The following is a 57,458-nucleotide window of genomic DNA, read 5'->3' as shown; positions in this document are numbered from 1 at the left end:
ATATATATATATATATATATATATATATATATATATATATATATATATATATATACACACACACACACATGGAGGCATAATGCACAAGTGCGTAAATTTTCAGGACGAAATACATTGAAGTGAACATCCTTGTTTACTTGTACAATTTTTGAATTTTTTAAAATTGAAAAGTTTGAATTTAGATTTGTTTTTTCCAAAAAATCCGTCCTCCGTCGAGGCCGAGAGCCAAAACGCCTCACTCATCCCCACTATCTTATTTCTTTTAACATTCAGCATATCCAACTCATCAGATATGTCCAACACATGCCACCTCTCATTTAGATGCATATGCAAGCCATCCACATCATCAAGCGCATGCAATCAATCAACTTTCCATCACATGCACGCTCTCCACATCATCAAACGCTCATATAACTATTTAACTTTTCAATTTTCATTTTCTACCACATGCAAGCCCTCCACGTCATCAAAAGAACATGAAACTCTCCACATCATTTTTGATAAGTTCATTGCTAAAAAAAATTGTAGCAACGAGTGGGGCGTTATCTAGTTTCTATAACACCATACAACGAAATAGGGGCAAAACCGAGTAGGTTTGAAAATTAGGGGTAAATATGAGTAGTGGTTCGAGTTAAAGGTTGAAATGTAAATGCCCCTAAGAAAAAGCATGCAGGACATTTCAATTGGCCTTTTTGCAGCTCTCCCTTTCTAGGCAGAGGGATTGATCGGCTTGACAACATGATGAACAGGATGATTGCGGCAGCGCCGCCGTGCTCGGTTGCATAGCCACTGATTTGTGGAGAAAATTGGATATTTATCACTTTAAACATTGGGCTTCACAAAAATGCCACCCTCAAGATTGGTTTCTTAAAAATGCCATCCAGATCATAGACCTCTTGATTATCATGCCATTTCCTCCCTTTCCCACTTTTTCCTTTAGTTTTTCCATTTATGCACATATGAAAGGACCAAAGTGCCCTTGTCTCTCCAAACCTCATCTGGGAAGTAGGCGTGGCTGGATTTGTCACGACTCACGATGGAATATGCTCCGATGCTGTTGATTGCTCGCCGCTGTAGCTTGGCCATGCGTGCACGTGCCGCTGAAGCCCGCCCAGGCCTGCTCGCCGCCGCACCTCATCCTCGCCTACTTCCCACCATTCTCACCCATCATGCATGCGCCATGGCTGCTCGCACTGTGATGAGCTGAATTGTCCGGCCAAAGAGTGATTGCCCACCTAGGACAAGCTCCACATCTCGCTCCCTCTCCATACCAACGGCGCTAGTCCTCTGGAGCCGGTGGTCGACGTGTGCCAGCTAAGGGCGGCAGATCGGCCGGAGCTGGTGCACAACCTCCGCTTGCTCCGATACCAACGCGGTAGGATGGACAGGGTCGACGTGAGGCAGTTGGACTGGATGCATAATATATATAGCTAACTCAGTTGCAGATATACAAGGTATAGTTTTGTAAATTAAAGGCTTAATTCAATACCGCACAGAAGGATTGCGTTCCATGCCGGTGTTGCGGCACTATGGGCCGTGGCGTCCAGGTGATTGGCGTCAGCGACGTCCAGGGAATAGGCAGCAAGGCGACGTCGAGGTGATTGGCAGCGGGGTTCAACGGCACCTACAGCCAGGCGATCGGTGTTGGCGGCGGCGTGTAGGCGATTTGTGCCTGCGCACAATGTTATCGGTCGTTTTCTTGGCTCAGCGAAGCAACTTTGGCTGCCTACACGATGCAATCAGGTACATGTACACATCTAGGGGTGGTCTGGTCCTTTCAGGTGCGGATAAATGGAAAAAACTACAGGAAAAACTGGAAAAGGGAGGCAATGCGATGGTAATCAAGAGGTCCACGACCTGGATGACATTTTTGAGAAACCCATCTTGAGAGTGGCATTCTTGCGAAACCCAATGTTTAAAGTGGTAAACATCCAATTTTCTCCTGATTTGTGGGCTGCTTGGTGGCCTTTTCTTTACTTTCTAAGGCATGTTTGTGTTGTTGCCTAGGTTTAATACTTTCTTTACTTGCTCATAGACGCGGTGATTGCTTTTATTTATAAAGCAGAGCGAAAGCTTATTTCAAGAAGAAACAATCCATAGCAAACTCAGAAAAAAAATTAAATGCGGGACATGGCAAACGCAGGAGTATGGCGTCTAGCTTGCACAAAAATGTCTTCGTGACACCTTACTCAAGTACGGCTATGTCATTCTTCCACATCAATTGCAAGCCACCACTTCGGCCGCCACTCTCATTAATGATCATATTGTCAATCCAACTCTCCTTTTAATTTTGTCTACCTTAACTTTAATTATCAAGATGCTTCTTATACAAAAAGAACACATTAGGTTGTACCCGCTTCTAGAGTTTCAAAAGCGCACAAACTGCCCAATGTTACCCAACTTGCAATACATCCAACTTAGGGTTTCGTTGCTGACGGCTCATATTTGAGCTATTTTCATAATCATTCGCACCTTGCTTTTTCTACCTTTCCAAATCCTGGAATTTCTTCTGGTTTTTTTAGAAAACTCTTGTATATTTTCTTACCGCATCCCATTTTACAGCAATTGAACTTTTTTAGTAACATATCTGATGGTGGCGTCAATAAGATCACTTCAATAAGATCCCATTTTACCGCATTCCATTTTACCACACCAGCCACTTTTTGACAACCCTTCTATTTCTTTGTAGCTCATCTACCTCATCCTTGGTGATGTACATATCCTGAAATTCAGAATCGTCCCGGTAGCCCGGATTCCTACCTCGGCCTCATTCCATCATTCCTCCTCCTCCCCCATTGCTTCTGACACCAGACGTCTGTGGATCCTCAGTTTCATATTTTACTAGTAACCGCTCTCCACAATCACAGTCCTTTGGTTCATGAATTTCATCTCGACACTCAGTTACCTTGTGGCCAACCACATAAGTAACAACAGTATGGAAGTTTTTCAAATTAGTCGTGATACCTTTTCCACTCCTTCAGTGTAATTGGCACAAATTGAAAATGGCTTACTTAAATCAATAAACATACGAGCCCTCAAGCACTTTGATGGATTTATCCCGCCTTCATTAACAATAGTAGTGAAAGGTGGCTCCCCACCTTTTTAGGTACCTTCTCAACAAGCTCTTTCTTCTTCATTAGTCCTTCTGTCACCTTGTATCCGTGCCCAAACTGAGATCTTACCAAGCTTATAATATGTGTCTTTTCCATTGTATTCCTCCAAAACGACTGTTGCTCCCTTAAACAAGCAAGGGCCACCTTCCACGACTCTGTTCCAGTCAACTAAAAAGTGAAATTGTACAAGAAAAACATTTGACCCCATAAGTATGAACATGACATCTTGACCCAATACCCATGCATTGCACATTGACTTGAAAATGGTTGCATGAGTTGAACGGTTTTGGGTTGTGAACCCTAGATAAACCTAGCCAACACACCTCCTTGATGAATCCTTCCAACTCCTTCGAGACATCCATATCAGTCTCCTCCTCCTCATGTAGATATTCGAGCATGGGCTTCGGGAACAAAGCTTTGACGCTGCCACCATAGACTGCTTAGGACGCGACAATGTCCTCTGTGTCATGCTGGTATATAGGAATTTGCAAAATCCTCTCTGCATCAATATGCTAGAAGGTATCCCAAATCAGAGGTTCATCCCACTCAGAGGACTCAATAAGGACCTCACTGATATAGTAAACCGGTCGTTGAACCGGATATTCCTTGCCTGCCTCATTCCTTTCCACCACAATAGCCACACTGACAGCTCGGTTGTTGGCAGCTACATATAACAGCAACGGCTCCTTATCAATGGGAGCAGCCAAAACGGGCGGCTCAGCCAACTGCTTCTTCAAGTCCTCAAATGCTTGATTAGCAGCATCACTCCAGACAAAGTGATCTGTTTTCTTCATCATCTGGTACAGCGGTATATCTTTTTCATCCAACCGGCTTATGAACTGGCTTAAGGCCGCAATACGACCTGCCAGACGTTGAACATCATTGATGCATGCCAGCTTAGCCAAAGAAGTAATGGATTTGATCTTCTCCGGGTTAACTTCAATGCCTCTGTTGGAAACCAGAAAACCCAACAGCTTACCAGCTGGCACGCCAAAAACACACTTGGCCGGGTTAAGCATCATCTTATAAACCCGAAGATTATCGAAGGTCTCCTTCAAATCATCAATCAGGGTTTCCTTCTCTCTTCACCACAATGTCATTCACATAAGCATGAACATTACGCCCGATTTGATTATGAAGGCAATTTTGCACACACCGTTGGTAAGTCGCCTAGGCACTCTTGAGCCCAAAAGGCATGGACACATAGCAGAAGGCTCCAAACAGAGTAATGAAAGTTGTCTTCTCCTGGTCCTTAACTGCCATTTTGATCTGATGATAACCAGAATACGCATCCAAAAAACTCAAACGCTCACAACCTGCCGTAGCATCAATAATTTGATCAATACGGGGAAGAGCAAAAGGATCGGCCGGACAAGCCTTGTTCAAATCCGTGTAATCCACACACATACGCTGTCGGGGGTTGGGTGCGACATATGCCAAAGGATGGCTTATCATGGTGGGGGCGAGTAGAACGTCGCCGGTGCCTGGAAGCGGGATGAGGCGTAGGCATGTAAGCCGGCGAATCTTACCCAGCTTCAGGGCTCTCCGAGGAGATAATACCCCTACTGCTGCTCTGCGGGGTCTCCGCATGATCACTATGGCAAAGTGGGTACAAGGTTGCTCCTTGAGCTGTGTTCTGAGGGAGGAAGAAGCAAGGCTAGTTCCCTCCTGCCTATATTCTGTGGTCTAGTGCTAATGGGGTCGAACCCTTTGCATGGGTGCCCCGGGGGGTTTATATAGGCCTACCCCCCGGGGGTACAATGGTAATCCGGTTGGGCGCGGGTCCCAGCGGTCTGTCTCTCAGGCCGCCGTCTTCTCCGCCGACTGCCGGGGCCCGGCGACTGGTGGGCCCCGCTGACTGGTCCGGTACGGAGCCGACAGGCCATGTCCGCCGCGGGCGGGTCCTGCCGGCTGCGGATCACTGTATCCATGCTTCTAATGACGCTGGCTTGGTCATGGGGTCATGGCAACAGTGCCGCCACCCGACGGGCGATCACTGTTGCCACGCCCCGTCTCGTCTAGTTAATGGCGTGCAGGGCCCGTGGGAGGGGCTGGCCGACTCTGCTAGGCCGACTCCCACGGGGTCCGTCTTGTGGTGCTCTCGCCATCTTTGGTGCCCCCGCTGACTGGTGGGGCCTGCCGTCTTTGGGTCATACAGTCAGGCCGACGTGGGCACAGGGTTCAGCCCACTGGGGTTGACGTCAGGGCTGGCATGGCAACAGTGCCGCGCCGGACGGAGATCTCCGCGGGTACGGCGTACTGTAGCTACGCCTTCGGCCTTCCCTTGGTCAGGGGCGGGCATGGACCTCGCAGAGGCCGCGCCTGTCCCATTCCTTCTTACGAGAGCATGAGGTGGTTGGAGTCGCGGGCCGACTCCCATAGCCGGCTTCTCTGGAAGCCGCTAGCTCGGAGTCAGCCCACCTTAACGTCGCCCCTGGGACTCGGCCGTGAGTAGGTATCCAGCAGCGCTGTGGCCGACTCTCAGAGGCGGCTTTCCGTCATGGGGCTCTTGAGGGGCGTAGCCTGCCCCGATGCCTTGAAAGGTTCTGGGTCTTGGGTTAGCCTACCCGTGGCCCATTGCTCTGACAGTAGTCCCCGAAGCTGGCGAGGCGCCAAGGGAGACACGTCGAGGAGCCTCAGCAGTTTCTTACTTCCGGTGATTGGATCTGGGCTTCGCCTGTCGTATTTCTTCAAGCCGACTATCGGGAGCCCGACTCGCTGGAGGCCGTCTCGTCTCTTGAAGAGTTTTGAAAGTCGTGGCGGGATCCAGACGACGTGCCTGATAAGCTTCCAGGTTGCCGCCCGTTGCGGACTCGCCGCGTGGCGCCATGTGGCCGGGCCAGTCTGCCCACCCACGCGCGCGACGGGACAGGCCCGTAGGCGGGACCCGCCACTACCGCCCCTCGGCCTTCGCATGGATCCGTTGCGGCCGAGTGGGCGGTCGGGATTCCTGCGCAGTAACTTTGTGCGGTAAGTCGTGGGGGTCGTGGGGTCCTGGGTGCAGTTAATCCCACGACGCTCCCTCGGCTTCTCAGCCTAGGAGCCTATAAGTAGGCGGAGGGAGCGGGCGGCGAAGCACGCGCGCGCATTCCCTCTGCTTCCTCCGCTCCCTCTTCCTTTTCCCTTCCTTTGCTGCCATCACGTCGAGCCTCATCACGCCCGCGGCGATGAGTTCTTCTTCCACCGCCGCGCCCGCCGCCGTACGCTCCGGCATGTGGGACGGCTTTGAGGTCGACGACGACCACATCGAGTTTCTTCACAAGACCCGTCGTCTTCCTGGTGAAGGCCTCGTGCGAGCCCGTGCCGCGCCAGCGGGGAAGGTATCGCCGGTGCCGGAGGAGGGAGAGCGGGTCATATTCCGCTCGCACCTCATGCCCGGCCTCGGGCTGCCGGCGAGCGGCTTCTTCCGCTCCTTCTTGGAGTTTCACGGGCTCCAGCCGCACCACCTTACACCGAACACGGTGGTGCTGCTGGCTGCCTTCGCCACCCTGTGCGAAGGCTTCCTCGGTGTCCTCCCCACCATCGAGTTGTGGGGAGAATTCTTCAGCTCCAAGCTCGGCACGCACGTCGCCGGCGTGCCAGCTCAGTGCGGCGCCTTCATCGCGATGCGGAGGTCGTTGGCCGACAACCCATTTCCCCCCATCCCGCTGATTACGTCGGTGAAGATGTGGCAGCGATCTTATTTCTATGTGAAGAACGTCGCCCCAGAAGGCGACTGGGTCAACCTGCCGCCTTACGAAGCCGGCGCACTGGCTGGAAGGCTCCCCAGCTGGTCCCACAGGGCCAAGACGCTGACTCCTGCCGGCGCCGCCGTCGTCGCGCGACTCCGAGTGCTGACGCAGTCAGAGGGTCTGGTCGGGGCCGACTTGCTGGCCGCCTTCATGGCGCGCCGAGTCCTCCCGCTCCAAGGTCGGCCTCACATGATATGCCAGATGAGTGGGCACCGGGACCCCAGTCGGATGTGCTCCAAGGACATGCCCCACACGGAGGTGGCGGACACGGTGAATTACATCACGAACTGCGGCCTCTCGGGGAATTGGCAGTTCGGCATGGAGCCGTACTCGCGCGCCAACCCCCCGCCTGTGGTAAGTCGTCTCTCTTCTTATTCCATTCTTTCTTCAGCCGAATCCGACTTCTAACCTTTTTTAGTACTTGAACCAGAACCCTCTCGTCCAGCCTTCGGCCGACACCGCTGGGTCGGTGTCGGTGTCAAAACCGGCGGATCTCGGGTAGGGGGTCCCGAACTGTGCGTCAAGGTCGGATGGTAACAGGAGACAAGGGACACGATGTCTTTACCCAGGTTCGGGCCCTCTCGATGGAGGTAAAACCCTACTCCTGCTTGATTAATATTGATGATATGGGTAGTACAAGAGTAGATCTACCACGAGATCAAGGAGGCTAAACCCTAGCAGCTAGCCTATGGTATGATTGTGTATGATGAAGTTGTCCTACGGACTAGAACCCTCCGGTTTATATAGACACCGGATAGGGTTAGGGTTACACAGAGTCGGTTACAATGGTAGGAGATCTTGAATATCCACATCGCCAAATTTGCCTTCCACGCCAAGGAAAGTCCCATCCGGACACGGGACGAAGTCTTCAATCTTGTATCTTAATAGTCCAGGAGTCCGGCTGAAGGTATAGTCCGGCTATCCGAACACCCCCTAATCCAGGACTCCCTCAGTAGCCCCCGAACCAGGCTTCAATGACGACGAGTCCGGCACGCAGATTGTCTTCGGCATTGCAAGGCGGGTTCTTCTCCAAATTCTGTGTACCTGTAGGAATAATGTCCGATTTTCAAACGTAGCGCTCCTTGGCTTCCACGCCCAATAATGGCCATCTTCCACGTGTCAAACGAATGCGAAAAGCCGGGGCGTTTTTATATCCACACCCCTAGCCGCATAAACAAGTCGCCTATTTAACAGGATGAGGATTCAGATCCAAACCACACCTCCCCCTTTCCACGAGAAATCATCAAAGCGCCTCCAGCAAAGGTCCATTCCAACATGGCCAGCCGCCGCAGCTCCTCCTCTCGCCCTTCCAGTCCTATCCCTGGAGACTGGGAGAGTTTCTCCATCCCGCATAGCGAGTTAGTGTCGCTTCAGGCCAAGGGATTTCTCCCTCAGGCTTATATGGTCCCGGTCCGAGCCGGACTCGCCACCTACCATGGCGGAAAACAAGCGGAGAGCTCACCTAGTCCCTATAAAGGAGAGCGGGTGTGCCTAGTCCCTTATCTAATAAGGGGACTGGGATTTCCAATTCATCCATTTCTCCGAGGGCTCCTGGAGTTCTACGGCCTCCAGCTGCACAATCTTACGCCCGCCTCAATATTGCATATTGCGGGCTTCGTCGCTCTCTGCGAGCTATTTTTGGGTGTTGAGGCTCATTTCGCATTGTGGAAGAGGATATTCTGCCTGGTGCCCCACTCTCAAGAAGGGTCCATATATCAAGTGGGCGGAGCCGAAGTATGGCGCATCGCCGGGACCGGGTATCTATCCGGTACCTCAAAGAAGGCGTCCGAGGACTGGCCCTCGGAATGGTTTTATATAGATGACGTCCCGCTATCGGATCCTGTCCGGGTCGGTCTCCCTGAGTTCAATAGTGCTCCATTAAAGAAACGCTTGAGCTGGCGTCCGCGGAGCTCTCAAAGAGAAAGCGACAGAGACGTCCTTTACTTGATGGGCCGGATAAGACTGTTGGCTCATTCCAGACTAACCATGATTAGAGTCATGGCCATATGCATTATGCGGGGGGTGCAGCCACTTCAATATAGAGGCCACCACATGTGGGATTTCAACGGGGAGGATGACGCCACCCGCTACGGCCGTAAGGGGCCGGCCTCAGCCGTCGCTCTAGTAAAGATCTTATCCTCTTTGTACAAGGGAGAAGAGGAGGAATTCCTCCGCGTCGACCCGCAGGGCGGATTTTCCATGTACAATCCTCCGAATTGGGTAAGCGGACAATTGTGCTTTCCTGTTTATTTTTTATTCCTGTGATTAAATATGTAGTCTAACGACTTCAACGCAGGAATTGCGTCAGGAGGTAAAAGATATAAACAGCCATCCTCCACAGCCCGAGGACCCAGAACGGTCCCTCGATCCGGACTCCGAAGAGCACCGGACATATCGGTGGAGCTTATCGACGGGGTGTTTCATCAGCTAAGCAAGGACAATACCTTGGTAGCCATTATGGCTGATTACCCAGGGTTAATCCCGGCCTCCCAGGTGACAAATACCGGAGCTTTATTCCCTTGAGAGGGGTCCCATTCCCACGGATTTCGGTTGTTCTGACAGCAACCATGTTTTGTAGGGGAGATTCCCGAGGCGGGAGGCCGATCCTGCGGCAGCTAGCCAACGAGGGGCCGCAGGGCCCCGTGGGGCAAAAAGGAATGTGGTCCGGACTGAGATGCCGGCGCAAAGGTACAACACACCCTCTTTTTCCCTGGTGTTTTACTCCTTCATGGTATATTAACGTTCGTGCTATCTTCAGGACGAAGAGACCTCGCCGGACTACATCCGGAGAGGTTGCCAATCGCGCCTCCACCAGCTAGGCTCCCACGCCCGGCCCGGAAGTGGAGGCAAACACAAGGCGCGCACAGGACGCTCCTCCGACAGAGGATGCGGACAGGCTGTCTGCCACCCATTCCGAGGTGGAGTGCCATGAACCACAGGCGTCGCCGGACAGTCCTTCGCGACGCTTGTTTCTCCCAAGAGGCTTTAGATGCCTTCAATTCGGGAGATGCGTACCTCCGTGCTGCTCAAAATGGTTTAGCCAGAGCCACGGAGCAGTATGTGAAAGACATACGGGTAAGAAAATTTTGGTAAATATAGATATACCAGTAGCCCCCGAGACTTGAAGCAGTTAGAGTAACTGATTTAAGGATCATTCGTTATGCAGGTTCTTACAGAGAAGAATACTGTACTGTCCCAGGAGCTGAAAGAGTGCAAAGCCCAATTGGAGGCCGCACTAGCCGCGACAAGGGAGCCCAAGGAGACCCCCTCTGGTAATACATGTTTCAAGAATATAAGTATTATGTGAAATACGGCGAATGTGCTAATCTGACAAATGGTATTGGAGATGGCGCCGGACTGGGTCCGGAAAAGCAACAACTTCTACGCCAGTTAAAGGCTGGTGAAAGCATGCTAACAAAGGTGAGGCAGGAGAAGAATGACCTTCAGGATGCCAACACCAAGCTGGACGTTGAACTGAAAGATGTTCGTGGCCAGCTGTCGGACTCCACTAAGGAGAATCAGCGACTTCGACGTGGCATTTTTAGTAAGTGCTTAAACGAACTCTTAAAAAAGGAGTTCGGCGAGGAAGGAGACTAACAGAGTTATGTCTGTAGGTATTCTAACAGGTCGTCTTGCAGAGGAGATGCCCGGTTCAACGGGCGACCTTCTTCCCGAACTCCCGCAACTGCACGAGCGAGTTTGGCAGGTGATGCAGGGTGTTGCCCAAGCCTTATGGCCATCCCTTCCCAGTCTCGAAGGCCTTGGAGAGCTTGCGGATAAGCTAAAGGGAGCACGGCGACGCTTCCAATTGTGGAAGATTTCGGCCTGCCGCCAAGGCGCAAGAGAAGCCTGGGCCATGGTGAAGACGCGGTACACCAAGGCTGACCCAAATCGCATGGCCGAGGTTGGACCTGTGGGGCCTGACGGGGAGGAGATCCCTGTAAGCTTAGTATACGGCCAAGTAGAATTGGCCGCAAAGTATTCCCAGCAGGACTGTAAATTAGACAGCCTGTTAGATGGTATAGAAGAGGAATACGAACAGTCGAAGTGACTATGTAATTTTTAATTGACATGTAGAATGCCTTCTAGCCGGATTGTAGATCTTTTGTCATTGCCGACCTTTTCGCTTCGACCTCGGGACCTGACGGTCCGGAGTGTGTCCGAATACCCTATCGGTTAAGTATAAACCGGGGTATGCATGGAGACCAGGCGTAGGGGCCATTAGTGCTTTATCAGACAAGTGCCCAACTAGTTATGTTATATTACATGGTTAGTAAGAAACATCTTCCAGAGAGAATAGTTCCGTTAGGGGTTCCTTTCTCTGGGAGGCATGCCCTAAAGTGCATGTCCGGACTGCAAATGCAGGAAAATCATCTGGGGGCATGTATATAAATGAGTAAAAAAGTTCATCTTTAGTTCACCGACGGAATATTCCCTTAAGAACGCTAGCTTTCGGCTTCACCCAGTCTGAGGTACACATCCGGATGATCCGGCAGTAACAATCACAGAGGTGCTCCCTTTACCGCCTAGCCAAACAATCGGGAACGTAGGGGTAAGCACAGGAGCCAGGCAACCCAGCTTGGCCAAAACTTAAGTCATATCGATGCATATAATGGTGAAGAAAAGGTACATGCGGAAGTTTGACGTATGTGTTGGGCATGAAACCCATATAAATAAGCTTCTGTTAAAGAAGCCCCCAGGTTAAATGAGCGCAGGTGGCACGTCACTTGATGAGCCTTTAAGGGCTATAAGAGAAAAGAGTGGAAGGAGAGAAATGAAGACAGAAAAAATAGCATAAAAAATGGACAGAGGAAGGAGATAAACACAGAGTCCGGCGCTAGGCATAGAATCTTCGGAGACGTGCGGTGTTCCATGGGTTCGGCTCGAGTCGGTTATCCGACGCATCTCGCAGGCGGTACGCTCCACCAGTCAGGACTTGGTCGATTATGAAGGGACCTTCCCATTTGGGCTTGAGTTTGTCCTTTTTCTTATCCGGCAGGTGTAGAACTAGTTCGCCAACATTGTAATTTTTGGCCCGTACTTCTCTGCTTTGATATCTTCGAGCCTGCTGTTGGTAAAATGCGGAACGGGCTTTTGCCACATGGCGCTCCTCCTCTAAAGCGTCCAAGTTGTCCTGCCGATTAAGCTCGGCTTCTCTTTCTTCGTACATGTGCACTCGAGGCGAGTCATGAATTATGTCGTAGGGCAGAACTGCCTCTGAGCCGTACACCATAAATAATGGTGTGTATCCGGTGGTGCGATTCGGCGTGGTCCGCAGCCCCCAGAGTACGGAGTCGAGCTCCTCCACCCAGTGCGTATTGGATTCCTTGAGGGACCGCACTAGTCTTGGTTTAATGCCGCTCATGATGAGACCATTTGCACATTCGACCTGGCCGTTGGTTTGTGGGTGATAGACAGAAGCATAGTCGAGCTTAATGCCCATGTTTTTGCACCACAGCTTTTACCTCGTCGGAGGTGAAGTTTGTGCCGTTATCAGTGATGATGCTGTGGGGGACGCCGTAACGGTGTACAACCCCGGATATGAAGTCTATCACAGGTCCGGATTCGGCCGTCTTAACAGGCTTGGCTTCTATCCATTTGGTGAATTTATCCACCATGACCAGTAAGTGTTTTTTCTTGTGGCTTCCGCCTTTAAGGGGTCCCACCATGTCAAGCCCCCAGACCGCAAAAGGCCAAGTGATGGGGATAGTTCGGAGGGCGGTGGGTGGCATATGGCTTTGGTTTGCAAAGAGCTGGTAACCGACGCATCATTGGACCAAGTCCTGAGCGTCTGCTCGGGCCGTCGGCCAATAAAAGCCCGTACGGAAAGCCTTGCTTACAAGGGACCGAGCTGCAGCGTGATGGCCACCGAGTCCGGCATGAATTTCGGCCAGCAAATTCCGCCCTTCCTCTTCGGAGATACATCATTGAAGGACTCCGGTAGTGCTTTTCTTATAAAGCTCTCCCTCGTGGACCTTATAGGCTTTAGATCGCCGCACTATGCAGCGTGCCTCATTTTGGTCCTCTGGGAGTTCCTGCCTAGTAAGGTAGGCTAGGAACGGTTCTGTCCACGGGGCGATGACCGCCATTATGATGTGGGATGAAGGTGTAATTTCGGTGGCACAACAACCAATTATGTCAGATTGTTCGGCGTCGGGTGGTGCGGTTGTGTCCGGGCTATTATTTGTGGGTTCCCCCTCCCATGCTACGGATGGTTTAAACAATCTTTCTAAAAAGATGTTAGGAGGGATCACATCGCGTTTTGCCCCAATACGTGGAAGGACATCCGCTGCCTGATTGTTTTCTCGGGCTATATGATGAAACTCCAACCCTTCGAACTGAGCTGACATTTTTAGGACGGCATTGCGGTAAGCTGCCATTTTTGGATCCTTGGCGTCGAAGTCTCCGTTTATTTGGGATATCGCGAGGTTCGAGTCCCCGCGCACCTCTAGGCATTGAATGCCCATGGATACTGCCATCCGGAGACCATGTAGGAGGGCCTCGTATTCGGCTGCATTGTTGGAATCCGTGTACATGATTTGGAGCACATATTGAACTGTGTCTCCTGTGGGGGACGTCAGGACGACGCCGACCCCTAGCCGGCCAGCATTTTGGAGCCGTCGAAATGCATGATCCAGTTTGAATATGTGCCGTACTCTTTAGGGAGCTCGGCCTCCGTCCATTCTACGACGAAGTCGGCCAGGACTTGCGATTTAATAGCTCGCCATGGCTTATAGGTTATATCGAACGGGAGGAGCTCGATGGCCCATTTTGCTATCCGGCCCGTTGCATCGTGGTTGTTAATAATATCATTGAGTGGTACTTCCGAGGCTACTATTATGGAACACTCTTGAAAGTAGTGTCGTAGCTTCCGGGATGCCATAAATACCGCGTATGCAATCTTTTGATAGTGCGGGTACCATGATTTGCATGGAGTGAGGACAGTGGACACGTAGTAGACCGGCCTTTGAAGGGGGAGTTTGTGTCCGTCCGTTTCCCGCTCGACGACGAGTACTGCGCTGACAACTTGATGAGTTGCTGCAATGTACAATAGCATTGGTTCGCCAGTGTTTGGCGCGGCCAGGACTGGGTTTGTTGCTAATATGGCCTTTATTTCCTCGAGTCCGGCCGTGGCAGCGTCCGTCCACTCGAAGTGTTCGGTGCGCCTAAGGAGGTGGTAAAGGGGCAGCGACTTTTCTCCCTGGTGGGAGATGAAGCGGCTTAGAGCCGCCACGCATCCGGTTAGTTTCTGTATTTGTTGGAGGTCTTTTGGGACATCCAATTATGACAAAGCTTGGATCTTGGCTGGATTTGCTTCGATTCCTCTACCAGATACAATGAATCCCAAGAGCTTTCCAGCTGGAACGCCGAAAACGCATTTTTCCAGATTGAGCTTGATTTCGTATTTTCGGAGGTTATCGAATGTAAGCCTCAAGTCGTCTACTAGAGATTCGACATGTCTTGATTTGACGACCACATCATCATGTACTCCTCCACTGTTTTGCCGATCTGGTTTGCCAGACATGTTTGGATCATGCGCTGATATGTTGAGCCGGCGTTTTTTAGCCCGAAGGGCATTGTGTTGAAGCAGAATGGGCCGTATGGTGTGATGAATGCCGTTGCGGCTTGGTCTGATTCTGCCATCTTGATTTGATGGTAACCGGAGTATGCGTCGAGGAAACACAACGAATCGTGTCCTGCAGTGGCATCGATAATTTGATCTATGCGAGGGAGGGGGAAGGGATCCTTTGGGCAGGCCTTATTGAGGTCTTTAAAATCGACGCATAGGCGCCAGGATTTGTCCTTCTTTGGTACCATCACCAGGTTTGCTAGCCAGTCCAGATGTTTTATATCTTTAATGAATCCGGCCTCCAATAACTTGGCTAGCTCCTCTCCCATAGCCTGTCTCTTCGGTTCGGAAAAGCGCCGAAGGGCTTGTTTGACAGGTTTGAATCCTTTCTGGATATTTAAGCTGTGTTCGGCCAGCCTGCGTGGGATTCCTGGCATGTCTGAAGGGTGCCAAGCAAAAATGTCCCAGTTCTCTCGTAGGAACTCTCGTAGTGCGGTGTCTACATTAGGGTTCAGTCGTGCCCCGATATAGGTTGTTTTATTGGGGTCCGTTGGGTGGACCTGGAATTTGACTATTTCGTCCAGTGGTTTGAAGGATGTGGATTTGGATCTCTTATCGAGTATCACATCATCCCTATTAACCATGGAGCGCAGCGCGGTCAGTTCTTCGTCCGCTAAGGTTTCGGATAGTGCCTCAAGGGCCAATGCGGCTGTCTTGTTTTCGGCGCGGAGTGCTATGTTCGGATCACTAGCGAGAGTGATAATTCCGTTTGGCCCAGGCATCTTGAGCTTCATGTACCCGTAATGGGATATAGCTTGGAAAACTTTGAATGCCTCCCGTCCTAATATAGCGTGGTATCCGCTTTTGAACGGGGCCACCTGGAGCGTGACTTTTTCGGACCTGCAATTATCCGGCGTGCCGAACACCACATCTAGTGTGATCTTTCCAGTGCAGCACGCTTCCTGACTGGGGATTATTCCTCTAAAGGTTGTGCTGCTTCGCTCAATGTGGTTCCTGTCTATTTTCATCTTTTGGAGGGTTTCCTCGTAAATGAGGTTCAATCCGCTGCCTCCATCCATGAGTACCTTTGCGAGGCGACAACCGTCCACTATGGGACTGAGGACCAATGCGGCTGGTGCTCGGGTTGTTCGGATTTTAGGTTCGTCACTCGCGTTGAAGGTGATAGCAGTGTTACTCCATGGGTTTATCGTTGCTACTTGATAGACTTTGGTGAGGCTGTGGAGTGTTCTTTTTCGCATATTATTTGATGCGAAAGTCTCGAAGACTGTGAGAACGGTACTGGTGTCCTCGGGCTGGCTTTCTTCGGGCTCTGAAATTAGGAGGTCCTCGCCAATTTTGGCCACCTGCCGGAGTATCCAACATGCTCTAAGGCTGTGAGTTGGAGTGGCGTCCTCTGTACTGTGAATCCTACAAGGTCCATCAAGCCATCTTTCCAGTACGGTTCCATGCCCTCTAGAGGGTTTTGGCTTTCTGATATTTGATCCGGGTGCCTTACTGTGGTGCACCCTCTTAGTTCGGACGGGATTGCTATTCAAGGCCGGATTATCCCAAAATTTTATTTCGGTTTTCCAAGCGCTTTCCATCGCACAGTACATTTGTACTATGGACGCCAAGTCAGCGAAGCGTGTAATATCACGACGACTTATGGCGTTAAGTATTCCCTCGTCCGTGCAATTACTGCAAAAGATTGAAATCGCGTCTCCCTCGCTGCAGTCCTTTGTCCTGTTCATAACCAGGAGGAATCTGGCCCAGTAGTGATGTACTGTTTCTTCGGGCTTTTGCCTGATTTGGGAAAGATCGCTTATGATCGGGCGGGCGGGTGTCGTTGAATCTGAGACCTCACCCAATTTACGATTCGGAGGCCGAAGATCTTCCGAACTCTGAAGTCCGGAGTCTTGGATGTTGTCCGATGAGTCTAGCCCGTTGCCTGATTCTAAGCTCAAGTCTTGGATTGTATCCTCCCCTCCGCGGGTATCCGGCCTGGACGGTTCGGGAATTCAGACGTAGCTAGTCCTTAGGATAGATGAAGGGTCGCCGCACTGCGCCTCTACCACGGCAACGTGGTGGGTGACTTGGGGAGAGTTAATTTCTCTTAGATCGGGTTTAAGCCCAACCTGGTCGTGATTTGTAGCGACCCCCAGTGCGGCGATGCGATCCAAGAGCTCGTTTACGGAAGAGAGCTCCATCGGATCCAACTGCTCGGCGAGTTCTGAGCTGGCGTGAAGGTTGCTTTCGATGACCCGAGAGGTCACTGTCGGTGTCAAAACCGGCGGATCTCGGGTAGGGGGTCCCGAACTGTGCGTCAAGGTTGGATGGTAACAGGAGACAGGGGACACTTTGTTTTACCCAGGTTCGGGCCCTCTCGATGGAGGTAAAACCCTACTCCTGCTGGATTAATATTGATGATAAGGGTAGTACAAGAGTGGATCTACCACGAGATCAAGGAGGCTAAACCCTAGAAGCTAGCCTATGGTATGATCGTGTATGACGATGGTTGTTGTATGTATGATGTATCTTAGTCCTACGGACTACAACCCTCCAGTTTATATAGACACCGGATAGGGTTAGGGTTACACAGAGTCAGTTACATGGGGAGGAGATCTTGAATATCCTCACACCTAGCTTGCCTTCTACGCCAAGGAAAGAACCTTCCGGACACGGGACGGAGTCTTCGGTCTTCTATCTTCATAGTCCTGGAGTCTGGCGGGAGATGTAGTCCGGCTATCCGAACACCCCCTAATCCAGGACTCCCTCAGTAGCCCCTGAACCTGGCTTCAATGACGAGTCCAGCACAAGAATTGTCTTTGGCATTGCAGGGCGGGTTCCTCCTCCAAGTTCTTCAAGAAGACGAGTAACACCAAAAATAGTGTCCGGCTCTGCAAAATAAGTTTCCACGTATTGCCATATAGAGAATAATGTTAACACAAATCTAATCTGCCGACGTATCCTGCGACGTATCATAACATCGCGGCCAAGCCTTCTGTATGGAGTATTTTACTGTTGCATCGCCGCACGTTTAACGAGGCGGTTTCCTTGGCACGTCTTATCGAAGCAGAGATCGTGCACCCCTTTCAGCGGGATTCTCATTAATACGGACGTGGGTAACCCAACCGTGCTGTTTATCACAGCGCTTGGGAGGCAGGCGAGTTTTATTAGGCAAGTGGGGACGCATAACCGCAGTCGACCATATAAGGGGATAAAGATCCGCCCTTTCACTTTACGCCTTCTTCCTCCTCTGCCAATCCATCTCTTGCGCACTCAAGCTCCAGCGCCTAAGCTCGCCGTTCTCACCTCAACCTTCCCCTACGATGTCTGGAGCGGGAGGCAAGTGGATGGCCTCCTCCGTCACGGAGGAGCAAGTAAAAAAGTTAAGGAAAGCCGGATACTTGTCCAAGGACATTGCCCATCGGCTTCCTGAGGGTGGTCAGATTCTCCCCACCCCACAGCCCCATGAGAGGGTAGTTTTTCTTCCCCACTTTCTTCGCGGACTAGGGTTTCCACTCCACCCATTTGTCCGGGGTCTCATGTTCTATTACGGGCTGGATTTCCACGATCTGGCCCCGAACTTTATCCTCAACATCTCGGCGTTTATCGTCGTGTGTGAGGCCTTTCTCCGCGTCCGCCCCCACTTCGGCCTCTGGCTCAAGACCTTTAACGTCAAGCCCAAGGTGGTGTCCGGCACCCAGGCGGAGTGCGGAGGCGCCATGGCCGGCAAGATGGCCAATATCCTCTGGTTCGAGGGCTCCTTTGTGGAGACCTTAAAGGGGTGGCAAGCCGGGTGGTTTTACATCACCGAGCCACGCGATCCGAAATGGATCGCAGCCCCCGAGTTCAGATCCGGACCCCCCACGCGGCTTATGTCCTGGAAAGAGACGGGCCTGTCGTGGGGCAACGAAGAAGAAGTGACCGGACTGCAGAAATGTGTCCGGTCCCTGGTGAACAAGCCCATCAAGCTTGTGAATGTAATCCAGGTTATGCTCGTCCGCCGGATCCTCCCGTGCCAACAACGGGATTTTACTTTGTGGGAATTCGACTCGGCGCGGCACCGAACCCTTAGTAGGCTCTTCGACACGACGTATGAAGACGTCTGGAAGGTGCTGACCAAAGGCGCCGAGTCCCCCTCGTCCGCTTCCGAGGATCGCGGATTCAGCTCGCAGCGTCACGCCAGCGAGGTAAGCTATCTGTACCTTTGACAGGCTTGTTAAGCTCTTTTTTCATAGATTGACTCCATGCGGGATCCAAACTCCCTTCACCTTTGACAGGCGTGGCGAGAGATAGCCGGACCCATCAACTGTCCGGCTCCTCTGCCCGAAGACCCAGCCCTAGCTCTTTTAAGGAAGCTGCTGGCTCCGGTACCTTACGTGGTGCTGGATAAGAAGGTCAAGAAGAAGGCGACCACCGGGGTTCGAAAGAGTGCCCGCAACGTGGTGCTATCAGACTCGTCACCTGGCGAGTCTGCGACGCCCTCCTCTCGTGAAAGCGAGGAGGAGGAAGAAGAAATCCCTCCCCCTCCAATGGGGGAAGGAAAGAAGAGGAAGGCCGCCCCAGCGGGGGCGGCTAAGGGGTCCAAAAAGAGGAAAACCCCTCCGCCGGACTACTCCCCTGACCCCAATAAGGACGAGGAGGAGCGGCCGGAAAGGACCAAGCGTCCGGCGACGTCGTAAGTATTCGGATACCAGAGTAACTCATGATATTCTTTCTTTTGCGCAGCTTTCCCTGATGTTTAAATGTAATTGTGCAGGCCGCCCTGGACCACACTCGACGATTCGTCGAGTGGTTCCCTGGACTCTTCGTACGTGAACTCAGTTCCGCCCGCTATCTCCCCCTCCGGACGGATGATGCCGAAGTGGCGTCCCGCCGAACTCCTGGGCAGGAGGAGATGGTTCTGGAGGAGCCGTACGGCGACCTCCCGGACTCCAGGAGTGGAGGGGATAAGTCCCTCCAGGGCACCAAGTGCGGCTCTGTGCCGGACACCGCGCCGGTCTCAACAGACCCGGCGCGTGGCGGGCAATCTCCTTCCAAGAGGAGTGAGCCGTCAGGCCCGGCGACCTCTGCCCAACCAGAGGCGCCGGACTATTTGATGGAGACGCTTGAAGGCGCCACCATCGACGAGGAGCACCGTACTATTATGAGTACGGTGATCAAAAGGGTTCAGTCCGCCAAGAGCGGGCTGAACGAAGCTTGCGCCAGCCTTCTAACAGGCTTTCAAGCAAGTAAATAATATGTTAAATCTATTACCGCATAGACAGTAGCCCCTGATGCTCTGTTCGGTGTTCGGAAAGAAAAGCCGGATAGAGGATCTAATAATTATCGCAGGAGACTAATAAAAAGGTCAAATATGCGTGTGCAGGCTTCGCTGCTGTCCACCGCCGCATTGACTGCGCAGGTGGACGTCCTGAAGAAGGACCTTGAGCGGTCCGAGCAAGAGCTCGGACTTGCCAAAGGGCAGCTCAAAGAGAATGAAGGTAAGAAAATCCTCTGAATAATAAAATGTGCCCATGGAGAGGCTTGATTGCGAAAAAATAACAGGAATATGCTGCCTAATGCAGGGGCCACGACGAAGGTGGCCACCCTGAGGCAGGCGCTTACCGAGGCCGAAAAGAAAACGGCCGAGGAGCGCACCGAGCGAGAAAGGCTTGGGGTCGAATGCGGCGAGGTGCAGCAGAAGCTGCAGGATCTCATGAAGAAACATGAGGCTCTGGAGCTTGACGTGAAAACGCAAGCCACCGTGCTCACCTCTGCCGTTGAGGCCGCCAAGAATGCTAAGGCCGAAGCCCAGAAGGCTCTCCAAGAATTGGAGGAGTTGAAGAAGATAGCAGCGGGTAAGGCATTTTCAATGCAAAGTAAGAATATAAAAATAAAATACCTGTTTCTTACCCGGATCCGGAGTTCTCCAGGGGCTTTTGTCGATCTTCCCCGCAGCGCGTCCGATGCCGCCGCTTTCTATGGAGCCGGAGAGAGCAGCTCGGCGGAGAGTGTGTTCTGGTCTCAGTACTGTGAGGCCGGACACCCTGTGCCCTTGAGTGACCGGCTGAAGCAGCTGGTCGAGCTACACAAGGCGGCCGAACAGGCCATAAATGGTCTTATAGTTCGGCTGTGGCCTGGGGAGGCCCTGCCTGGGAGCTACTTCGGGCTTGTGCGGCGGCTGGTGGAAGCTTGTCCACGACTTGAAGTCATCAAGCGCTCTGCCTGCATCGAGGGTGCCCGGAGGGCCCTTGCACGTGTGAGAGTGCACTGGGGCAAGCTGAACGGCGAGAAGCTGGTGAAGGACGGGCCGCCAGTGGGGAAGGAGCATCGCAAGCCCGAGAACTACTATAAAGAAGTTCTTGCTGGAGCTCGACTTGTCGCGGATGAATGCAGTAGAGATGTAATACTGGAGTAAACTCGGTCATTTGTATCCTGTGCGCTGAAAACTTGTTCTTATGCGCTTTAAGCAATGCTTTGAATTTAAAATATTGTTTTCTGTGCGGCCGTTTATCAATAATTGAGAGATGGCGAGTCGTCGACTTCAGCCCCCATGCAACTAGTGCTGGGGTGTTCGGGATAAACCTGAGGGCTCTTTTTCCCATAATTGGGTCCATCGAGGGAGGCCTTCAGCACAACGAACCAGGATACCGGACTATAATGCTTGAACACTCTCACTTAGCCATAGAACTTTATAATTTTAAATTTCGGCGAAGCCCCTAGTTCGGAAGGCCGAATTCGGGGCGCTATCCACGCCTTTTAGCTGGTGTTTAGCCAGCTCTCCGCCCGAAGCGGCATAAGCCTTTAAGGACTCGAAAAAACCTCTCGAACAGCGACCGGTCTCATGCACTGTCATGACAGTCTGTTTTAGCTTTCTCCACTGAGGCACTCGCCCGGCCGAACCGGGGTGCAATCGCAGCGGTTCTCCTGGAGCTGCCTTAGCCGAAAACGGAACGTAAGGTGGCCGAACACAGGAGCCGAGCAAACCCAACATATGACCAGAATCATGACTCGGAGCCGATGCATATAGTGCTATAAGTTCGGGGTGCCGCACTTGGGAAGGTGTGCGGACTTCTCACGTCCAGATAGAAGGGAAATAAAGCCCCTGGCGTGGTTTGCCGTACCATGGTGTACGGGTGCGATCATGTTATAAGATAAACATATATATATATTCAAAAATGTAATGCAGAAAAATAGACGCAAATCTATGCATTGTTTATAAAGAAGCAATTTAAAGCTTGACGGTACAAAGAGTGCGATAAGCAGGAGATACTGGACTATATAACATGTCCTGACTAGGCGCAGGCCGCTGATATTTGTAAACATATATATCGCTCAAAATAGAGACCACCTGAGAATTGGTAGTGCGGCGTAGTTTTGTCTGCTCTCCCGGGCCTTGTATCGTCTTGTGCGGCAGCGAGGCCGAACAGGTTATCCTGAATATGGAGTCCTAAAAGTAAGAAATAAAAGAAAAAGTCCGGCAGCCCCTAGTACGTTTAACGCCGTATTGTAGGCATGCCGCTAAAGTGCCCCCTTCCCCCGTGCCCATGGAATTTTAAGGGCATAGCTGTGTACTCGAGGTACTAATTCCGCGATGATGCGATGGATGTGGTTGGGGCCGCATTGCTACGCCTGCTCCGATCTTGCCAAATGGTCTTGTTGTAGGTTACTCCGGGTGCGCTTTGCATTGTCCGGCGTTTTAACGGCCGGACTGGAGAACTGCCTTGGAAGGCTACTTTGTACTTCCGATGCGAGGGCCGCCGTGTGCTGCTCCGTAGTTATGGAGCGTTCGGTGTTTCCGCTGACCGTGATTACTCCTCGAGGGCCTGGCATCTTGAGCTTGAGGTACGCGTAGTGCGGAACCGCATTGAATTTAGCGAATGCAGTTCGTCCGAGCAGGGCGTGATAACCACTGCGGAACGGGACTATATCGAAGATTAACTCTTCGCTTCGGAAATTATCCGGAGATCCGAAGACCACATCAAGTGTTATTGAGCCTGTGCAACAGGCCTCTACACCTGGGATAACGCCTTTAAAGGTCGTCCTTGTGGGCTTGATCCTTGATGGATCTATGCCCATTTTCCGCACTGTATCCTGATAAAGCAGGTTCAGGCTGCTGCTGCCGTCCATTAGGACTCTTGTAAGATGAAATCCGTCAACGATTGTATCGAGGACCAATGCGGCAAAGCCGCCATGACGGATGCTAGTGGGATGGTCCCTTCGATCGAAAGTGATCGGGTAGGAAGACCAAGGGTTGAACTTTGGGGCGACTGGCTCCATCGCGTATACGTCCCGTAGCGCACGCTTCCTTTCCCTCTTGGGAATGTGGGTTGCATATATCATGTTCACCATCCGCACTTGTGGGGGAAACCCCTTCTGTCCTTTATTGTTCAGCGGCCTGGGCTCCCGCTCGTCATTGCTGTCTAGCCCCTTGTTTTTATGTTCGGCTATTGACTTGCCTGCCTGCCTGAACACCCAACAGTCTATGTTAGTGTGGTTAGCTGGCACTTCGGGGGTGCCGTGAATTTGGCACAGGCGATCGAGTATTCGGTCCAAACTGGATGGGCCCTGGTTATTCTTTTTAGATGGCTGTTTCCGCTGACCGGATTTATGGCCTCTGAATCCGGCATTTACTGCCGTATCCTCATTACTGTCGCAGCTTATGCGGCGTTTTTGATTGTTTCGACTTGACCTGCCACTTTTGTCCTTGGTGTCCGAATTTCCGGACTTCTTTGATAAGTTGTTACTACGAGCTAGCCAGCTGTCTTCTCCCGCACAAAAGCGGGTCATGAGCGTCATTAGGGCTGCCATTGACTTCGGCTTTTCCTGTCCCAGGTGCCGGGCAAGCCATTCATCGCGGATATTATGCTTGAAGGCCGCTAGGGCTTCTGCGTCCGGACAGTCGACTATCTGATTTTTCTTTGTGAGGAACCGTGTCCAAAATTGCCTGGCCGATTCGTCTGGCTGCTGGTTTATGTGGCTTAGATCATCAGCGTCCGGTGGTCGCACGTAAGTGCCTTGAAAGTTGTCAAGGAATGCGGCCTCCAGATCCTCCCAAGAACCAATTGAGTTTACTGGCAGGCTGTTGAGCCAATGCCGAGCTGGTCCCTTGAGCTTGAGTGGGAGGTATTTGATGGCGTGCAGGTCGTCGCCGCGTGCCATGTGGATATGGAGGAGATAATCCTCGATCCAAACTGCCGGGTCTGTCGTACCATCGTACGACTCGATATTGACGGGTTTAAAACCCTCTGGGATTTTATGATCCATTACTTCGTATGTGAAGCATAACGGGTGTGCGGCGCCCCTGTATTGGGCTAGGTCGCGCCGTAGCTCGGCAGAGTTGTGCATGTTGTGTTCGGCCCGGCCGGACCTGTTGTGTCCGGACTGAAAATTGTCATGTGTTGGGCGTCCGCGCGATCCATATTTCAATCTTGTCTGCCTTGCTTTGTCCTCCAATACTTGTCGCAGGTCTGGTTCGTTTTCTTGTGCCCTGGCCGAACAGCCCCGTAGTACGGTTGGCCTGAAGGTTCGGTGGGCCTCTCTGTCACGGCCGCAAGGTGGCCGATCTGTCATGTCGTTTGCTTCGTCCTCTGATTGGGGAAGCAGCCTGCATTTGGGGAAAGTTTTGGAGTGGCGCCCGAGTTCGTACTCCTCGACCGCAAGGACATCTGTCCATCTATCCGCCAGCAAATTCTGATCAGCTCTAAGCTGTTGCTGCTTTTTCTTTAGGCTGTTGGCCGTGGCAATAAGCCTGCGTTGAAAACGCTCTTGTTCGGCGGGGTCTGGTGGTACGACGAATTCGTCGTCATCGAGGCTTGCCTCGTCTTCGGAGGGAGGCATGTAGTTATCATCCTCAACCTCTCTTTCTGCCGCATTCTTGTGAGGGCTGGCTTCACCGTCTTCCCGTGCCGAGTCTTGCTGGGGTTGGTGTTCTTCGGCGGTGTCCGGGGTAGCATTGTCTCCCGTGCCGGAATCACCGTTCTTGCTTTGGCGGGATTTGGAGCGGTGCCGCTGATGGCGGCGCTTGGGATGCTTTTTTGATGAGCCGTCCTCCGCTGTTCCATCGCCTTCTCCATCTTTTGGAGCGTCCACCATGTATATGTCATATGATGAGGTGGCGGTCCAGCGCCCTACAGGTGCTGGTTGTTGTTCGTCTCCTCCTTCGTCGTCCAAGTCGTCGAAATCTTCGGAGCCGTAGTCAACCATGTCGGTTAAATCGTCGACAGTTGCTATTACGTGGGTGGTGGGTGGGCTTTGAATTCCTTCATCATCCGAATCCCAACCTCGCAGACAATAATCCGGCCTGGGCTCTCCTGATAAAGAGAGAGACTTGAGAGAATTCAGGATGTCACCAAAAGGTGAACACTGAAAGATATCCGCGGCGGTGAACTCCATTACGGGCGTCCAATCGGATTCGATCGGCCGGGGCGTAAAGGGCCCGGAGTTCGGAGAAGAATCCGGCTCCTTAGAGTAATTGGCAGCACGGAGTGCGGGGTCGGCGTTCGGCTCAACCGCCTTTAACGTCGGAGCCCCTGAGGTGACGTCCAACCGTTCTTCCTCGACGAACGCAGCGGACTCCGAATCGATGGTCGGGGCCGGAGCGTGTGCGGCCTCCATGACACTGTTCGGGAGCAGAGCTATATCGTGCTCTTCTCGATAGTGCGGCACGCTTGGCTGTGGCTCAAATCCGTCGAAGATCAAGTCTCCACGGATATCCGCCGTGTAGTTTAAGCTTCCAAACCTGACTTGATGGCCAGGGGCGTAGCTTTCGATCTGCTCCAGATGGCCAAGCGAATTGGCTCGCAGAGCGAAGCCGCCGAAGACGAAGATCTGTCCGGGGAGAAAAGTCTCACCCTGGACCTTATCGCTGTTGATGATCAAAGGAGCCATCGAACCTAAAGGTGACGACACAGAGGAACTCTCAATGAAAGCACCAATGTCGGTGTCAAAACCGGCGGATCTCGGGTAGGGGGTCCCGAACTGTGCGTCAATGTTGGATGGTAACAGGAGACAGGGGACACTTTGTTTTACCCAGGTTCGAGCCCTCTCGATGGAGGTAAAACCCTACTCCTGCTGGATTAATATTGATGATAAGGGTAGTACAAGAGTGGATCTACCACGAGATCAAGGAGGCTAAACCCTAGAAGCTAGCCTATGGTATGATCGTGTATGACGATGGTTGTTGTATGTATGATGTATCTTAGTCCTACGGACTACAACCCTCCGGTTTATATAGACACCGGATAGGGTTAGGGTTACACAGAGTCGGTTACATGGGGAGGAGATCTTGAATATCCGCACACCTAGCTTGCCTTCTACGCCAAGGAAAGAACCTTCCGGACACGGGACGGAGTCTTCGGTCTTGTATCTTCATAGTCCTGGAGTCCGGCGGGAGATGAAGTCCGGCTATCCGAACACCCCCTAATCCAGGACTCCCTCAGTCACCGTCGGCGCAAACACTACTAGGAAAAGGCATGCTAGTGGCGCACCGAATTTGCCTTCTAATGGCGCACTACTGGTGCGCCACTGGCATCACGCCATTAGAATTAAATTCTAATGGCGCACTACTGGTGCGCCATTAGTATCTGGTGTTCTAATGGCGCACCACGTAGTGCGCCATTAGTATCGCCTGCAGTGCGCCATTAGAATGCCTCCCAGGGGCCATATGTACAAATGTGCTTTGGCATTCTAATGGCGCACCAGGAGCTAATGCGCCATTAGTGTGATGATCACAGTGCGCCATTAGTGTCTTGTGTGGTGCGCCATTAGTATGAATATTAGGTTTTATTTTTTTTGCTTTTCTGATTTTTGCACAGGTTACAAAATATATTATTGCATAGAATATAGACAGCAGCACACAGCAACATCAGATTCATCAAATACAATAGAAGATTAGTCTCCGAATACAATTCATCATATTAGTCTCCGGATTCAAAAGACCGGACAAAGATAAAACATTACAAGTCTCAAGACCGCGAGTATCGAGTTTGCCTTCACATTACAAGTCGATATCGATCATCTAAACTACCATCACATAGAAGAGAGCTGTGGTCATCATGATGAGCATCATCGCGATCAAACTGGTCTTCATCCGGTTCCTCCAACGCTCCCTCCTCTCTCCTGCTAGATAGCGGGCGTATCTAGATTCGGCCTCCGCCCTAGTGGTGTACCCTTTGTAACTATTACCGCTGAAACGGTGAACCTGTCTCCGACACTCCTCCCAGTGATCGTAGACTCCGGGAACCTTACCCTTGTACACGACATACGACGGCATCTCTATGCACAAGCCAAACAACAGACAATACATAAGCAATGTGTAAGTATGCAACAAAAGGATCGGAAGAGAAAAGCAAGACATTAATAGCATGATTCATGGTCCTACTAATAAATAGCATCGATTACATCTAAGTTGAACAACCGTCCAAACCAAAAAGACATACGAATTCATTAAAGTTTAATTACAACATGAGCCAATCAATGTTTCAGAACTACACATCACTACTTTCGACTCGACTCATCGGACAGGAGCGTGGGTGAAGCCGCCGTCTGTCGTGATGGTCATGAAATCACGGTCGTTGTCACCCTGCATTTGTAGCGTTTCATCTATCTCACTATTGGACGGTTGATATCTGAGGAAGAACTGCCCCGCGGTATGAAGGACATCTTGATGGATGATGTCCGCAAACTCCGACTGGATGCGAAAGAATTCTTGTCTGAGGTCCGCGTCCTGCACTGCCGACAAGCTCGCGGCCCAATCTTTGAGATTATCTGGTAGCAGAAGGTGATGATGGTCCCTTACGATCGCCCGCATGTGATGGAGCGCGTAGTAGGCATCCTTCTGACCGCCAGGCGGCTGCTTGACGCAGCAGAACTTCGTATTGTGTGAGAAGATGTGCTTGCCGTACTTACGAACTGGCCTGGTGAAGGTGCCTCCAGATTTGGCGTAGCCGGGGAGAACATCATCAAGAACTTTCTTGACATTTTGTAGTCTATCTTGGAGTTACGATTCGGGTCGAAATACGTGGTCATGGAATATTTCGGGCTTAAGAGGATGAGTGTGCAATGTGTGTCACTGCACAGAACACGGAATGTTAGAAAAAAAAGAACGATCAAAATCTAAGAAATCATATGTTACGGGGCGGTTAAGGGATGACTTACTCGGGAAAGTAAGGCACAAGGAAGTTATCCTTATCTGCGTTTGCCAGAATGACGCCTTCGAGGTGTGAACTCGCAACTTGGCGGTCCCCAGCGCTGCTCAAGTGCTTGGCACGCATGTAGAAGGGGTCGACTATCACGATGTCCAGGGTATTGTCTCTAATGATCCACATCTGCATGCTCAGCGAAAACAGCCGAACGAAGGTGTAGTGCAACGGATGAAGGTTAAACATAGCAAAGATGTCATCAAACCGCAGGACGATCATACCCCCGATGTCGCCATCCACAAAGCCCATGCTCTCTGGCACCTTGGCCACGAAAACCGGGTATGCCACATCCTTCTCTCTGAGACGCCGCTTCTCCAAAATCAGAACACTGTCGTGCAGACTCCGCATAGCATCGGTTGCAGCATTCAGCATATTTGGCGGTAGCATCGCCCTACCCGCCACATGCACCCTCCTCGAGATATCCTTAGGTGAAGGTGGCCCGTCCTGAGCACGGATCGAACTCGGTGCCGGCTGGCTCGCACCGGCGCCCTTGTTAGTCTTTCGTTTCCGGCCCTTCTTCTTGATCTCCTGTAATGGGACCGAGTTCTGCTCACAGACCGCCTTCTTCAGAGTGTTGGGGCTGATAATATTTCGCGCCTCAGCTATCTGAGGCTCGGTGAAGGCGGGAGCTGGAGGCGTGTCCTGAGAACTGAACGCCAGACGACGCTTGTTGCAATTGGATTTCTCCGCCGTACCAGCTAGATTGCGGTGGTCTTGGTTGGGTTCTTGAGAAAGAGGCCCGCAGAACTCGTCAGCGTACCCATGTTCGGCAAAGTACTTATCAACTTTGGTAAATGTACCGTCGTCGTTGTCGTCGCCGTCCGGATCCTGTGCCATAGGGATGTCCGGCAGGTCCGGTAGCATTGCGGCGTTCTTGCCATGGCTTGGCGCCGGCACGACTGGCGGTCTTGTCTGTGGGGTGGTGTCCCCCGCCCCCAAACGAATCTGGCTCTTCAGCCATAGCAGGGGCCAGTTTACGCAGGTGCCGAGGGTCATCTCATCTTCTTCGTCGGCCCCAGCGGGTCGAATCGGAGGTAACAGCTCGTCGCAGCCTGGCAGCACCCGGACCACTTCAACCCTATACATTGTGGTTGGCATCGGATTACCGTGGAACATGGGGTTGCCCGGTTGAACGATTCTGCCCTTGGCGACATCGACCAACTCGGCGCCCACGAAGTGCAGAAGAGTGCAAGGAACGTCCGCGGTGCCCTGCGAAAACATGTATAGGGCGTCAGGGATGCCCAGTCAAAGGCAAGGAGATGAAGTCATCGGCCGAGAGGCTTAGTTACCGTGATGCCGTCGAGCTCGGCTAATGTGGAGGCACCGCCAACGGCGGGCGTGCAAGTGATGGAGGGGGCGCTTGCTGGCGAGGTGCCGGTCGGCGTACACCCGGGTGCATTAAGCTCCAATGCCCGTGCCGGTGCCGGAGACACGAATACCGCCTCCGCCGGAGACACCAATGGCGCCGCCGCCGGAGACACCAATGGCGCGCCGCCGGAGACACCAATGGCGCCGCCGCCGGAGACACCAATGGCGCCGCCGCCGGAGACACCAATGGTGCCGCCGCCGCGCTGTGCGAGTTGCTGGCCGTGAAGCTGGGAACCGGGGGAGGCCCCTTTTGGCCGCCCGCAATCCACGTCGTCAGCCCATGAATCAACGTAGGCACCATGGCGTTGAGCGTCATTCCAAGTTGTTGTTGCACTTGCTCATGGACAAGCTCCGGAATCCGTGCCACTTGTGCCTTGAGTTCTTCAACCTCGCGCGTCTGGCTTTCCGAGCTGGTCTTTTTCTCCTTCCGCACACCAGCGGTATAGTATGACCCCCATTTTGTGGACAAGCCTTTGTCGGCCACACGACCAGCTGACGTCGGCTTATTGAGCTTATCCTTGTTTTTCATTACGTTCAACGCCCTATTTAAAGGGGTGTCGAAAGGGGAGCTCTTAGACGACCCCGTGCTACTGCTTTCATTGTCCTGCGAAAGGAACATGAACCATTTAGAAATATTGGGGATTAATTAGAGTGCAACCATATGGAGCTAATTACGCGGGGGTGTATTCCTTACCAGAACAAGCTCTAGCGCCCTGGTTTTCGGATCCATGGTAAGCTCCTTTGTTATCGGGTCCTCCTTGTACCGGGCCCTGACATAGTTCCTGGTCTGCTTGTCACCGCTGTATTTCTCGAAGCGGGGCAGTAGGCCTTGCTCGGCACGCTCCACGTCCTCCTTGTCCCATATAGGCTCCGCCACTCTATAACCGCCAGGACCGAGTTTGTGTTCCCCTAAGTTCAACTCTCGCATTTCTTTCCCCCACTGACTTGATTCGGAGGTTGCGGGGCTCTGGCACTTGATCTTGAACTCCTTGTACTCATCTTCCCTCATCAAAGGATATTTCGCCTTGATCTTGTCATAACTATCACCTTTATCAATCATTCTCTTCACCGCGCTTCTCCAAGTAGACAGGGCCGTGCTCATCTTTGTGAGGGCGGCACTGTTCACTTTATTCCCTGAGAGGCGTGTGTTTTCAAATTCGGCGGGGAACTTGTATCGTTCGTGCAGCTTCATGAAGAGGAGGTTGCGCAAATTCCCTCGGTCCTTATGCCTAAGGTTCTCGGTGTTGATCGAGACGGTGCTCCGGAGAATGCACCCGAGCTGAACCGAGTACCCCTTGACTATATGTTTGGGCTCCGTTGGATTCCCGTCGGAGTCCACTTGAGTGAATTCCTCCTTGACGGTGCGGACCGCATTCGGGTGCCGGTCCTTCCTTTGCTTCTTCGGTTGGCTGCCATCTGTGTGTGCGCCGCCACCATCTGTGTGTGCGCCGCCATCATCAGTGGTGGCATCCTCGGCGGCACCATCAGTGGTGTCATCCCCGACGCCACTAGGGGTTGTGTAATCAGGATCGGTGTCTTCCGCGGCGTCATCATAGCGGTGAGGTTGTTCCTCCATCTCTTGGGACAGCTCCTAGAATTGCTTGCCGCCCGAACCACCGGCCTCATCGTTGTGGGCCATGTTTCTCTCTAAATAGGAAAAAAGTTTGGTCAAAAAGATGGTTATTGTCAAGGAACAAGATCATGGTCTCATGATTTAGGGTTTGTCGACACCGAGGCACCCTAAAAGCCTAAGCTTTCATCATTTAGGTTCTCATCGACACTGAGGCATCCGGGGCAGCCAAGTTAAGTTTTCATCATTTAGGGTTTATCGATGCCGAGGCACCCTAGGTTGGGCCTAATCTTGGCTCTATTGCCACCTATGTTGGGTTTATCATCTAGGGTTTATCGATGCTAAGGATAATTCTAAGTTGGGCCTAATCACTTGGCTCTATTGCCACCTATGATTTAATGCAGCAAGAATGGCAGGGCAGTTGATCCTACTTAACTAAGTACTAAGATAGCCCGGCCCATGCATTAGTCGCAAGTACCCCATATGTCCTATTTTTAGCAAAGTCATGCTAAAATTCACGGAAAATTTCAGCATGACCTTTGCTGAAAATAGGACATATGGAGTACCCGAATTTGCCGGAACGGAAGTTAATCGACATTCCGGCAAACTCAAGGGCCTCTCGGGGTACAGCAGCAGCATCACAAGTTGACAAAATTTCCATGTAGTACAGCAGCAGCATCACAAGTAGTACCAATGAACATATAGTCCAGCGCATTCTGAATTTCGATAAATGACAACAAGTTAACTCATGCTGACAGCAACAAACTTATAACAACATAAATGAAATTGCAGTCACATGCATTTTACAAATCTGTATACTGTCCTGCCCAGAACTTGCATGGCATTACAGTTTTGCTATTTCAGTCGTTGTTTGTTAGCATCCACATAGTGGTCTTCATACCTAATATTACAAATTGAGCTTTTGGATATATCACTTTATTGCTACCTATCTGCATTTTTCCCGATAGTTTCAATAATTTTAGATGAAAACACCAAGTTCTAAGTTATATCTTATATATGCAACTATAGTCATGGTACATCAATACTCAGACTAGCTGAGTTCTGATCAACAACTTTGTTATAAACTAAGAAGCCTGTTTTGTAGCTTCCACAAGTTTTCCAGGATAGGTTCAGAGTTCCTTTTCTACAATTTAACTTGATGACAAACAATCCATCATTATTATGAGTAACAAAAGATGCTTGCCCCCCCACCTGCTCACCATCATTACCATCACCAATAGTTTCATGCCCACTATTTGCAGCACCTTGGATAGGCATAATTTTTTCTTTTCTAGGCCGAAACCAAACACGCCAAATCCTAAAATGTAAAACGAGGTATAAGCACCTTTACTAGTGCTTCTTTTGGCAGATAACTACATTCTCGTGGGAGGGACTTTGCAAGATTTACTAAAAACAAATCATGAATGCAAGTTAATGAATGATCATACCCGAAAGCTAAATTGACGATCAAACAAGAAGGAGCTCACTTTTGTTCATAGAAGGTTTATTTGGTTCACCGAGATATTGAACATGCAAAAATAATGATGTCAAGGTAGCTGGTGTTTGGACGGAAATTTCAGTCCCCCCTTACATACTAGAGGAAACATAAAGGGGAACTCTGAAAATCTGCTTAGATGTTACAATGAAGCTAGTAGTACAAAATGTACATGCAGAAAATTCAGAAACTTCAAACAAAAAAAATTCAAAAAGAAGAACAGGATTTACAACAGACACCCTTTACGATGCTTGTGAACTAACTCGACAATGACAAAATAATTCACACAAAATATTACTCACAAAACCTTCACAGAAACCTTAGGGTTTAGAACATTCAGAAAGTTTGGGTATCATCTTAGGGTTGGTTAGAGTTGACGATCTAGAAAACTAAAAGCAGTGAACTGATTGCTATGATTCATCAGTGTATCTTCCATATAGTTAGACTGAAAAAGCACTGAACTGCTCAAACAAAAAGGCTAGGAACAATACTATAATTCATAAACTTTGGCACTGTAAAATGGTCAAATTATTTTGACTTGTAGTTCAAATTATTACAGTAACCGTCAAAAAGGAAACTTGAAAATTACACTAACATTGCTTTCTTGTTTACACTTCAAAAATGCAGACAATATACTGTAATTATGATTCAGAAATTACATTGTTTTTTGTTACTCATAATAAAGATGGACGGAAATTTCAGTGAACTCAACTTCAGCAATAAGAAAAGTTGAGCAGTAATTTCTAGATCACTGAGCACAAAAATTATAACCTTAAAAACTTGCTCTCTGCAATACCAGTGTTCTTGGTAGCAACATATGTGATGAATGATGGGAAAATTGCCGGAATGGAGGAGAAGGGAGGAATCACCTGGGGGAGGGGATGGAGGAATGGAGGAAGACGCCGGCGTTGAAGCTCCGGCAGCGGCTGGGCGTTGAAGCTCCGGTGACACGCGGTGGGCTCCTCCACTCGCCTGTCTCTGCGTCTCAGCTTGGGCGGAGTACGTCGAGGGCGCGGGTGCGGGCGGAGGGGGGACGGCGAGGTAGGCGGCGCTCGGCTCGGCGGTCGTCGTCTCTTCTGGCTCGGGGTGCGGGGGCGCGGGCGGAGGGGGGACGGCGAGGTAGGCGGCGCTCGGCTCGGCGGTCGTCGTCTCCTCTGGCTCGGGGTGCGGGGGCGCGGGGGCGACGGCGCGGGGGCAAAGTTAGGTCGAGTGGGGGGGATCTGGCGAGGGAGGGAGAGAGGCCAGAGGGGAATAGGTGGATGGAAGCTTTCTAATGGCGCACCACACGCCGGTGCGCCATAAGTAGGACTGTTCTAATGGCGCACCACCCCTCGGTGCGCCATTAGAATTTTGTTTTAATCTAGCCCAGTAGCCATATCTACAGCCCAACCCTATCTACAACAGAACCCACCCACTAGCCCGACTGTTCAGCACGCAGCACACACACCAGGAGGTCCTGGGTTCGATTCCCAGGATCCCCAATATTTTTTTATGCATTTTAAATGGTGTTTTTATATTTATTTGTGTTTAAATATGTTCAAACTTGTTTAAATCATAACAGTAATATTTTTTATGCATTTTAAATGCCGTTTTTTATATTTATTTGTGTTTAAATATGTTCAAACTTGTTTAAATTATAACATTAATATTTTTTATAAAAATAGTAAAAAAAATTAAAAAATATGTTCAAAAAGTGCGGGTGCGGGGGGCCGGGTGCTCCGGCGGTGGAGCGGGGGAGGGTTGCGATGGGTGGAGCTAGCGGGGGAGGGTGCGGGTGCGATCGAGATGGAGGGGGATCGAGATCGAGATGGAGGGGGAATCGAGATCAAGTGTCCTCATGAATTCAAAAAGTGCCCATGAAATTTAAAAATATTCATGATATCAAAAAGTGCCCATGAAATACAATCGAGAAATGAAGACTACGATTTAAATACAATCGGTCTTAGCTAGCTATCTGTTCACAATCTTCTTGCCCTTCTTTTTCGCAAACGGAGTTCTTCTGTGGAACGGACGTCCTTTAGGTAGGGTGGTCCTGCTTCTACTTGTGGTGTGTGCTGCTACTTCATCGTCGTCGTCATGTTCGATCTTCGGGTCGCCGTACTTGTCGAAGTCTTGCTCATTGGCTACTCCATCCATTCCGATGATCTTCCTTTTGCCTCTCCTCACGACAACACGACTGGGCTTTGGCGGGTCGGTAATGAAGAAGCATTGGTCTACTTGGGAAGCCAGTACCCATGGCTCATTCTTTGCGGTGATGTTTGCGCCCGCGGTCTTGGATTTGGCTTCGGGTATAACCATGGTGGTGAAATACCGGTCTTCTTTTATGACGTTTTTGGCCCATCTGACACGGAACATCGGGACCTTCTCTCCAGCGTAGCTCAGCTCCCAGATCTCCTCGATCCTTCCGTAGTATCCGTCCTTGTCGTTACCGGTGTAGGATTCCATCGTTACCCCGGAGTTCTGATAACCATCGCTCTTCATGTGCTTGTCCTCGGTGTAGAATGTGTAGCCGTTGATATCGTACGCCTCATAGGTCATCAGGTTGTGCTCGGCGCCCTGTGACAAGGCGAATATGAGTTGTTCTTCCGCGGAAGAATCCTCATGTAAAGGGTACGACAGAAGCTTCTGCTTGAACCAATGCGTGAAACATGAGTTGTGCTCTTTGAGTATATCTCCGTCCGTCCTCTGTTGGCCTCGGTCATTGTACGTCTTCTTAATAAAGGTTTTGTGCTCTACCACCCAAGGATCGACCACGTCTATGTGTTGTAGCGCGACTAGGTTTGCTCTTTCAAAGTCGGCAAGTTGACCCTCGAAGTCGACATGCATTTCGCGGCGACCCTCACGGTGACCCCATCCAGCGAGCCTGCCGAGGTTCCTGTTGATGGGCCGACCAACGGGGTTCTCGATGCCTAGATAATTCGTGCAGTACGAGATGCACTCTTCGGTCAGAAAGCCGCTGGCTATGCTTCCCTCTGGACGTGACATGTTGCGAACGTATCCTTTGATGACACCATTCATCCTTTCGAACGGCATCATGCTGTGCAGGAACGTCGGCCCGAGTTGGATGATATCCTCCACTATATGGACCAGCAGATGCACCATAACATCGAAGAATGCGGGCGGGAAGTACATCTCAAGCTCGCATAGTATCACCACGATCTCTTCCTGTAGCCTTCTGAGTTGCCTCACGCCAATCGACTTCCGAGAGATGACGTCAAAAAAGTTGCATAGGCCAAATAGCGTTTCACGGACGTGCGCGTCCATGATCCCACGGATTGCAACTGGAAGTATCTGCGTCATCAGCACGTGACAGTCATGAGACTTCATCCCGTTGAACTTCTGCTTCGCTGGGTCTAGGTATCTGCTTATCTTCCCCGCGTAACCGTAAGGAAGTTTTTCTCCTAGGAGGCAGGTGAAAAACTGCTCGATCTCAGCACGCGGGAGGGTAGTCATTTCCGGTCTTCTTGGCCTTTTTGCCTTTGCGACGACTTTCCGTGTCCTGCTTCGCCTCATCATCATCATCATCATCATCATTAGCGTGAAGCTCCTGCCTGATGCCCATTGATTTCAAGTCTGCCCTTGCTTTCGGCCCATCTTTGGTCCTCTCTGCCATGTTGAGCAGGGTACCAAGCAGACTCTCGCACACGTTCTTCGTGATATGCATGACATCAAGGCTGTGAGGAACACGGTGGATCTTCCAGTACGGCAAGTCCCAGAAAACAGACCTCGTTTTCCATACCTTCAGCAGCGACTCTGGCGCCTTTCGCTTCTTTCCCGGCAGTGGGCAGTCTTTCCAATTTTTCAACAGCTTGTCTATTTCCTCGCCGCTCCTCGTACACGGGCATTTTCGGGGTTCGGTTTCACCATCGAACAGATCCTTGCGTTTCCTCCACGGGTCATCATCGCGAAGCTACCTTCGATGTCCCATGAACACGGTTTTCGAAGACCCGGGATCTCTATCTAGCTGGCGATACGTTGTGTCATCCATGCACCTTACGCATCCAGAAAATCCGTGGACTACCTGCCCCGCGAGATATCCGTAACCGAGATAGTCGTGCACCGTTGTGAGCAGTGCGGCTCTCATAGGGAAATATTCTTTCTCTGCGGCGTCCCACATATTGGCTGGCGTTTTCCACAGTGTGTCTACCTCCTCCTTCAGCAGCCCCAGATACAGATTGATGTCGTTCCCTGGTTGTTTCGGCCCTTCAATTAGCATACTCATGTGAATGTACTTCCTCTTCATGCACAACCAGGGGGGAAGGTTGTACATCCACACAAACACAGGCCAGGTGCTATGTGTGCTTCTCTGGCTGCCAAACGGATTGACTCCATCGGTGCTCGCGCCCAGCACGATGTTCCTTGGATCCTTCCCAAATTCTGGGTATTCGCAGTTCAACGCTTGCCACTGGCTCGCATCCTTAGGGTGACTCAGCATCTTGTCTTTTTTATTTATCTCCGGATCATTTCCGTCATCTTCCCGCTTCTTCTCCTCCCTATCCGCGTGCCAACGCAGGAGCTTTGCTACCTTAGGGTCCGCGAAATACCGCTGCAGACGAGGAGTGATCGGAAAGTACCACACCAATTTTCGAGGAGCTTTCTTCCTCTTCTTGTATCGAGTGACGCTGCACACCGGACATATGGTAGACTCCGCGTGCTCGTCCCGATAAATGATGCAATTGTTCATGCACACATGGTATTTCACGTGCGGTAAATCCAGAGGACACACGATTTTCTTCGCCTCCTTGAAACTGGTCGGGCACTTGTTCCCCTTGGGAAGACGTTCGTGCCAGAATGACATGTTCTCGTCGAAGCATGCGTCGGTCATTTTGTGTTTTACCTTCATCTCCAGAGCCATGAGCGTTACTTTCAGGCAGGTATCCTCGGGCCTGCATCCTTCATACAATGGAGTAACCGCGTCTATCTCCAGTTGATCCAGCTTGGCTTTCTCTCGAGCGGCAGCTCTTGCGTTATCCGTCCGCTTGAGAAGCAGCTCTTGAATATGAGGGTCCTGCACCCAGCCTCCATCGTCGTCTGCTCCGGCATCTTCATCTTCATGATCATGCCCTTCGTCTTGATCTTCCTCATCATCATGTACGACATCTTCTACATGATGACTGTGTACAGCATCACCGTCGTGATCATGTCCTGGAGATTCTTCGTCTTCTCGCCCGCCCTCGCCGCGGTGGTACTTGTCTTGTTGCCCTTCCTCATTTCTTGCCCGGCCCCGGCCATGGACGACTTGATAGTCATCTTCATCACCTTGCCACCGATAGCCATCCATGAAACCACGCAAGAGCAGGTGGTCCCGCACCTGCCCGGAATCCGGGTCCGCAATAAGGCTCTTCAGCTTGCATCTTCGACATGGACATCTTATCTCCTTCTCGTTCTTTTGAAGCATCTCGGACTTCGCGGAGCTCAAAAACCTATTCACGATGCCTTCAGTCATCGTGCGGACCATGGTCGCCTGCGGGGTAGAGCAAAACGATATGTTAGAACCAAGAAAAAATTTGGCATGACCTTCCCTAAAAATAGGACCAAAAAGAATGCATAGTGCCAAAATTCTCGCCGAAACGGAAATGAATCAAAACATTCCGGCAAAATATTGGCAACTATCGCATATTTCAAATACCGGTACCTTCCAACACAAACATATATGCAACACCACAAACACATGCAACACCACAAACATACATAGATCTAGCTAGGCCACAAAAAGTGCATGTGCACGTTGTTGGAGCGAGCTAGGGAGAAAAAAAAGTAGATCTATATCACGAAGATAGCTTTCCCTTACTTACCTATCAAAAAAAGGTAATTTCACCACTTAATTTTGTTGAATCTATGGTGGAAATGAGGTGAGGAGGAGGAGATGGCCGAAAGCTTGGAGAAGGAGGTGGATGGAATGAAGTGGGAAAAGTGAGTGGGTAGGTGTGGGCTGTCCAAAATATCTTGTTGGTCCCAGGTTACTAATGGCGCACCATAGGAAAATGCTCCATTAGTAACCCTGGTTACTAATGGCGCATCAGCAGACGGTGCGCCATTAGTAGTTTTGCAAAAAAGTAAAAATAATAAGTATATATACTAATGGCGCATCTCCTCTGAGTGCGCCATTACTAGTTTAAACTAGTAATGGCGCACTGTGAGACGATGCGCCATTAGTAGTTTTGCAAAAAAAGAATAAAACAAAATTTACAGTAATGGCGCACTGCCTGCTAGGTGCGCCATTAGTAGTTATAGATAGTAATGGCGCATTATGGACCAGATGCGCCATTAGTATGTATGGGAAGATGGAAAAAAATAATTCATACTAGTGGCGCACCCTGTTTACGGTGCGCCATTAGTGTCTTCCACACTAATGGCGTATCACAAACGGGTGCGCCATTAGTATATAGTAGTGGCGCACTGCGTCCACGGTGCGCCATTAGAATCAATCCTATCTATAGCCCTTTTCCTAGTAGTGAAAGGCCGAACAGGCGGTCGTGAGAAAACCACCTAGCCGGAGGGTTTGGCCGATAGCCAAGGCTCCCTTAGCGACGACACCGTCTTTAAAGACGGGAGGAGGCATCCTTCCCGATTGTGACGGCACAGTGGAACTCTCAATGAAAGCACCAATGTCGGTGTCAAAACCGGCGGATCTCGGGTAGGGGGTCCCGAACTGTGCGTCAAGGTCGGATGGTAACAGGAGACAAGGGACACGATGTTTTTACCCAGGTTCGGGCCCTCTCGATGGAGGTAAAACCCTACTCCTTCTTGATTAATATTGATGATATGGGTAGTACAAGAGTAGATCTACCACGAGATCAAGGAGGCTAAACCCTAGAAGCTAGCCTATGGTATGATTGTGTATGACGAAGTTGTCCTACGGACTAGAACCCTCCGATTTATATAGACACCGGATAGGGTTAGGGTTACACAGAGTCGGTTACAATGGTAGGAGATCTTGAATATCCACATCGTCAAGCTTGCCTTCCACGCCAAGGAAAGTTCCATCCAGACACGGGACGAAGTCTTCAATCTTGTATCGTCATAGTCCAGGAGTCCGGCTGAAGGTATAGTCCGGCTATCCGAACACCCCCTAATCTAGGACTCCCTCAGTCGGCCCGCCAATTTGTCCCCGATGGGGCGGAGAGCGACGTCGACGACCCCGACTTGGGGGCGGCGGCGATGGAGGCCGACACCAAAGGAGGAGGCGGCCTCAGGCCCTCGGCCACCTTTGCCGACTGGCCTGATGACTACTTTGAGGGGGAAATCGCCCCGCGCCACCAACCAAGAGCCGTCCACCATGGCGCGAGTTCATCTGCCGCCTTGGGTGGTCTAGGCGGCGCGAGGAAGCGCCGCGTGGGGCCGGGTTCTCTCGGCGGCCGTGACAAGAAGTTCAAGGGGGCAGCCGCCGCGACCAGGCGGGAAGAGGCGGTCGTGAAGGCCAATTGCTTCCGCAAGGAGGTGAAGAAGCCGCCACTGGTCTCGGCGTAAGTGCTTCCATCTTTTGTCTTGTTTTCTTCTGGTGGATTTTGTCCAAATCTTTTACATGCTATCTCTGTTCTAGAGCTCCCCTCACCCTTGGGAGGGTTACCGCCGCCTCCATCATGGGGTCGGCAGAGACGTCCGCCTCCACTCGGCGGGTTGACCCCGCCGCCGACCTCCGGGAAGCGACGAAGCGGAACACGCAGGAGAAGCACGACGAGGAAGAAGCCGCCCGTCGAGAGAAGGCGGAGGCCGAGAAGGCGGCCGCCTCCGCCCAGAAGAAGCTGGATGAGGCCGAAGCCGCCGTCGCGGCGAAACAGCAGGCCGAAGAGACCGCGCGTCGCCAGTCGGCGTTGTTCGTCATCCCGCTGAGCTCGGCGCGGCCTCCAGATCTCACGGAACGGGCTGGGGAAGCCGGTGGCGACTACCCCATCATGGAGCGAGAAGGCCGCGAGGCCTCCATGTCGGATACGGCGGCGCCGCCGCCGCCGCCTCTACCACCGTCTGGGAGCATGCAAGGCGAACAGCCGGCGGCCCCGTCGGCGCCGCCGACTAAGGACGAGGCTGAGGCATAGCTGCTCCTCCAAGACGCCTCGCCAACGCACCGCCGTCTTGGGAAGGCGATTTCGGCGCCACGCCCCTTGGAGACCGGCGCCGCCGGCTCGGCCATCCCAGACGTCGAGGCAACGAGCGCCGCGCCCGTCGGGTGGGTGCGAGGAGGCGGCACATGCCCGCTGAACCAGGCGCTTCTGGACGTCCAGGCGAAGCTGCGAGCCGAGGGCGACGCCATCCAGAACTGCACCAAGGCGCATCTGGCGTCGCAAGCGGCCGTCTGGGTATGTTTTCTTCTGACTTTGTTTTTCTTCTCTGTGGGGGCGCGCCAGTGCATCCACTGGGTGTAGTCCCCGAGTTTCGGGCCGGTTGCTGAGCAGGCGGGTCGGAACTCTATTGGTGAGTCTCTAAGCATTTTACTCTTGTTTGAAATATTTATCACAGGATTATCATAACCTCCGGGTCACCGCCTTCAACCGCAATGTTGAAGAGCTGGGCAAGCGGACCGCTGACTTGTCGGAGAGCCGGAGTGAGTTCTCCTTCTTCTTCGTGGGGGCGCGCTGGCGCACCCGCGGGCTGTAGTCCCCGAGATTCGGGCCGACTGTTGAGCAGTCATGCCTGATCTTCCCGGCGACCTTCTTTGATGACGACTTAACGCCTTCTTCTTTTTTCTTCAAAGGCCAACGCCGTTCTTCAGCAGCAGCTGGGCGAGGCCAACACCGCCTTGTGTGCCAAGGAGTCGGAGTGCGGCAAGCTCGTCGCAGAGCGCGACCTGCTGGCCACGCAGCTGGCGGAGCAGAAGGGGCTGCTCAAGAAGGCGCAGGAGGAGGCAGAGAAGAAAGAGGCTGCACTTCTGGCCGAGTTCGAGACTGAGCGCTCCTCCTGGACCGACAAGGAGGCGATGCTGACCTCCGGCTTCCATGAATTGAGGATATCGTTGATGGTGAGTTTTCTTTACTCTCTTCTTTGAGACGCCGACTGCGGGTCAGGTCGACTCCTGATTTTCTATCTTGCTTCTTTTTCTTCTTTGTCAGACTTCTTCCCTGGTCACACGCAAGCTGCCACACAGGCCATCGAGGCCAACCGCGAGGCGCGGAGGGCAACTGGCGAGGAGATTGCCGCCAACGCCCCCCGGACTCTTGACAAGCAGCTTCTGAGCATCGAGGCTTGTCTGCGCCTGGCCCACCGGATGCTGCGCCGGCTTCAGCATGTCGGCGCCCAGGCGATTGCCGCCTTGTGGCCGGACATGCCGATTCTGCGCACTCCCAGTCGGACCGCCGACTGGCTGGAGGTCGCAGCCGGCTGTCTTGAGGCTTGAAAGGGCTCCTCGGCTCGGGCTGGAGCGCGCCAAGCCTTGGAATTCGTCAAGGCGTGGTATACGGACCTGGACCTGGACCAGCTGGCCACGCTCCGGGCAGAGGCCCAGCCGGTCTGGCAGCCGCGGAAGACACCCTTGTCAAGCGTGCCGCGGCGATCGCCGAGTACGCCGATACCAGCGTCTTCATTCCTGAGCGGACTAACAACGGTGAGGAGGCGCCGCCGGAGTGGTTTGGGATGAACCCGGACTACGACGAGGACTCGGCGGAGGTGATCGGCTCGAGTGCCGAAGAGGGAGGCGAGACGGAGGTCGGAGACGAGACGGAGGCGCCAGAAGACGGAGCGGGGGATCAGCCTCAGCTCGACCGCGCCTCCAGCAACGAGCCGCACCCGACCGAGCCAGCTGCCGCTGGAGATGATCAAGCCAAGACCGCCCAGCCGGCCGCCCCAGCGTCCGACACCGCCGTCTCCTCCGACCCTCCAAACCCGTCTGCTGCCTCCTAGGCTGCTGCTGCCTTGTCCTTATTTATCTGCTTTAATAGTCTTTGAAGAACTTTGTTAATTTGCACAATTCCACCCGCGGGGTGTATTTTGAACTTCAGTTCGAAGATTCGGCCAATCGGCCTATGTTATGTAAATATTTATCCGAGTTTTATCATTGCTTGCTCATTGCTCTATTGGCTTTTTCCTTTGCCGCCTTCCCCTTGTTGCCGTCTTTGCCAGTTGGACAGCCGCTCTGCGGACTGCCGCTAGGTCAAGTGCTTGGCTACTTTGGGGAGGCAAGTATTTGGCCGTTCTAGAGTCTTTTTAACAGGTTGGATAGAAAGCGGCAAGCCGACTGCTCAGGAGTCGGCTTCGCGAAGAGCGGCTGGAAAGCCGGCTTAAGCTATGCTTATGCTTTGAGTCCTTAGCCATTTTTCATGTGGGCGCCTATTCTTCCTTACTCCTGCCCCCCAAACGGTCGCTCTGCGAGCTGTGGCTTCTGACAGGAGACGGCTTAGGCACCACACACTACTTGTCCGACTGCAGGAAGCATTTCATAGCGCAAGGCGGCAAGTCCCCGGGCCGACTGGTCGAGCCCGGTGCCAAGCGGCGTAACAAAAAGTGGTATACTCGAAGGCATAATTCTTATCATACAGATAACAAAAAAGGGCAGTCCCCGAGCTCGTCTCGGGGGCCCGAATTCTTGGTGCTTTAATACAAAGGGTAGCATGGTACATACTGCATCAACTGTAAAATCTTCGGAGAAGATTTGCATTCCATGGCCGTTCCGTCTCTTTGCCGGAGTCGTCCCTCTTGCGTGCTCGGGGCTTCTGAGCATCGATCAGATAGTAGGAGTTGTTGCCCATCACTTTGCTGATGATGAAGGGGCCTTCCCAAGGCGCCGACAACTTGTGCTGGCCGGCTGTCCGCTGGATCAGTCGGAGCACAAGGTCACTGAGGGAGTCCTGGATTAGGGGGTGTTCGGATAGCCGGATTATACCTTCAGCCGGACTCGAGGACTATGAAGATACAAGATTGAAGACTTCGTCCCGTGTCCGGATGGGACTTTCCTTGGCGTGGAAGGCAAGCTTGGTGATGCGGATATTCAAGATCTCCTACCATTGTAACCGACTCTGTGTAACCCTAACCCTATCCGGTGTCTATATAAACCAGAGGGTTCTAGTCCGTAGGACAACTTCATCATACAACAATCATACCATAGGCTAGCTTCTAGGGTTTAGCCCCCTTGATCTCGTGGTAGATCTACTCTTGTACTACCCATATCATCAATATTAACCAAGCAGGAGTAGGGTTTTACCTCCATCGAGAGGGCCCGAACCTGGGTAAAACATCGTGTCCCTTGTCTCCTGTTACCATCCAGCCTTGACGCACAGTTCGGGACCCCCTACCCGAGATCCGCCGGTTTTGACACCGACATTGGTGCTTTCATTGAGAGTTCCTTTGTGTCGTCGCTTTCGGGCTCGATGGCTCCTTCGATCATTAACGGCGATGCGGTCCAGGGTGATACTTTTCTCCCCGGACAGATCTTCGTCTTCGGCGGCGTCGCACTGCGGGCCAATTCGCTTGGCCACCTAGAGCAGATCGAGAGCTACGCCCCTGGCCATCAGGTCAGGTTTGGAAGCCTAAACTACACGGCGGACATCCGCGGAGATTTGATCTTCGACGGATTCGAGCCACAGCCAAGCGCGCCGCGCTGTTTCGAGAGGCATGATCTAGCTCTGCCGCCGAGCAGTACCCTGGAGGCCGCACAAGCGCCGGTTCCGACCCTTAATTCTGAGTCTGTTGCGCCAATCGAGGATGAGCGGTTGGACGTCACCTCGGGGGCTACGATGTTAAAGGCGATCGAGCCAAACATTAGCCCCGCGCTCCGCAAGGCTCGTGACCCCGAGGAGCCAGATTCTTCTTCGAACTTCGAGCCTCCCGCGCCCCTGCCGATCGAATCCGATTGGGCGCCTATAATGGAGTTCACCTCCGCGGACATCTTTCAGCACTCGCCTTTCGGCGATATCCTGAACTCTTTAAAGTCTCTGTCTTTGTCAGGAGAGCCCTGGCCGGACTACGGTCAGCAAGGATGGGATGCGGACGATGAAGAAATTCAAAACCCACCCACCACCCACTTTGTAGCCGCTGTCGATGACTTAACCAACATGCTTGACTTCGACTCCGAAGACATTGACGGTATGGACGACGATGCAGGAGATGAATAGGAACCAGCACTTGTAGGGCACTGGAAGGCCACCTCGTCATATGACATATACATGGTGGATACTCAAAAAGATGGAGATGGCGATGGAACAGCGGGGGATGACACCTCCAAGAAACAGCCAAAGCAAAAACGGTGATTCCGGCACCGGAGATAATAACACTCCGGACAGCGCCGAAGAACACCCCCTCCAGCAAGATTCGGCACAGGAAGATGGAGAAGCTAGCCCTCATGAGAGAGCGGCGGATCGAGAAGCTGAGGACGATAACTATATGCCTCCCTCGGAAGACGAGGCAAGCCTCGACGACGACAAATTCGTCGTACCATCAGACCCCGCCGAACAAGAGTGTTTCAAACGCAGGCTTCTAGCCACGGCAAGCAGCCTCAAGAAAAAGCAGCAACAGCTTAGAGCTGATCAAGACTTGCTAGCTGACAGATGGACTGAAGTCCTTGCGGCCGAAGAGTATAAACTCGAACGCCCCTCCAAGAACTACCCAAAGCGCAGGCAGCTACCCCGATCAGAGGAGGAAGCACCTATATCACCAGCGCACGACATGGCGGACCGGCCACCTCGCGGCCGCGTTAGAGAGGCCTCGCGGCCCTCCACCCAAGCCATGCCCCGGCGCCGTTCAACTAAGGCACGGGAGAATGCGCCAGACCTCCAAGACGTGCTGGAGGACAAGGCAAGGCAGACAAGATCGATCTATGAATCGCGCAGGCGCCCCACGGAATGTGACGGTGATCGTCATTCCGGATACAACAAATCCGTCTGGGCCGAACACAACAGACATAGCTCCTTCGAGCTGCGTCGCGATATAGCCCAGTACAGAGGCGCCGCACACCCACTATGCTTCACAGATGAAGTAATGGATCATAAAATCCCAGAGGGTTTCAAACCCGTAAACATCGAATCATATGATGGCACAACAGATCCTGCGGTATGGATCGAGGATTATCTCCTTCATATCCACATGGCCCGCGGCGATGATCTACACGCCATCAAATACCTCCCGCTCAAACTTAAAGGACCGGCCCGGCATTGGCTTAACAGCCTGGCAGCAGACTCAATCGATTCTTGGGAGGACCTAGAAGCCGCATTCCTCGACAACTTCCAGGGCACTTATGTGTGACCACCGGATGCCGATGACTTAAGCCACATAATTCAGCAGCCAGAGGAATTGGCCAGGCAATTCTGGACACGGTTCCTAACAAAGAAAAACCAGATAGTCGACTGTCCAGACGCAGAGGCCCTAGCGGCCTTCAAGCATAACATCCGCGACGAGTGGCTCGCCCGGCACCTGGGATAGGAAAAGACGAAGTCCATGGCAGCCCTCACGACACTCATGACCCGCTTTTGCGCGGGAGAAGACAGCTGGCTTGCTCTCAGTAACAACTTAACAAAGAACCCTGGTAATTCGGATACCAAGGACAAAAGTGGTAGGACACGTCGGAATAAGCAAAAGCGCCGCGTTAGCAGCGACAGCAACGAAGATACGGCAGTTAATGCAGGATTCAGAGGCTATAAATCCGGTCAACGGAAAAATCCATTCAAAAAGAATACCCAGTGCCCGTCCAGTTTGGACCGAATACTCGACAGCTTGTGCCAGATACATGGCACCCCCGAAAGGCCGGCCAATCACACCAACAGGGATTGTTAGGTGTTCAAGCAGGCAGGCAAGTTAAGAGCCGAATATAAAGACAAGGGGCTGCGTAGCGATGACGAGGAGGAGTCCAGGACGCCGAACAATAATGGACAGAAGGGTTTTCCCCCACAAGTGTGGACAGTGAACATGATATACGCAACCCACATTCCCAAGAGGGAGCGGAAGCATGCGCTACGGGACATATACGCGATGGAGCCAGTCGCCCCAAAGTTCAACCCATGGTCCTCTTGCCCGATCACTTTTGATCGAAGGGACCATCCCACTAGCATCCGTCACGGCGGCTTTGCCGCATTGGTTCTTGACCCAATCATCGACGGATTTCACCTCACAAGAGTCCTCATGGACGGCAGAAGTAGCCTGAACCCGCTTTACCAAGATACAGTGCGGAAAATGGGCATAGATCCCTCGAGGGTTAAGCCCACAAAAACGACCTTTAAAGGCGTTATACCAGGTGTAGAGGCCAACTGTACAGGCTCAGTGACACTTGAAGTGGTCTTCGGATCCCCGGATAATTTCCCAAGCGAAGAATTAGTCTTCGATATAGTCCCGTTTCGTAGTGGCTATCACGCCCTGCTCGGGCGAACCGCATTTGCAAAGTTTAATGCGGTGCCGCACTACGCATATCTCAAGCTCAAGATGCCAAGCCCTCGAGGAGTAATCACGGTCAATGGAAACACCGAACGCTCCCTCCGCACGGAGGAGCACACGGCGGCTCTCGCAGCAGAAGTACAAAGCAGCCTTCTTAGGCAATTCTCTAGTCCGGTCGTTAAAAAGCCAGACACTGCCAAGCGCGCCCGGAGTAACCTACAAGAAGACCGCCTGGCACGTTCAGAGCATGCGTAGCAATGCGGCCCCAACCCCAGCCCTCGCAACATAGCGAAACCAGTGCCTCGCGTACATAACTACGCTCTCGAAATACCGTGGACGTAGGGGAAGGGGCACAATAAACGGCCAGCCCACAATACGGCTTAAAACGTACTAGGGGCTGCCGAATTCCTTTTTTTATTTTTTCTTACTTTCAGGACTCCATACTTCGGACGACCTGTTCGGCAATTCAGCTGCCGCACAAACGGTGCAAGCTCCAGGGAGGCAGACAAGCCATGCCGCATTATGGAACCCCCAGGTGGACTCTGTTCAAGCAATATACCTGTTTTGAATATAATTCCGCGGCCTGCCCCTGGCCAGGACATGTTAAATAGTCCAACATCTTTCGGTTATCGCACTACTTGTATGGTTCTGCTCTTATAGCAGCCCTTATATAAACAATGCATAGCTTTCTATCTATTTTTTGCATTATCCTCTTTTCATATGTTTATGACATGTTGCACCCGTACACTATGGTACGGCAAAATACGCCAGGGGCTGTAGCACCCATAAATACGGCGTGAGAAGTCCGTACACTTTCACAAGTGCGGCACCCCAAACTTATAGCACTATATGCATCGGCTCCGAATCATGATTTGGGTCAATAGTTGGGTTTGCCCGGCTCCTATGTTTTGGTGCCTTACGTTCCGCTATATCGGCTAAGATAGCACTAGGAGAACCACTGTGATTGTGCCCTGGTTGAGCTGGGTTAAGCACCTCAGTGGAGAAAGCTAAAACTGACTGTCATGATGAGGCGAGAGACCAGTCGCTGTTCGAGATGTTTTACAAGTCCCTAAAGGCTTATGCCGCTTCGAGCGAGGAGCCGACTTTGTCCGGCCAAGGCGTGGATAGCGCCCCGAACTCGGTCTTCCGAACAAGGGGCTTCGCCGAAATTTAAAATTATAGAGTTCTATGGCTAAGTGAGAGTGTTCAAGCATTATAGTCCGATTGCCTGGTTCGTTGTGCTGAGCGCCTCCCTCGAAGGACCCAACTATGGGAAAAAGAGCACTCAGGTTTATCCCGAACACCCCAGCACTAGTGGCATGGGGGCAGAAGCCGACGACTGGCCATCTCTCAATTTTTCGATAAATGGACGCACATAAAGTAATATTTTAAATTCAATAAGCATTGCTTAGCGCATATGAACAAGTTTTCAGCGCACAGGATAAACACGAGCGAGTTCATTCAAAAATTACATCCTTTGTACATTCGTCTGCCACAAGGAGGGCACCCACAAGAACATCCTTATAGTAGTTCTCGGGCTTGCGATGCGCTTTCCCCGGCGGCGGCCCGTCCTTCACAAGCTTCTCACCGTCCAGCTTACCCCAGTGCACCCTTACACGGGCAAGGGCCCTACGGGCACATTCGATGCAGACGGAGCGCTTGATGACCTCGAGCCTTAGACAGGCCTCCACCAGCCGCCGCACCAGCCCGAAGTAGCTCCCAGGCAGGGCCTCTCCGGGCCACAGCCAAACTAAGAAGCCCTTCATGGCCCGTTCGGCCGCCTTGTGGAGCTCGACCAGCTGTTTCAGCTGGTCGCTCAAGGGCACAGGGTGTCCGGCCTCAGCATACTAAGACCAGAACACCTTCTCCGTCGAGCTGCCCTCTTCGGCGCGGTAGAATGCGGCGGCATCGGATACGCTGCGGGGAAGATCTGCAAATGCCCCTAGAGAGCTCCCGATTTGGGTAAGTAACAAGTAATTTACTTTTATACTTCTGCTTTGCATAAAGAATGCCTTATCCGCCGCTATATTTTTCACCTCCTCCAACTCTTGGAGGGCCTTTTGGGCTTCAACCTTAGCGGACTTGGCAGTCTCAAGGGCCGCCGCGAGCTCGGATGCTTGCGTCCTTGACTCAAGCTCCAAACTCTCATGTTTTTTCATGAGAGCCTACAGCTCTTGCTGCACCTCGCCGACCTGGGCCTCAAGTTTCTCTCGCTCGATGCACTCCGCGGCCGCTTTCTCTTCGGCCCCGGACAGCGCCTGCTTGAGGGTTGCCACCTCAGTCGTGGCCCCTACAATAAGCAGTACAATCCTGTTATTTTTTGCAATCGCGTCTTTCTATAGGCAGTTTTTCTATAAGGTATTTCTAACCTTCTCTCTCCTCGAGCCGCTGCTTGGCAAGGCCGAGCTCTTGCTCGGTCCGCTCGAGGCCCTGTTTCAGGGCATCCACCTCCGCAGTCAGTGCGGCGGTGGCTAACAGCGAAGCCTGCATACGCATATTGACTCTTTGTTATTAGACTCCTGCAAATTTATTAGATCCTCTATTCGGCTTTTCTTTCCGAACGCCAAACAGAGCATCAGGGGCTACTGTCTATGAGGTTATATTTTTACATATTTTCTACTCACCTTGAAGCCTATTAGAAGGCTAGCACAAGCTTCAGTCGGTCCGCTCTTGGTGGACTGAACCTTCTGGATCACCGCACTCATAATGGTACGGTGCTCCTCGTCGATGGAGGCGCTATCAAGCACCTCTAGGAGATTGTCCGGCACCTCCGGTTGGACGGAGGCCGCCGGTTCAGAAGGCTTGCTCCTCTTGGAAGGAGTTCGCCTACCGTAGTCTGGAACTGTTGAAGGTTCCGGCGCTGTGTCCGGCTCAAAGCCGGACTTGGAGCCCTGGGGGGTTTTGTCCCCTTTATTCCTGGGGTCCGGGAGATCGCCTTGCGGCTTCTCCAGGACCACCTCCTCCTGCCCCAGAGCTTGTTGCGACGCCACTTCGGCGTCACCCACAGTGTGGGGGGAGACAGCGGGCGGAACTGAGTTCACATCCGATGAATCCAGGGAGCCACTCGACGACTCGTCGAGTTCGGCCCGGGGCGGTCTGCATAATTACAATCGGCATTAGGGAGAGCTGTGCAAACAAGAGAACGTCATGAGTTATTCTGATGTCCGAACTTACGATTTTGCCGGATGCTTGGCCCTGTTTGGCCACTCCTCCTCGTCCTCTTCGGCATCGAGGGAGTAGTCCGGCGGAGGGGTCTTCCTCTTCCTGGACCCTTCGGCCTCCCCCGTTGGGGCGGCCTTCCTTTTCTATCCTCCCCCTGCTGGAGGGGGAGAGGTTTCTCCTTCCTCCTCCTCGTTTCCACAGGAGGAGAGCGTCTCGGACTCGTCGGAGGACGAGTCCGACACCACCATATTACGGGAACTCTTTCGAGTCCCCGTGGCCTTCTTCTCCGGCACCACATAAGGCGCTGGAACCAGCAGCTTTGCTAGGAGAGCAGGGGCTGGGTCTTCGGGCGGGAGCCGGATAGTTTATCGGTCCGGACTTCGCCTTACAAGCCTGTCAAAGGTAAGGGAGTTTAGATCCCGCATAGAGTCAAACTATGAAAAAATTAACATCTTGTAAAAGGTGCAAATAGCTTACCTCGCTAGCGTGACGCTGCAAGCTGTATCCGCGGTCCTCGAAAGCGGATGTGGGTGACTCGGCGCCTTTGGTTAGCACCTTCCAGACATCTTCATACGTCGTGTCGAAGAGCCTGCTGAGGGTTTGGTGTTGCGCCGGGTCGAACTCCCACGGATTGAAGTCCCGTTGTTGACACGGGAGGATCCGGCGGACGAGCATAACCTGGATTACGTTGACAAGCTTGATCGGCTTGTTCACCAGGGACTGGATGCATGTTTGCAATCCGGTCACTTCTTCCTCGTCGACCCACGACAGGCCCGTCTCTTTCCAGGACATAAGCCTCGTGGGGGGTCCAGATCGGAACTCGGGGGCCGCGGTCCATTCTGGATCGCGTGGCTCGGTGATGTAAAACCACCCGGATTGCCACCCCTTTAGGGTCTCCACGAAGGAGCCCTCGAGCCATAGGACGTTGGGCATCTTGCCCGCCATGGCACCTCCGCACTCCGCCTGGTTGCCGCGCACCACCTTGGGCTTGACGTTAAAGGTCTTGAGCCAAAGGCCGAAATGGGGGCAGGTGCGGAGGAAAGCCTCGCACACGACGATAAACGCCGAGATGTTGAGGATGAAGTTCGGGGCCAGATCGTGGAAATCCAGGCCGTAGTAGAACATGAGCCCCCGGACAAAGGGGTGGAGTGGAAAACCCAGTCCGCGGAGGAAGTGGGGAAGGAAAACTACCCTCTCATGGGGCCTTGGGGTGGGGAGAAGTTGCCCCTCCTCGGGAAGCCGGTGCGCGATGTCCTTGGACAAGTATCCGGCCTTCCTCAGCTTTTTTACATGGCCCTCCGTAATGGAGGAAACCATCCATTTGCCTCCCGCTCCAGACATTGCTGGAGAAGGTTGAGATGGGAAGTGCGGGCTTGGGCGCTGGAGCTCGAGTGCACGGAAAATGGGAAGGCAAAGGAGGAAGAAGGCGTAGGTAAAAAGGTGGATCCTTATCCCCTTATATGGGCGGATGCGGCTGTGCATCCCCACCAGCCTAGTAAAACTCGCTTGCCTCCCAAGCACTATGATAAATGGTGCGATTGGGTTACCCACGTCCGTATTGATGAGAATCCCGTAAAGGGAGGAACACGATCTCTGCTTTGACAAGACGTGCCAAGGGAACCGCCTCGCAAAACGTGCTAAGGCGGAAAAATAAAAACAATTTGAGTAAAGGACTTGGCCGTAGTGTGATGTCACGCTGCGGAATACATCAGCAGATTGGATTTGTGTTAATATTATTCTCTCTATGGCAATATGTGCAAACTTATTTTGCAGAGCCGGACACTATTCTTGGTGTTTAAAATCTTCTTGAAGAACTTGGAGGAGGAACCCGCCTTGCAATGCCGAAGACAATTTGCGCGCCGGACTCGTCATCATTGAAGCTTGGTTCAGGGGCTACTGAGGGAGTCCTGGATTAGGGGGTGTTCGGATAGCCGGACTATACCTTCAGCCGGACTCCAGGACTATGAAGATACAAGATTGAAGACTTCGTCCCGTGTCCGGATGGGACTTTCCTTGGCGTGGAAAGCAAGCTTGGCGATGCGGATATTCAAGATCTCCTACCATTGTAACTGACTCTGTGTAACCCTAACCTTATCCGGTGTCTATATAAACCGGAGGGTTCTAGTCCGTAGGACAACTTCATCATACAACAATCATACCATAGGCTAGCTTCTAGGGTTTAGCCCCCTTGATCTCGTGGTAGATCTACTCTTGTACTACCCATATCATCAATATTAATCAAGCAGGAGTAGGGTTTTACCTCCATCGAGAGGGCCCGAACCTGGGTAAAAACATCGTGTCCCTTGTCTCCTGTTACCATCCAGCCTTGACGCACAGTTCGGGACCCCCTACCCGAGATCCGCCGGTTTTGACACCGACAGTCGCCCTCTTGGAAAGATCTCGGCCTGACCATCCTGTTGTAGTATCGGCGTAGGCTCTGCTGGTAGATGCTGGATCGGCTGAGTGCCAACAGCCGGCTCTCTTCCAGCAGATCGACGCCGTCTTGACGTGCTTCTTCTGCTTCCTCCTTGGTGTACATGGTGACTCGCGGGGAGTCGAACTCTATGTCTGTGGGGATGACGACTTCAGCACCATAGACGAGGAAGAAGGGCGTGAAGCCGGTCGACTTGTTTGGAGTCGTGCGCAGACTCCACAGGACGGCTGGCAACTCGTCAAGCCAACAACCGGCCGAACGCTCCAGTGGTTCGACCAGTCGAGGCTTGATGCCAGACAGGATGAGGCCATTTGCCCGCTCCACCTGGCCGTTTGACTGCGGATGGGCAACGGATGCTAAGTCCAGTTGGATGCCCTACGTGGCGCAGAAACGGGCCAAGGCGCCTTTGGTAAAGTTGGTGCCGTTGTCGGTGATGATACTGTGTGGTATGCCATACCGAATCGTGATGTCGGCGATGAAAGTCACGGCAGTCGGACCATTCAACTTCTTGATGGGATTTACTTCTATCCACTTGGTGAACTTGTCCACCGCGACAAGTAGGTGAGTCAGGCCTCCTCGTGCCGTCTTGAAGGGTCCCACCATATCTAGGCCCCAAACCGCAAAGGGCCAGGCGATGGGGATAGTCTTGAGCGCTGAAGCCGGCTGATGCGGCTTGGAGCGAAACTTCTGGCACCCCTTGCACTTCTGGACCAACTCCTTGGCCTCTTCTAGGGCAGTCGGCCAAAAGAAACCGTGATGAAAGGCTTTGGCGACGAGGGCTCTTGAGGCCGCATGGTGGCCGCACTCGCCTTGGTGGATGTCTCTGTGAATTGCTTGGCCTTGCTCCGGCTCGACACGACGCTGGTAGACACCAGTGACGCTGCGCCTGACCAGCTCTCTGTTGACTATGTTGCAGGCTGCCGCTCGGCGTTGTACTTGCCGAGCCAAGGTTTCATCGGTTGGCAGCTCTTTGTTCACTAGGAACTTGAGGATGGGCTGCGCCCATGAGGGTGCTGCTATTTCTTCGACTGCCAAAACTGCGACTTGGACGAGGGTGGCTGGGCCAGGAGGCGGCGGGCTGGAGTCCGCGGCCGTTTGCTGGATTGATGAAGTCCCTGGGCCGACTGGCGCAGTCCCCGGGCCGAGCTCTAGAGTCTTTGATCTGGTTGCCGCAGTCCCCGGGCCGAGTTCTGAAGTCCCCGGGCCGGCTTCGACTGCGGCGTTCTTGGAGCCATCTGAAGGAGTTCTTGTGCCGTCTGCTGGGGCTCTTGAGTCGGATCCGACTTCTTCAGGGGGAGCCGGCACAAAGATGGAGTCTGACTCTGGCGAAGGCTTGATAGACGGCTTGAGGAGGCGCTGAAGGGCGATGCTGGATGGTATTGCTTGGCGTGTGGAGCCGATTCGTGCCAGGGTATCTGCTTGGTCGTTGTCGTTTCTTGGTACGTGGAGGAACTCGCACCCCTCAAAATATCTACTGAGTTGCTGCACGAGGAAGCGGTAGCTCGCCATGTTTGCATCCTTGGCGTCCCAGTCGCCAGATGACTGCTAGACCACCAAGTCGGAGTCGCCATAACACAGGATCCGGCGAATGCCAAGTTCTTTGGCAAGCCGGAGCCTGTGAATGAGCGCCTCGTATTCGGCGACGTTGTTGGAGGCGGCAAAATGGATCTGCAGCGCATACTTGAGCTTGTCGCCTTTGGGAGAAGTGAGGACAATGTCGGCTCCCAAGCGAGTGCGCATCTTGGAGCCGTCGAAATGCATCCGCCAATGGGTGGAGTCGGGCGCTGGCGGCAGGTACTGGGTCTCGGCCTAGTCAACGAGGAAGTCGGCCAGTGCTTGCGACTTGACGGCGGTGCGGGGCTGATAGTAGATCGTGTAGGGGGGCAACTCTATGGCCCATTTTGAAGGAAATATGCCCTAGAGGCAATAATAAAGTTATTATTTATTTCCTTAATTCATGATAAATGTTTATTATTCATGCTAGAATTGTATTAACCGGAAACATAATACATGTGTGAATACATAGACAAACAGAGTGTCACTAGTATGCCTCTACTTGACTTGCTTGTTAATCAAAGATGGTTAAGTTTCCTAACCATAGACAAAGGAGTTGTCATTTGATTAACAAGGTCACATCATTAGTTGAATGATCTGATTGACATGACCCATTCCATTAGCTTAGCACCCGATCGTTTAGTATGTTGCTATTGCTTTTATCCATGACTTATACATTGTAACGCCCTCGATGCGACTATATCTCCTACGTGTCGGAGCACGACTTAGAGGCATAAGCGCATCGAAAGCAATGTCGCAAGTGAGGTAATCTTCACACAATCCCATGTAATAAATAAGGGGAAAGATACATAGTCGGCTTACAATCGCCACTTCACACAAGTACATAAATAACATCCATCATACATGTTTCACACAAAGGTCCGACTACGGAACCAAATTAATAGAAGAAAACCCCACATGCTAACAGGATCCCCGAATCAACCCGACTGGACTCCACTACTGATCATCTGGGAAGGACACATAGTAACGGCCACGTTCCTCGTCGAACTCCCACGTGAGCTCGGTGGCATCATCTGCACTGGCATCGGTGGCACCTGAAACTGTTGTGATAATATCTGTGAGTCACGGGGACTCAGCAATCTCACACCCGCGAGATCAAGACTATTTAAGCTTAACGTAGGATGGGGGAAGTGAGGTGGAGCTGCAGCAAGCGGCTAGCATATATGGTGGCTAACATCGTAAAAGAGAGCGAGAAGAGGAGCAAAGCACGGTCGAGATACTAGTAGTGATCAAGAAGTGATCCTGAACTACTTACGTCATGCATAACTCCAACACCGTGTTCACCTCCCGGACTCCTGCCGAGAAGAGACCATCACGGTAACACACGCGGTTGGTGTATTTTAATTTAGATCAACTTTGGGTTTTCTACAACAGGACATTAACAAATTCCCATCTGCCTCATAACCGCGGGCACGGCTTTCGAAAGATAATACCCTGCAGGGGTGTCCCAACTTAGCCATGATAAGCTCTCACGGTCAACGAAGGATATTCCTTCTACCGGGAAGACCCGATCAATCTCGGAATCCCGGACTACAAGACATTTCGACAGCAATAAAACAAGTCCAGCAAAGCCGCCCGATTGTGCCGACAAATCCTGATAGGAGCTGCACATATCTCGGTCTCAGGGCACATCCGGATAGGTCAGCCTACGAGTAAAACCAAGCCTCGAGTTACCCCGTGGTGGCCCCGCAGTCTGCCCGGTTCGGGCCAGCACCCAGAGGAGCACTGGTCCGGGGGGGCTAAAATAAAGATGACCCTTGGGCTCGCGAAAACCCAAGGGAAAAGGTGGTAGGTGGCGGCGAATGGTAAAACCAATGTTGGGCCTTTCTGGAAAAGTCTTATTCAAAGCGAACTGTCAAGGGGATCCCATAAATCACCCAACCATGTAAGGAACGCAAAAATCCGGGAACATAACGCCGGTATGACGGAAACTAGGGTGGCAAGAGTGGAACAAAACACCAGGCAAAAGGCCGAGCCTTCCACCCTTTACCAAGTATATAGATGCATTAAGTAAAATAAGATATATTGTGATATCCCAAAGTAAACCATGTTCCAACAAGGAACAATATCTCCATATTCCAATAAGGAACAAACTTCATCTTCACCTGCAACTAACAACGCTATAAGAAGGGCTGAGCAAAGCGGTAACATAGCCAATCAATGGTTTGCTAGGACATGGATGGTTAGAGGCTGACATGTCAATATGGGTGGCATGATAAGGCAAGTGGTAGGTATCGCAACATAGGCATAGAAAAAGAGGGAGCATCTAGCAAGCAAAGATAGAAGTGATTTCGAGGGTATGGTCATCTTGCCTGCAAGATTGTCAGAGTTGACGAAAGCTTGATCCTCGTAAGCGTTCTCAACAGGGTCCTCGTTCACGTACTCGTCTCCCGGCTCTACCCAAGACAAGAACAACAAGCAAAGGGGACAACCATCAATCACGATGCAATGCGCAAGCAGCATGATGCAGGACATGGTATGATATGCGAGATGTGGTATGCAATGCATATGCGTGCTCCGGAAGGAAAAAGATGAACCGGGCAAAATCTTGGCAAACCAAGTATGCAACTGGAAAGATTAGATGATTTCGGTTGAAATCGATATAAAGATCACCGGAATCGGATGCACGGTTTGCAAATGACAAGCAAAACAAGAATGACTAGAATCTGCCATTAACAGCATGATGCAACTTAGCAAGCAACAAGAAATTAAGCTACTGCACCCAAACATAGCAACAAAGCATATAACAGCGATCTACTCAAGATGCTCGACAAAAGATGAACACTGAGCTACGGCTAAATCACACCACAACAGGTTCAAACAAGCATGGCAAAAGTGCACATAATAACAGGTTCACAGACTTAGTGAAAATACTAACATGTCAGAATTTAACATCAGGATGGCATGTTCACAGCAAGATAATAACATGCTACAGGTTCAGAACATAGCAAATTATGGCATGGCATGAATCTATTCAAAGCACTTGATAAAAGTCTCTTACTGACCATAAGCCAGAAAGGACCAGAAAATACATTAACAAGCAAGTCAATTAAGCAAGTTTCGTTACAGATTTCAGACTTTAGCAGAAATCTGGACATGGCAGAAAACAGATAACGGGTAGGCATGTTCGTGAGCTCGATGCGCTCACTACAGAGCCTTTCATGACAAACTAAGCATGCACTCATCAAGAAGACATGGCATAGTAAATAATCATGGCAAGAACAACAATAATACATGCAAGGATCAACTACAATAAGCTTGGCAAAATTGAATAACAAGTATACAATCTGCCAGGAAACAATATCAAGCAAAAGTAGAGCTCGATTGACTCAAGCTAATGCACTCCAAAATTACCAACAAAGGCAGGAATGGATAGAGGACATCCATGTTCCCAAATCATCCTTACTGATCATGCCCAAAATATGCATAGATCTCTCGGAAACAACATGAACATATGGCATGAAAATAATAACAGGCAGGGACTTAGTGAAATCACTGTCTCTGAAATCAGCAACATCATCATCCCTAGTTTGCATGCTTATTCTAGCCACCACAAGTATCACAAAAATACAAGGCAAAATTCTCTGGAGATAACAACAACTAGCACTCTTCCAACAACATTTAGGGCATCAAGATGAGCTCAAATGAATTTGATGCAATGGAATGAAATGAAGTACTCCTCGAGGTGAACAATTTGACATATTAAACGCACGAATCGGAGTTACGGATGCAGAGTTATGGCATGCAGAACATGTGATGATAATGCAAGTTTATGAGGACTTAGACGAATCGGGGGGAAGGGGAAGAAGTCAACCAGGCGCACTGTTCCGATTGGATCGGCCGAGGCGACGAGCGGGGCGGCGCCGGGCGGTGCGGTCCGACGAGGGCGGCGAGCTACGGCGGGAGGCGACGACGCCGGCGGGCGACCACGGCGGAGGCGGCGGAGGGCGGCGGAGGGCGGCAC

At 51.9% G+C, this 57,458-nt stretch overlaps 1 pseudogene; it reads right to left on the bottom strand.

The window, feature by feature from the left end:
- Positions 1-2,767: 2,767 nt before the first annotated feature.
- On the bottom strand, positions 2,768-50,826 carry LOC119309101 (annotated as a pseudogene).
- Positions 50,827-57,458: the final 6,632 nt, after the last annotated feature.

This window comes from Triticum dicoccoides, chromosome 5B (assembly GCF_002162155.2).
Source record: "Triticum dicoccoides isolate Atlit2015 ecotype Zavitan chromosome 5B, WEW_v2.0, whole genome shotgun sequence".
Taxonomy (NCBI): Eukaryota; Viridiplantae; Streptophyta; class Magnoliopsida; order Poales; family Poaceae; genus Triticum; species Triticum dicoccoides.
The sequence above is the reverse complement of the archived record's forward strand: the minus strand, read 5'-3'. Positions and strand labels throughout refer to the sequence as shown.